We start from the raw sequence: 72,089 nt of genomic DNA, 5'->3' as shown, positions 1-72,089 counted from the left end.
AGAAATTGAAGCATTATCTGTCATCATATACTACTTATCTCATTTCACGCTTGGATCCACTGAAGTATATTTTCCAGAAGCCTATGCCCACAGGGAGATTGGCGAAATGGCAGATATTACTCACAGAATTCGACATCGTCTATGTGATGAGGACGGCCATGAAGGCCCAAGCATTGGCTAATCACTTGGCTGAGAATCCTGTTGATGAAGAATACGAGCCCTTGAGGATGTATTTTCCTGATGAAGAAGTGATGCATATAGATGAGTTGGAAATGACCAAGGAACTAGGATGGAAGCTTTTTTCGATGGAGCCGCAAATGCGAAGGGAGTTGGAATAGGAGCGGTACTTATTTCTGAAACAGGACATCATTATCCTGTTACGGCTCAGCTGCGTTTCTATTGCACCAACAACATGGCTGAGTATGAGGCATGCATTTTGGGTCTACGGCTAACTGCAGACATGGATGTCCAGGACGTCTTGGTCTTGATCAGTGGAGTTCAGACACATCCCAAGAGTTCATAATGATATTGCCGATGCTTTGGCCACCTTAGCATCAATATTGCACCACCCAGACAAAATTTATGTTGACCCATTGCATATTCAGGTTCGTGATTAGCATGCTTATTGCAACATGTTAGAGGAAGAGCTGGATGGCGAACCATGGTTCCATGATGTCAAGGAATACCTCAGGATGGGGATATACCCAGAGCAGGCCACCAGAGATCAAAAGAGAGCCATTCGACGACTAGCAAATGGATTTTTCCTCAGTGGAGGAGTGTTGTACAAAAGAACACCAGATTTGGGATTGTTGAGATGTATAGATGCTAGTCAAGCCACGACAGTTATGACAGAGGTACATACTGGAGTTTGTGGGCCACATATGAGCGGATATGTATTGGCGAAGAAGATTCTTCGAGCAGGGTACTATTGGCTCACTATGGAGCGTGATTGTATCAGTTTCGTGCGAAAATGCCATCAGTGTCAGATACACGGAGATTTGATTCATTCTCCACCGACAGAATTGCATACAATGTTAGCACCATGGCCATTTGTTGCCTGGGGCATGGATGTCATTGGACCTATTGAGCCGGCAGCTACCAACAATCATAGGTTCATTCTGGTGACCATCGATTATTTCACTAAGTGGGTTGAAGCTAAAACTTTCAAGTCGGTAACCAAGAAGGCAGTGATAGATTTTGTTCATTCCCATATCATCTGTAGATTTGGGATCCCAAAAGTGATCATCACGGACAATGGTGCTAATCTTAACAGTGGTTTGATGAAAGAAATATGTCAACAATTCAAGATTACACACCGTAATTTCACACCATATCATCCCAAGGCGAATGGAGCGGTCTAGGCGGCTAACAAGAACATAAAGAAGATATTGAGGAAGATGGTAGAAGGGTCCAGACAATGGCATGAGAAGTTATCATTGGCATTGTTGGGTTATCGCACTACTGTTCGTACTTCAGTAGGTGCAACTCCTTATTTGTTGGTATACGGAACTGAAGTAGTGATACCGGCAGAAGTTGAAATTCCATCCTTTCGGATTATCGCTGAGGTTGAGAATGATGATGACGAGTGGGTCAAAACCCTTTTGGAGCAGTTGAACTTCATTGATGAAAAGAGGTTGGAAGCTATGTTTCATGGCCAGTTATATCAAAAGAGAATGGAAAGAGCATACAACAAAAAGGTGCGTCCCCGGAAGTTTGAAGTGGGCCAGCAAGTGCTGAAACACATCCTCCCATATCAGGCTGAGGCAAAGGGCAAGTTCGCCCCGAATTGGCAAGGGTCATTCATTGTAACCAGAGTGTTGTCCAATGGCACTTTATGTTTAACAGATATCGAAGGGAAATGCGTCGACATGGCTATCAATTCTGACGCAGTTAAGAGATATTATGTATGATTTCTTTTAATTGTAATTGTTGTTTGTTTGCATTTGGCATGGTATCGGAGAATGAAATGACGGAGGCAATTTGTTCTTCCATCCAAACACTTCAACCTTTGCTTCCCCTTTTGAGCCTTATTTATTCTTTCATACCCCTCTTTTGGAATCAGTAATGAAAATGAAAGAAAAAGAGAAGAGAAAAATAATGATAATAAAGACAAAAGAAAAGTCACAAGAAGAACAAAGGAATTGGGAACTATGTTTGACCTGATTCCTCAAAAAAGATACGTAGGCGCCTCACGGCTCGGTCATAGTGTAACAAAAATAAAAATTCCCAAGCAAAAAACTAGGGCAGAAGTTGTATTTGTAATTTTGGGAAGGAAGTTTGATTCCAAGAGTTGTAATGTTTTACCCATCAAAATTATTTTGAACCTTTTGATACCCCTTTTCTTTTAGCCATACACAAAAACCCATATTGATGTCCAAAAAGACCTCCCGATCAGTATCCGAGAAGTGCCAAGTCATGCAAATGGAAGGCGGGAATAACACTCTAATCCCCAACAGAGAAGCGGATCATAAGCTGGAAATGAATTGATAGCTGAAAGAATCCCCAGCAGAGAGAGTCATATCGGTAACACTCCAATCCCCAACTGAAAAAATAAAATAAAATGAGAGAGTCTTATCGGTGAAAACCTCCATAGGCACCATAAGGCGACGGAAGTTGAGAGAAATAAAACGAGAGAGTCTTATCGGTGAAAACCTTCACAGGCACCATAAGATGACGAGAGTTGAGGGAAATGAGAGAGTCTTATTAGTGAAAACTCCTCGAAGGGCACTATGAGGCGACAAGGGGTCAAAAGAGGCAAACAAGATAAGATTGACGGAAAGGATCCGTCGAGGCATCAAGCAGTGCAAAGATGTTGAGTCGACAAAAGAATTGGGCGCTTACATATCCCCAACAAAGTAAGGCCATCAGAAAGATTGATTGATATAAATAGACTGGGTTGGTTAATCCAAAATGCACGACGTGATCATTGTGATCGGTTGTACCATTTAGATAAGTTCTTTTCCTTTTTTCTTCTCCCCAACATTTTTCAGAAAACTATTCTTCTCTTATTTTCTTGAATTCATCATTTTTTTATTTTTAAAGACTTTATCTCCCCAGCAGTTTGTTTTTGACAAGGATTTTCAGAGCTTATTACTAGTTGCCAAGATGGTGCAAAAACACAATGTGGATAGGACGGGCCAAAGATAATGCAATGGAACGAGAAAGACATTCGTTGCAAGACCAAATGATGGATTGGTCTAGGATTTCGAGGAGAGTATGGAGAAAAGTGGAAAGCAACAATTGGTGAATAAAGAATCATCAAGAAACAAGAGCATCCCTAGCAGATTATTGACCAAGTTCCAAGAGGGTCGGACAACACGGAGCAGGAAAAGAAGAGGGGGAAAACCATCCCCAGCAGGAATATAATCGCCAGCAGGAATATCATCTCCAACAAATAATCTCATCCCCAACAAGCTTTAGTAATGTAATGGAATACAAAGCTGGGAAAGGAGAAAGAGAAAACCATCCCCAGCAGGAGTGGCACGACCATTCACCACGTTTTAAACTAACAAAATTTTTCTTTGATTTGAAGCAGGGACAGGAAATGTTATAGATGATGAAAAGACATCATGATACAAGAAAGATTGTCAAACTGGGGCAGAAAATTTTCTTTCATTTTGAAAATTTTCTGGAGGTCTGGTACCCATTTGGGGAAGAAGCAAGATAACACAAGTTTGGGGAAAAATGGTATTCCCAGCAGTTTTCGGAAGAAGGCCAAACAAGTTTTAAAGGAAACAATTTCAGAAGGAAGATAACACAAGGCTTAAGGGAAGCAGTTTCAGAGGAAGGAAAACACCAGCTTTAAGGGAAGTAGTTTTGAAGGAGGAGAATAACATATTTTTGAATGAAACACCAGTGTTATCCCCAGCAGTCTTCAGAGGAATAAAACACCTGTTTTGAAGGAAGCAGTTCAGAAAGAAGATAATTTCAAGTTAGAAGGAAAATGGTTCAGGAGCCCGCCTGGAGAATGGAGGCCGTATTATATTTTAAGTCATAATTGAAGTCAGGAGCCCGCCTGGAGAATGAAGGTGTTATATTTTTAAGTCGTTGTTGAAGTCAGGAGCCCGCCTGGAGAATGGAGGTATTATATTTTTAAGAAGTAGTTGAAGTCAGGAGCCCGCCTGGAGAATGGAGGTATTATATTTTTAAGAAGTAGTTGAAGTCAGGAGCCCGCCTGAAGAACGGAGGTGTTACATTTTAAGAAGTTATTGAAGTCAGGAGCCCGCTTGGAGATTGGAGGTGTTATATTTTAAGGTTTATTAAAATCAGGAGCCCGCCTGGAGAATGAAGGTGTTATATTTTACGAAATAGTTGAAGTCAGGAGCCCGCCTGGAGAATGGAGGTGTTATATTTTTAAGTTGTAGTTGAAGTCAGGAGCCCGCCTGGAGAATGGAGGTGTTATAATTTTACGAAATAGTTGAAGTCAGGAGCCCGCTTGGAGAATGGAGGTATTATATTTTACGAAATAGTTGAAGTCAGGAGCTGCCCTGGAGAATGGAGGTGTTATATTTTCAAGTCGTAGTTGAAGTCAGGAGCCCACCTGGAGAATGGAGGTGTTATATTTTTAAGAATTTGTTGAAGTCAGGAGCCCACCTGGAGAATGGAGGTGTTATATTTTTAAGAAGTTGTTGAAGTCAGGAGCCCGCCTGGAGAATGGAGGTGTTATATTTTTAAGTCGTTGTTGAAGTCAGGAGCCCGCCTGGAGAATGGAGGTGTTATGTTTTTAAGAAATTGTTGAGGTCAGGATCCCGCCTGGAGAACAGAGGTGTTACATTTTAAGAAGTTGTCAGGAGCCCGCATGGAGAATGGAGGTGTTACGTTTTTAAGAAATTGTTGAGGTCAGGAACCCGCCTGGAGAATGGAGGTGTTATATTTTTGAGTTGTAGTTGAAGTCAGGAGCCCGCCTGAAAAATGGAGGTGTTATATTTTTTGAGTTGTAGTCGAAGTCAGGAGCCCGCCTGGAGAATGGAGGTATTATGTTTTAAGAAGTAGTTGAAGTCAGGAGCCCGCCTGAAGAATGGAGGTTGTTATCATTGCAAGTTGTAGACGAAGTCAGGAGTCCGCCTGGAGAATGGAGGTATTATCTTTTAAGTCATAGTAAAAGTCAGGAGCCCGCCTAGAGAATAGAGGTGTTATATTTTAAGGTTTATTGAAATCAGGAGCCCGCCTGTAGAACAAAGGAGTACATTTCAAAATGAAGTCAGGAGCCCGCCTGTAGAACAGAGGAATAAATTTCACGTTTGAAGTCAGGAGCCCGCCTGTTGAACAGAGGACTACACTCAATTTCAGGTCAGAAGTCAGTAAAGCGGAGGGTTACAACAAAATATCCCCTGCAGAAATTCCGCTGCAGAAATCAGAAGGAAGACTACAAGAGCAAGTTGAAGATAGATAAGATGTTGTAATCCCCAGTTTAGTCTAGCTTCTTGTTTGCTTTTAGCACGGTGTAATAAAGAGGTCGGAAAGCAGTAGTAACAACATGCAGCAGTAGTAACAGCGAAATTGCAATCCCATGGTAGTCCCAGCTACCAAAACTTCCCGAACTACATTAACCTGATTCCCTTTTAGCCAGGTATATGTAGGAAACCTTCGAAGCAAAGGTTCGGTTAAATCTTTCAAAAAATGCTTCACACGGAGTAGTCCAACGGGCAAAAATCGCTCGTATCCGCTCACTTTATCTTTGCACGAAAACCCTTCGTGTTTTCGGACAAAGAGGGGCAGTTGTGAGCACGTGATTTTTGCTTCACGAAAACTACTCCAAAATAAATCAAAAATAAAACAAATTTCCGTGCTGTACAATTTTTAGAATTTGCGTGGCATTTTTGGATAATTATTTGTGTTTTTGTCTGTGAACGCTTATCCTGTTTTAATTAATTAAAATACAAAAAAAAACACATTGCATGTGCACTTAGGATTTTTATTTTTACAATTAGGAATTAATTAACCATAGTTTGGTTTTAAAAAAAAGAAAATCACAAAAAATACATATTTTTTTGTATTTTTGGCATTTAATGTCCAAGTGCCCGATTTTGTTTGTAATTAATATTTTATTTTGGTACGATATTTATTGTTAAAGGTCAATTAGTATTTTCTAAGTTAATTTTGTTCTTTACAATTTATTTTAGGAATTTTGGTATTTAGGAATTAAAAGGAAAATGAAAGAAAAAGAAGAAAAGAGTGAAAATCGGATTGGGCCATTATTTTTGGACCTAAAATCAGGCCCAAATCACCCATTTACCAGGTCCAGTTGGCCTGGCCAGAGACGTCTTAAAACGACGTCGTTTGGTCACTCTTAATCAAGGCCGTTGGATTAAATCGATCCAACGGCTGAGATTCAATCTCCCTTACCCGTTCCCAAACTCGACCCGTTACCCGGATCCAGCCAACCCCCACTTAAACCAAACAGTACCGCTTCTCATTAATGAATTAATCCTAGCCGTTGATCTCAATTGATCAAACGGCCAGGATCTAATTCCCTCCCCCGTATATAAGTCCAACCTCTTACCCCACACCCCCCTAAGCCATATCCCCCGTTCCTATATCGTCTCTCTCAGAGACTAAACCAAACAGACCTCCCCTAAAACCCTAGCTGCCCTAAAACCCTTTCGCCTGAAAGCCGGTGGCAACGATGCCGTTGTCCATGAAACTAACACCCCTAGAGCACCTAACCACCCTCTCCACGAACCCCTTATCCGTTTTGCTTGAATCAGCATGTAGCTTCTCGAATCTTCAATCGAAGATTCGAGCAAAACTTGAAACTACCCCAACTAGCCCCAAACTCACACCATGACGCCCCCAGACCTCCCTCGTTACCAAACCACCTTTGGTTTGGTTCGAATCAAGCTAAAACCGTTCGAACCCCAAATCAAACCCCAAGAACCCTAGAAAACCAAAGGCTGGAGTTTGTCCAAATTAAAGGAATTTGGGTGTCCAGTGGACCTTAGTCGAAGTGTTCTCAGTTGAGAACACTCGATTAAGGTCCGTTCGACCTCAAAAGAGGTCAGAGTCAGAGTTCAAGCCAGGGTCGTCCAGGTTCCGAGTTCTTGAGGTATTTTTCCTTTCCTGTTTGTTCCATTTTGTATTTGTTTATATCTGTTTATTTATTTAGTTTAGTTTTATTGGTTTTTCAAATTTCTTTTTTGTTGATTGATTCTGTCCTTCTTCAATGACCTTTTATTTGGTCGAACTCTTTCTGGGCATGGTCAAGTATATGATAAACTATATAATCGATTTGAATGAGTTTTGTCGATTAGTTAAGTTTTATTATAAATCCCTATTTCTATCAATATGACTCGAATCACCTGTGTGACTGTTCGATTCTGATTTGCTATTGATTGTATGTGTTGTAATTCGTGTAGTCAATTGGATAAGTGTCGTCGATTAGTTTTACATGCTTGAATGTTAGAATAACCTGATAATAATTTGATTCATACTGCTTCAATTCTGATTGAATCATTGTTTGAATTTGGTTGTGAATTGGTTATAGCTGTAGTACTTTAGTGATCAGTTAGAAATCAGTTTTTAAGGTTATAACTTATAGAGTTCTACTATCCATTAAAAGGTTTAGGACAGGGCAGTAGTTCAGATTCCCAGGGGGTAGTTTGGGATTTGAAAACCTAAAAGTGGCTTAGTTTAAGTAGCCTGGCAATTGAATATTCAGTGAACTATTAAACAATGACTCTCTTTAATAAAACAAAAATGGGCTAGAATGAGTCAGGAGCAGCATGGGCATTATCAGGGCATTGCTTAAATTAAAAAAAAGTCATACTGCCCATAACTAGGGAATTTAATAAAGAAAAGACTGAAACTTTCAGCAATTCTTCAGGGAATAACATGGTTGTAAAACTGAAAAGAAAAGGGATTCTGAAAAGGTGGTAAAACATAGTACTTGTAAGGTTGTAAAGTGAGAAACAAGAATACATATGTTAGTGGGGATCTAAGGGGAATGGGCAGCAGTTTAAGCCTGATTTCTTTAAGTATTCCAAGGGAAGGCAGACCGATTTTTTGGTTATAAATAGGGGACATTTAGGACAAATTGGGGGGGATTTTGACATGAGAAATTCAGAGCTTAAGGGTGAAATACAAGATGAGTTTTTACTCTAAAGAGTTCACTAGGTTGAGAGCTAAATACTGAAAAAGTGAGGTCATCTTTACTACTGAAAATCAGAATCAGTTTGTTACTGTTTAATTAAGGTCCTGAGTATCTTTATTTGAGAATCTGAAGAATAGAAATCAGAAAATCTACTCTCCTGTCTCATTTCTGAATACATTCTGTTCATGTCTGTGAATTGCTTGGTATTTTCTTGTTTCACTCCTGGGTTTTGGACTGCTTGTGCTGGGTGTTATTTCTGCTGGTTGTTGCTCTGATCTTTGCTGTGGTGTTGCTGTATTGTATACTGCTGTTGCTGCTGACCTTCCTTTCTTCTTCTTCTTCTTCTTCTTCTTCTTCTTCTTCTTCTTCTTATTCTTCTTCTTCTTATTCTTCTTCTTCTTCTTCTTCTTCTTCTTCTTCTTCTTCTTCTTCTTCTTCTTCTTCTTCTTCTTCTTCTTCTTCTTCTTCTTCTTCTTCTTCTTCTTCTTCTTCTTCTTCTGCTGCTGCTGATATTCTCGATTCCAGGTACACTACTTTGAATCATCTTGGTGTATGCTCATTGAAGCTGAAATGAAATGGCCAGAGGATTTATTGTTCAAACTATAGAATGCTTGTATTCTATTTGATATTAGTTATGTGGTTCCTGTTATATGAATGGTAGATATATGTATAATTAGGACTGCTTTTAAATCACTGATTGGCAATTAGGTGATGTATGATGTCGGACTACTGAATTGAATCCTTTAAATGGCAGTTCAGTTCAGTATGTATGTTTAATTGGAACAAACTGTTAGATTGCTAAACTATTAGGTGTGTGTCTGTATGAATTTCATAGTTAAATAATTCCAGTTTTGTTAGTTCATATTATCAGAATAAGGTAGTTCAAAATCACATTCAACTTGAGTTGGGTTATGTATTAGATATTGACCACATATAATAATTTGCAAATTAGCACTCACTGTTTAGTTTACATAAATCAAAATAAGTCACTAGATATTAAACTTGCTTGGACTACACTTAGGACTATCTTAGGCAGTTTTGAACAGTTTTCCTCATACCTGTAGCCATTTGAATTGGTAAATAGTTAATATTGAGAATCGTTTCGATTTAGTTGATTGGTAAAGTATAACTTTAAACTCACGAAAATGGGAATAGAAATAAATTGAAGTTTATGATTTTGAGTCCTGTTAGTAACAAAGATCCGCAAGTATTAGGCAAACATAATTAGCCAGTAATTTCGTAGAGTCAGTAGGTCTGCCATATTTGAAGTTTGATTCGATGTAGTAAATCTAAGGTCATTAATTCAATAGGCATGAGTCGAGTTCGAACAAGGCGTGTTAGAGTTCCTTTAAATGTAATAGATTTCTCCAAGTGTCGATCAAGTTTTAACAAACTTTCGCAAGCATTAGTAATTAAGGTTGGTTTTAACTTTAAATAGTTGTAAACAATTAATTCTGGCGGTTCAATTCATCTAGTAAGGTGGATCTAAATTGGTAGAGAATAATTAGTTTCGTTTTGATATTATTGTTTGTCAATTCTGTATTCTATTTATAATTTCAATTTTTTTTGTAATATTCACTTATAGAATAAGATACGAAACAATCTCCCTTTGTACAAGCTCGATTGCAATTTTCAATTTGCATTTGTATTAAACTAATAACCAATAAGTTACGTCCTTTTTTAAGCATGTAATTAATTTGGAGATTTTCTTTTATTTTAGAGACGAACTTAATAGAAAAATATAGTCACTTTAGGGTTGTTCTTTTAAAATAAATGAGATGAGCCGCGCCAAATAAAACGCACAAATTGCGGGGCCCTCAATAGATGGTTATCTTAAATGTTTAGATTTCGAGATAGGCCGTATAGCGAATTTCACGGCTTTTTCTCAAAAATAATAACGCGTCGGCATCTTTAGGCGTGTATTTAATAATGTTATCTCCCTAAACTCGGGTACACATTTATGTGACCCAAATCCAAGTCTCAACGAAGTCAAAATGTGTCAATAACCACGGGTGCATTGATGTGACGTGGTTCAAGACCCGTTTTCACGACGTTGCAAGTCTTTTTAAAAATAATAATAATAAAAGCGGCTTAAAGTTAAAATTTGCACATAATTTCATAATTGTATAAAATCAGATAATTAAGCCAGATATAATAGTTGAGCGACCGTGCCAGAATCACGGAACTCGGGAATGCCTAACACCTTCTCCTGGGTTAATAGAATTCCTTATCCGGATTTCTGGTTCGCGGACTGTAATACAGAGTCAATCTTTTCCTCGATTCGGGATTCAACCGCTGACTTGGGACACCATAAATCTCCCAAGTGGCGACTCTGAATTAAATAATAAATCCCGTTTCGATTGTCCTTTAATTGGAAAAACTCCCTCTGCGCCCTTTACGAGGGCGCATGCCAAAAGGAGGTGTGACAACAATCACACTGTGTATCATTTATGTATCACATTTGTATCAAATGTGTATCACATGTATATCTATGTGTGATATACATGCGTGATACATGTTTGATACATGCGCCACAGAAGAATTTTTGAATTCAATTTTAACTACGAATTTTGATACCAAATCAGTCCAAATTATCACCTCCAATCTTTCTCAAATTTTGTATATTGACCCATCTATATGTTTTCAATGAATTTCAACCATACCCATCAAAAAAGGTCCTTTTTTGGTTAGATTTTTGGCATCTTATATATATATATATATATATGTATGTATATATATATATATATATATATATATATATATATATATATATATATATATATATTTCGTATTTCATCACCTTATTTGCTACCCCATCCATGAAATTTTATTTCCGTCTTGCATCTAGTGTTGTTAATCACGCTTAAAATATGAAAGAGATCTTTGCTTGTGATTTTTGGAGAGAAAGAACCTTATTTTTTTAGTTTTCAATTTTTATATGTGTTTGACTAGTTTTGGTAAGTCTATGATTTATGGCTAGAGATTGGTAAATTAGGGCTTTTTTGGGACATTTCCTTAAGATTTTCTTAGTTTTAGAGAAATTTTCATAAAGCACTATCTTTTAGTAGTAATTAGCCATCTATAGATACCATTTGATATATTACGGATTATAGATACCTTTTATGTGGTTATATGATGTATTTGATGTATTTAAGCTATTATATTCATGAATACAGTAGCAAAAATAAGCGTGAATAAAGGAAGTCGAGCTAATGAGTTATTGTATTCAAGTGTATTTGATTGTATTCATGGCGTGAAACATGGGATTACAGCTGGACAGATTACTGTATTCGACTGTATTCACGACGTGAAACAGGGGATTACACTGTTTTAAAATGGAAAGTGTATCATTAACATAATAGACTACTAATGTAACTCAGCAAACTCAATTATAACACTCAAAATTTGTATTTTCAGTTGTAAAAGAGATTCTCAACTGGAAACCCCCCCAAAAACATAGAAATCTTCAGAGAAAGTATATAATACATCTAAATACATAAATTATATTAATTGAAAAAAATATATGAATACATAGAATACAACGGGATACATTGAAATACAATGAAAAAAAGACAGTGAATACAATGAAATACACAGAATACAGTGAGATACATTGAATTACAATGAAAAAAAAGACAATGAATACATGAAGCCACTCCGGCGAATCTGTGGCGGCCTAAGAGGAGAATTGGTTCGAAAGCTTTGTAACGGAGGATTTCAGGTTGGACTACTCGATCGGAACGCCGTCGATTTTGATGAGGCCTTTCCACTCCTAGGGCTTGATTTCGATGGCCGTTGCTTTGATTTAGAACCTCCATCTGAAAGAATGAGAGATCTAAACAATACACTCCATAGGGATAAAGAACCCATGATTATACAAACAAGCCCCTGAATGACTTGGGAGTGAAGGGATAAACATACACTCGAGAAGCAGGTGAACAAGACATTTTCCATAGGATTCTGACTTAGGCTAGCCAATCTCCTTGTAATTAGAACCAAATTGTCTGAGAGTGGACTGTTCGCAATTGACTTAGGCCAGCCAATCTTCTTGGGTTGTGATTTTTTGCTTGTCTGCCGGTGAAGATTCGATGAATTTAGCCAAAGAATTTTCCGACGAGGAGACTGTTCGCAATTGATAAGTGTAGTGAAATTTTGGTGGGTATTAAGATAAAGGATTATGTTTTACAATGGGCTGTATCAAAGTAGAGAGAGAAAGAAAATAGTGTAACTGATTAGCGTATTTAGTGGCTTAGGGCTAGGAGGCAACCAAAATTAAATATTTTGCTATAAACTTTAAAAGGTATCTATAGAATATAATTTTTTTAAATGGTATTTATTTAAAATAATTAATGTGTTAACCTTTACTATAGGAGGTAAAAATTCCTTTGTTTTATCATTTGATACAAGTCTTTAGCCCAAATGGGCTATTCAAAGTATGAGTCCACTAGATCCCTACCATATGAACCATCATTAATGCATTCAGAATATGAGTCCTTAAGCGTTTAGCCCAAACGGTCAGCAAATTCGGGTAGAGTGCACTGGTAGTGGGGCTGGGCATATATCGGGTATAACCAAAACTCCGAAATAATAAAATACTATTGGATTATCAGTATCGAGTTATTGGATAAATAGTTCGATAACAGTTTAATGTTATTTGACTAATGAGTTATCGGTTCATGACTCGATTTGCCCAATTTATTAATGGTTTAACCGATATCCCAATAAACTTTAACAAAATTATAATTTTACCCACTAAATATATACTCTTCATCTTCTGACCTTAATTCTTAGAATAAGTTTTAAACTTTTCTGAATTTCTCATTTTAATTCTTCAGTTAAGATTTTTAGTTTTAAACTTTAAAGAATTAATTGTTCAAATTTTTAATTTTTTTTATTTGTTTCTTTTGTTGCACTAATTCTTTAATATTTATAAGATTAGGAGTTTATTATTTTCCTGTGAATTATGTCCGCTCGCAGTGAGATAGTTAGTAAGATTAGATTGCTGAATGTCTTATCCCTTACTCCTATTAACTTATAAATTTGAAAATTGAGATCATTCATTGGAATTTTCAAATGCAAAGAAAGTTTTATTTTCTAAGTTGAAATTTAATCCCTTTTATCTTAAGAGTAAAAATTCAATTCCTTTCTCTTAATAGTTCGGTCACGATTTCTATAATAAAATCATGATTTTTTGGATATTTTTTATTCTTATTGGGTAAACCGATAACCGAACCGATAAAGATCGATTACCGACTAACCAATATCTTATCGGTTCCCTTATCGCTTTAGTATATTTATAAACCGAGAACGGATATGAAGAACCAATAACATTCACAACCAAACCGAACCGACCGATGTCCACCCCTAACTGGTAGTCAATTTTAGGATCGTCGTCTAAATGTTCAATTGTATCTTGATGTTCAATTATGCAGTTCAATTGTTGTAGTTCAAATTTCAGGAAACTGTGTCCTAAAGTTGAACCATCAAACTTTAGGCTTGTATCCTGAAATCTAGTTCGTCAAACTTTAGGCTAGTATCTTGAAATCCAGGTCAGGCCATTAGAGAAGAAGAAAGAAAGAGAATAAGAAAGAAGCTATAGTAATAATACTGGCCAATTTGATGTAGTTTTCTTGCAATTGTTGACCAAAATAATGCAAAATACTCTCGAAATTGGTCTCAACAATCATTTATTAGAATTTGAAGTTTTGTGTGATATCGTTCACCTTAGCTTTTATCTTAAGTAATGATCGGTGGCTATGAATAATATATTTAGTTAGTTATTGAAAGTTTGAATTGGAGTAGTTTCTTGTCTGTGCAAAGAATAAGAAGATAAGAATCACTTGTGAGTTGTGACATATTCTTTAGCTAGTTATCGCATCAAACTTAAAATTTACTACAATCAGGTCTTTGATAAGGTACTCACAAAGTAAAATTTTAATTTCTACGATGAACACTAATTGCTAATCAATTATAAATTGTAACTAATCTGCTACTATATGCTAAATTACACTGACAATGTAAAAAGCATATATATATATATATAGAGAGAGAGTGTATCACATACATGGAAAATTTACAAATATTAGATAAATTCTTAGAGTCCTAATACGCCCCTTCAATCTGGACTGACAGACATGACAGACAGATTGTCACATAAGAAGCTAAACTGAGATGATGATAAATCTTTTGTGAAAATAACAGCAAATTATAACTGAGTTGACACATATCGAACAACAAAATCCCTTTGAGCAACTTTTTCACGAACATAATGAAAATCAACATCAATGTGTTTGGAGCGGTCATGGAACACAGGGTTACGAGACATATATGTAGAGCTCACATTATCACAAAGAACATGAACCGAGTTACGGAGATAGGGCGCGATGTCACGAAGAATATTACGGATCCAAGATGTCTCAGGAACAATATAAGTGATAGCTCTATATTCAGCCTCTGTAGAAGATTTAGTGACTGTTGGTTGCTTCTTTGCACGCCATGAGATAAGATTAGAGCCTAAAAATACTGCAAACCCTGTAGTAGAGCATCGACTATCAAGACAACCAGCCCAATCAGCATCCGAATAGGCTAAAATAAAAAAAGAGGTGGATGAGGAGGCACGTAAGAAGAGTCCATATGTGATGGTACCCTGTAAATACCTGAAAGTACGCTTTACACAATGCAGATGAGTAGTAAGTGGATGCACAAATTGTGAAACAATTTTAACATATGTAATATCTGGATGAGTCATAGTTATGTATTGAGAGTGCCAACCATACTTCTATATTTACTAGGATCTGAAAGTAACTCACCATCCATCATAGAAAGAGAAGTGCGAGAAGCAACAGGGGTGTGAACCGGTTTGCATGTATGCATGTGAAATTTAAGAAGCAAATCAGAAATATACTTTTATTGTGACAGATGAAGACCATCAAAAGAACGAACTGCCTGAACACTAAGAAAGTAATGAAGATTACCTAAGTCTTTCATGGCAAATTGTCTAGAGAGACAACTAATGAAGTGATCGAGAAGAGAAGAATGACTACCATTTAAAAAATATCATTAACATAAAGTAATAAAATAAGGATACCAGACGATAAATGATGAATAAATATGGACGTATCTGATTTTCTGCAAATAAAATCATGAGCCATGAGAAATGAACTAAAGCGATGAAACCAAGCCTGTGGTGCCTGCTTCAAACCATACAGCACTTTGGTTAGCTTATAAACATGACGAGGATAATTAGGATGAGTAAAACCTAGAGGTTGTTTCATAAAGACTTCCTCATTATGAACACCATGCAGAAAAGTATTTTAAACATCAAGTTGACGAATAAGCCAAGAAAAAAAACAACAAGAGAGAGGACAATACAAATAGTGGTAGCACGAACAATAGGACTAGAAGTTTCATGATAATCAATGTCAGGTTGCTGATGAAATCCTTGTGCTACAAGTCATGCCTTGTATCGCTCAAGTGACCCATCCGAATTATATTTGATACGATAAACCCATTTACAAACAATTAAGTTCATGTGAGGTTGAAAAGGAACAAGAACCCAAGTATTATTTGCTCAAAGTGTATTGAACTCATCTGTCATGGCCTGCTGCCACTTCAGACTTTTTACTGCCTGAGAAAAATAAGAGGGTTCAATTTCTTGAATAATAGTGTTCAAAGAAAATATTTGTTTGGGTTTCGAAAAACCAGACTTGGAGCGAGTGTGTATTGAATGAGCAGGAGGCATAGAAGTAGGAGGAAAAGCAATGGTAGTTGGCAGTGATGTAAGTGCAGACGAAGAAATAACGATAGGTGCAGAAGAAGAGAGAACATTGGAGCAACATTCAGTAGAAGAACCTCTGATGGACATGTGATCCATAGAGCTGGATGTAGAGCACGAGGAAGAAACTCTTGAGGGAGGTAGAGAAGACGACTTAGAAGGAGACATACTTGACTTAGATTAGATATCTTGTTGTAAAAGGGATAAAGGTGCAATAATTACAAGAATCTCATAAGAGCCATTGGATGAAGGGACAGTAGAGGGATAAGGCAATTTAGGATATGGAAAAACTAATTCATGAAAGACAACATGTTGACTGATATAAACACGACCATATGTAGGATCTAGGCATCGATATCCTTTATAATTAGAAGCATAACCTAGGAAAAACATTGGACAAAATGTGGCTGAAGCTTATGAGAAACTTGAGCAGATATATTTGGAAAACATTCACAACCAAAAAATCGAAGAAAACTGTCATCTGCAGGTGTATGAAAAAGATTTTCAAATGGAGAAAGTCCTTTCAAAATGGGAGTAGGCAATCTATTAATAGTATAAACAGCGTAAAAAGCAGCATCAACCCAAAATTGAGATAGCAAATGAGCATTCGTAAGGATGGTATGCACCATTCAATTATGTGGCGATGATTTCGTTCAGCCACCCTATTTTGTTGAGGAGCATCTGGGCATGATTTATGAAAAGAAATACCCAAGTTAGAAAAGTGTTGTAGTATAGCCTTGTTATCAAATTCACTGCCTCCATCACTTTGAAATTTTTTAATTTTAAGTATTCTCCACGAGTTTTTGAAATGCACAAAAATGCTAAAAAAAATTTGATTTTCTCATCATAGGATAAAGCCATGTAAATCGAGAAAGATCATAAAAAAGAAAGAATAAAACAGATGTCTTCCAAACATCGGAATGAATAATATCTAAAGGAAAAGAACTACAATGAGAAACTAAACTAAAGGACAAATGTTGAGACTTCCCAAACTTGCATGAAAGACAAAAAGAATTTAGTAACGTAATAAGGTTATGGTTCCTAAGACTAGAAAAAATACGACTACCACTATGACCTAAACGACGATGACATATTCTACGGATTGACACAGAGAAACAAATGCTTGAGGAGGAGAAGTCACAGACGAGGATGACTGATGTTTTATACTTCAATATCATACAAGAGGGGAGCTGATTTGTGCGATGTCCAATTTTTTGCTTAACCTGATTATAGAAGGACCTGGTTCTTCTATGTGTTCCAACTACTGCTGTTGCGGAATAATAAGTACATAAATTAAAGAACACAAAGATTTTACGTGGAAAATACCTAGCTCAAAAGGTGAAAACCACAACCTACTTTCCAGTAGGATTTTCCCAAATTCTCCCTTAAAATAACTGAGCCAAAAACTGCATTTACAAAAACTCTTTTGTAAAACTAGGATTAACTTTAATCTCGTCGTAGCACACATCATCAACTGTTGCGACAACTTCAAGTTAACTCTAACTTGAAAACTCTAAGTACATGATACAATTGCTTCTTGATAAGCTGAAAGGTACAATATGAAAACACATACTATAATTGAACTAGAATAAAAGACAAACACTTGGAACTGGTTATTCTATCTTGTTCAAGTAGTTTCAGGTTTGCACTCTTGAATCACACACAATTTGCTTGCAAAATTGCCTTTCTATTTTGCTCTCAATTCACGTTTTACTTCTACTTACGTGCATTACATGTAAAAGAGAATAACACTGATATTTGTGGAGTTAGTAAATAGAGATTGACTAGAATTCTGATGCTACTCTTTCTTGGTGAAAGAGTTCTAGTTGATCTCATCCTATAACTCTATCCTTCTCTTAAGTCATGTTCTCTTTGTGTAAGGAGTATTTCTCCTTATCTAATATGCAACCTTTTCGATCAGGATTAGGAGATATCACTTCTGGTGAGCGAGGTTTATCTCCTTTACGTGCATCTCACATGCTTGAGTTGACCAAATTTGTGGTTCACTAAGTTGGATCTGGTCCATGTCTGAGTTCCTTTGTTAGTCTTCAAAATTCACCTTTACTTGGGCCAAAATTCTCCTTTTTTTATGATGACAAACTCTGTGCTTTTCACTCACTTAGGCCTTGTCAGAACTCAGCTTATTCATCAATGCAAAATTAGATTTTTTTTTTACTTATCATCAAGGACCAGGTTCATTATGTTATAAATATCACTTATTCAGAATATAAAGCACAATATCTCTTCCCCCTTTTGGCATCATAGAAAAGTTTCATAAACACAGTGTGGTCCCTAGAATTTTAACAATTACTCATGGCCACTAGGGCAACTACAAGTGCAATCATGGATTGATCATCAGTAATCAACCAAACATATTCAAACTATCAAGGAAATATAGATAGTCAACAAGAACTAAAACAAAAACTTCATTGATAGAGAATATGATTCTACCACAATCCACAAAAAGAAATAAAAATAGTCAAAACATGAGCAAAACAAGAAAAAATCCCTAATCTAGGTCACTGAAAGGTCTAGACAAGGTTCAGGAACTAAAGGCTAAAGAACTTAAGGCTTGGAAGAAGTAAAGGGTTGGCTCTTGGCTTGGAGAAGGTGCAGCATGTCTTGAAGAATTCCATCATTCTTCTCCTTTTCCTTTGTGAGCTCAGTTCTGAGAGCATCTCTCTCAGATTCAACCTTTGTTAAACGAGCCTTCAGCCTAGCTATCTCAGCATCCTTTGCCCCACTCTCATGCACTAGAGCTTTGACCTTGCTATTGATAGGTGTCTTTTTAGATGAACCAGGTTCATTGGGAATGGCATTGACCTCATAGTCACAAGCAATTAAAGTGTTGATTCCAAAATGGTTTTTGTATGTGTCCATCTTCCACTTCTTCAGTGGCACCTTGCAACGATCAATAATAGTAGTCAGAATAAACCCATAAGGAGTGGCATGTGCCTTGGAGCCATTGATAACCCTATCCAATAGCTTGATAATAAATGCAGGCCAGCTGATCTGCCGTCCACTATCAATACACTCCATCAAAACCAAATCCATGTAGTTAGCAATGTGTCTTCTTTCCTGCCTAGGCAGAAAGCACTTGTTGACAAATTCAAACAAGACTTTGTGGCATGACTTCATTTCACTCTTATGCACAACCTTGGCCTCATTCACTTCTGTGATATCACAAAATTTCCTAGTGATTGCAAGGGCAGTAGGAAGGGAGTCCAAACTTGGCCATCTTTGCCTTGTGTAGTCATCATACCGTCAGAAGGGATACCAAGGATCTCACCCAACTCCTTTGCATCAAACGTCATTTGAACACCTTTCACCTGGCTGGTAAATCTGCCATCCTTGACCTCTGCATTGGCCATGAATTCAATGATCTTATTCCTTGCCAGCCTACTATCCAACTGAAGGACCGTGTCCTTCTAGCCCTGAACATCTAGAGCATCAACCAAATGAACCATCCCTGGTTCCTCCAAATCCTTCAACAGTCTACCCTTCAAAATTCTTTGTTTGCCAAACTTGGCCAACTTATCTTGTTCATAATCAGATTCACCCTTTTCTTCACCACTCCAATCTTCTTCCTCAGTAACCTTAACATGTTTGGCTTTCACGGCAGACCTTGTTCTTTTAGCCAAATAAGAAGGTTCAGCAGCCTTGGAAACATATGAAGACTTTTTCAAAAAAGTCTTGGTTTTCTTGGGCTTAGGGGCCTGAACCTCCACATCTACAGTCACATGTTCATCTTGATGGACTGGGTCCATCACATCCACATCAACAGCCTCAGCAGGCTCTGCAGCCTTAGCTTTCCCTTTGTCCATTCTTTTCTTTTTGCTTTCTGCCATGGCCTTTTGTAACTCATCCTCACTCTGCTTCACCTTACTCCTTGTAGCCCTTCCTTTTGGAAGAGGAATCTCAGCATGTATTGGAGAAGTAGCCTTCTTTTTCTTAGTAGTTTTTCACTTTTATTTTTACATCATCTTCTTCTTGACTCAAGCGTTTCCACATTCCTAACAGACCCAACTAAGACAAACCTATTTTCCAAATTTTCAAATAGAATAGAACGTACCTCAGAAGGGGGATTTTGAGTATTCTCAGAATCAGAAGACCCAGTTCCTTCCCCCTCACTCGCAAATTTGAAAGAGTCATCTGAGTTTTCAGATTCTTGGGCTTGGCTAGCCTTTAATTTTGCATTCAATTTCTTTGAAAGCACACATATAGCTACAGTTTTTCGAGCAAGCATCTTCACTTGCCTTCTCCTAGGTTGGGGGGTTGTGCTGGGTTGAGGAGAAGTGGAGGAATCAGAGGGGGTAGGTTGTGGAGGAGTGCCTGGGTTATCTTGGGGGTTGGTCATCTTTGCTAATTTAGTGAGAAAAGGGGATGGGTGTGGAGAATTTTTAGAAGCGAAGAGGAGAGAAGAGAGAAAATTTTCGACGGTTATGGAAATTTTGGAGGAGTGGCAGTGGTGGTGATGATGAATTTAAAGGAGAAGGTGTATTTAATGCACAACGACAGCTTTTAGTAGTCAAATATGAGTCTAATCACCCTGAATTTTTAGTTTGAATAGACGGTTAGGCTTCCCTAGAATCTAGGCGTTCTAACACGGTGAGGATTCTAGTTTGGGACGGAACTGGTTCAATCGCAAAAGGATAGTTTTTCTGAAGTCTTTAAACATAGGCAGGACTCTACTCATAAATTAAATATTAATATTTCTAATTGTGTAGAGAGGAGAATACATACATCGTTATTTAGATGAACCAGTACTGATGAACCAGGTTCTTCACTAAGAATCCTCTTGATCATGCCTCATTTTACCAAAATAGAGAAAATTTTGTTAGAGATCAATAAGTCATATCAACACATGTCATATGAGTATATTATTTACTGTATGAGACTGAGCAAAGATTAATCTAGATATTTACACAAGTTTCAGATTTTCTAACCAAAAATAATTTTTTTTCATTGTGTATTCTGAATTGGTCCCATTAGGTGATCTTAATCATCCCTAATTCTAACTTGTTCCTTTCAAAGTGCTCCCTACTAAGTGCTTTTGTGAAGATGTTAGCAATCTGTTTATCAGTAGCACAAAATTCTATAGTAATCAGTCATTTCTCATAGTTGTCCCTCAAAAAATGGTGTCTAACATCTATGTGCTTAGTTCTCTTATGATGAACCAGGTTTTTAGTCATACTAATAACACTAGTGTTATCATAGAAAATTGGGATGCACCCAACTTCAATACCAAAATCCATCAACTACTGTTTGATCCACAATAATTGAGCATAACAGGAAGCAACAACAACATACTCAGCTTCAACAGTAGATAGGGCCACTGAATTTTGCTTCTTAATAGCCCATGACACAAGACATGAACCAAGGAAGTGTGACATACCTGAGGTGCTCTTCCTATCCACAAGAAAACCTGCATAGTCAGCATCAGCATATCTCACTAGGTTAAAGTTACTAACTTTTGGATACCAAAGACAAAGGTCAGTCGTGCCTTTCAAGTATCTCAATATTCTCTTGACAACAGTCAAGTGGGATTCCTTTAGATTTGCTTGAAATCGAGCACAAAACCCTACATAAAACTAATGTTAGGTCTGCTAGCAGTAAGATACAAATGTGCACCAATCATACCCCTATACAACTTCTGATCAACAGATGAACCAGGTTCATCTATGTCCAATTTTGTGGCTGTTGCAATAAGAGTGTATATTTCCTTTGATTCTTCCATTTTAAACTTCTTAGTCAACCCTTTTGCATATTTTTGCTGATAGATCATGGTTCCATTTGAGTTTTATTTAATTTGTAAGCCTAAGAAAAAATTAAGTTCACCCATCATATTCATTTCAAATTCACTCCCCATAAGTTTAGCAAATTCTTTAGTTTTTCAGTGGTTGCCCCAAAAATTATGTCATCAACATATATTTGTACTACACGAAGATCCTTACCTTTTTACCTCAAGAATAGAGTGCTATCAATTTTACCTCTCTTGTAGCCATGTTCAAGCAGGAATTTGGATAGTCGTTCATACCATGCTCTAGGAGCCTGCTTGAGTCCATAGAGAGCCTTGTCTAGTTTGTATACATGATCCGGACACTCCTTGATTTCAAACCTTGGAGGTTGTTTAACAAACATTTCTTCCTTTAAGTAGCCATTTAATAAAGCACTCTTAACATCCATCTGGTGAAGAGTAAATTCCATGTGTGCTGCAAAGGCTATGAGGAGTCTTATTGCTTTCAATCTTGCAATTAGAGCAAATGTCTTATCATATTCTATGCCTTCCTCCTAGCTATAACCTTGAACCACCAACCTTGCCTTGTTCCTTGTAATAGTTCCATCTTCATTAAGTGTTTCTGAAGACCCATTTAGTGCCAATTACTGATCTGTTCTTGGGTCTTGGAACTAGATGCCAAACTTGATTTCTTTCAAACTGATTGAGTTTATCTTGCATTGCATTCTCCTAGTCTGCATCCTGCAAAGCCTCATCAACATTTTTAGGTTCAATAAGAGATAAAAAAGCATCAAAAGCACACAGATTCTTTAATTGAGATCTCGTTTTAATTCCAGAGGTTGGATTAGTAATTATGTTCTCAATGGGATGAGAACTTTAATACTTGTAAGGTTTCACAACCAACTGGTTTCTGTTTGATGTTTCTCCCATGTTCTGTTGCTGAGGAACATGCTCATGGACAGGTTTCATTTGGGGATTAGATTCAGTTCTTCTTTGTTCAGTTCCCCATGTCAAGTTGCCCTGGATGGAAGAACCTATTCTATCACATGTTCCTTCTTCTGGTGCAGCTTCGGCTTGGGCTGTGACTTCATTTAACTCTTTTACTAGCCTAATAACTTCATCTTCATGTTCCTGTCTCTTAGAAAGAATGTTAGTTTCATCAAAAACAACATGTACACTTTCTTCTACACACATATGTCTTTTGATGCATACTTTATAAGCTTTACTATGTGAAGAATATCCCAAGAATACTCCCTCATCACTTCTGAGATCAAACTTACCTAGGGAGTCCTTTCCATTGTTGTGCACAAATCACTTGCATCCAAATGCCCTAAGATGGGATATATTTGGTTTTCTCCCTTTAAGTAACTCATAGAGAGTCTTCTCTACAAGAGGTCTAGTCATGCACCTATTAATGATATAACATGCAGTATTTACAACTTCTGCCCAGAAGCTATGAGGCAGTTTAATAGAAAGAAGCATAGTCCTAGCCATATCTTCAAGTGTACTATTCTTTATTTCAACTACTCCATTTTGTTGTGGAGTCCTAGGAGCAGAAAAATTATGATCTATGCCATGCACATCACAAAATTTAGCAAACTTAGCATTTTCAAATTCAGTTCCATGATCAGACCTAATTGATGCAAGTTGATTACCTAGTTGCTTCTGAGTTTTTCTAACAAAAGAAGTAAACATGTCAAATACTTCATCTTTAGATGTTAAAAACAATGTCCAAGTAAACCTAGAGTAGTCATCAACAAGCACCATCACATATTTTTACCACATATGCTTAATGTTCTCATTGGACCACAGTTATCCATATGAACCAGTTCCATCGACCTGGTCGTGCTTACCATTTTCTTGCTTTTGAAAGAGGATCTTACATGCTTTCCCCTTGAACAAGCCTCACAAACTTTGTCTTCTTTAAACTTGATGTTAGGCAGCCCTATCACTAGGTCCTTGGAGACTAATTTGTTGAGTTGACTTAGACTTGCATGTCCAAGTTTTTTTTTGCCAAAGGAGTGGATCATTGTCCAACACACTTAAGCAAGTGTGTTCATTTTCTGAAAGAGTGGACAGATCTACAATGTATATATTGTTTACTCTTTTTCCCTGCAAAACTATCTTGTCAATGGTAAGATTTATCACAAAATATTTGGTAGAGGTGAATGCTACCAAGTTACCTCTGTCACATAGTTGTGATACATTAATTAGGCTATATTTCAAGCCATCTATCAAGTAGACATTCTCAATGGAATGTGAATCTGTCTTACCTACCTTTTCAACCCCAATGATCTCACCTTTCTTACCATTTTCAAATGAGATATTACCTCTTTTTAGGTCCTCAAGTGAAAGGAACTAGTTCTTACTTCCAGTCATATGCTTTGAGCAACCACTATCCATGTACCATATTTGGCTGCTCCCCTTCACTTTGACCTACAAGAGAAAATCAGGGGTTAGTCTTAGGAACCCAAACTAGTTTGGTTCCCTTTCTATAGGCAAAAGGGTGAATTAAATTCTTTTTAGCCCATCATGGCAACCTATTTTTCCCTTGAACAAAGGTTTTGTTCTTTTGACTGACCTTTTCTTTTGCATTACATTCACTTTTGAAGTGACCAGTCTTACCACAGTGTGTGCAGGTTTTGTTCTTAGGAAGTGTGATGTACTTCCTTTTGGGATCCCACTTAGGTGTAGAGGTCCTATAGCCCAGTCTTCTCTTATTGCTACTGTGATATTCTTGTAGCCAAGATAGTGCATCAGAAGACTTATTCCATTTGCAAGTTCTGTCTAGTTCATGCTTAACCTTGCCTAGATCTTCTTTTAGGACTCTTATCTGCTCATCCTTTTTGTACAACTCATCCTTTATTGTTCCTAAATTTTCTTCTAAGGTAAGGTGTATATGATCAGCTTTCTTTTTACCTGTTCCTAATTTCAATTTTAAGTTTTCAGATCTAAGCTTTAACACAGTGGTGTCAAGTTCAAGAACCTGGTTCTTCAACTCAATATTTTACTATCACTTTCATTAGCCCTGAGTTCTAGATTTTTGCACTTGGCTTTCAAGATTATACATTCCTTAGACAGTTGTTCCTTTTCATTGTTTATGACCTCAGACTCTTCAATGAAATCTAGCAGTAACTCATATAGCCTTTCTTTAGACAAAAATTTAATCTTGTCTTTAAGATGAATCATTGACTTGGAGAAAGCGTGTGACAAGGTCCCTAGGGAGGTGCTATGGAGGTGTCTAGAGGTAAAAGGTGTGCCGGTAGCTTATGTTAGAGCGATCAAGGACATGTATGGTGGAGCTAAGACTAGGGTAAGGACTGTGGGAGGTGACTCGGAGTATTTCCCGGTTGTTATGGGGTTACACCAAGGATCAGCGCTTAGCCCGTTCTTATTTGCCTTAATAATGGATGCACTAACACACCATATTCAAGGGGAAGTGCCATGGTGTATGTTATTCGCTGATGACATAATACTAATTGATGAGACACAGGACGGTATTAATGAGAGGTTGGAGGTTTGGAGACAGGCTCTCGAGTCTAAGGGTTTCAAATTGAGCAGGACTAAGACGGAGTACCTGGAGTGCAAGTTCAGCGCCGAGTCGAGGGAAGTAGGCATGGATGTAAGGCCTGGATCACATGTCATCCCCAAGAGAGGTAGTTTCAAGTACCTTGGGCCGGTTATTCAAGGGGATTGAGAGATTGATGAAGACGTAACTCACCGCATAGGAGTGGGGTGGACGAAATAAAGGCTAGCATCTGGAGTCTTATGTGACAAGAAAGTGCCACCGATACTCAAAGGTACATTTTATAGGGTGGTGGTTAGACCGGCCATGTTGTATGGGGCAGAGTGCTGGCCAGTTAAGAACTCTCATATCCAGAGGATAAAGGTAGCTGGGATGAGGATGTTGAGGTGGATGTGCGGGCACACTAGGATAGATAAGATTAGGAATGACGATATTCGGGAGAAGGTGGATGTGGCCTCTATGGAAGACAAAATGCGGGAAGCGAGGCTCAGATGGTTCGGGCACATGCGGAGGAGAAACCTGGATGCTCCGGTGAGGAGGTATGAGCTGCTGGCTTTAGTGGGTTTGAGAAAAGGTAGAGGATGACCTAAGAAGTATTGGGAAGAGGTGATCAGGCAGGACCTGGCATGATTGTAGGTTTCCGAGGAATGACCCTTGATAGGAAGGTTTGAAGGTCGAGCATTAGGGTCATAGGATTGGGTGGTAGTCGAGCTTCTCCTCCTCCATTCCGGGGGTGAAGTGAGTTTGAGTATGTTGGTCCTAGACATGCTTGTGGTTAATGTAGAGTTCACACTAACCTTACTGTTTTCCATAGCTCTAGACCTTAGTTGTGGGTTATGGTTATTGTATGTCATCTATTTTATGGTTTTTAGGATGCTGTCATTATTTCTATGGTTATGTTGATGTTACTGATGAATTGTCTTTTCTTGTTTTCTTGTTTTATTTTCATCTTCCTAAGATGAGGGTCTATCGGAAACAGCCTCTCTGCCCTACTGGGGTAGGGGTAAGGTCTTCATACACACTACCCTCCCCAGACCCCACTTAGTGGGACTTTACTGGGTCGTTGTTGTCTTTGAGATGAATCACACTTATCTCTTGTTCATCATCTGATTCTCCAATGACCATATGTGTTTGTTCATCTCCATCTTCATCTTTTGAATCCTCATCTGAGCTTTCTCTCCAAGCAGCAACCATAGCCTTCGTTGATCCTTTGTTCTTCTTAGGATAAACCTGTTCCTTCTTCCTGTTTCTTCGTTCAGCCCTTTCCTTCTTCCATTCAATTTCCTATTGAGGACAGTTTTTGATCATTTGGCCAGTCTTGCCACATTTGCGACAACCCTCGTTGGTCTGTTTTTTAGGGACCCTTGGTTTGTTGTAAGTTGCACCTATTGAAGAACTCTTTCCTCTCATTAGATACTTCTTGAAGTCCCTCGCGATCATAGCCATTTCATCTTCCTCTTGATCTGCACCTTTAGCGATTCTGAGAGCCAGGCTTCTTTCTTTCTTAGGAGCATCCATCTTCATGATCTGCCTTCTCAGTTCATAGACAGTGAGATTTCCAATTAACTCGTCCAACTTGAGAGTGGAAATGTTCTTCGATTCCTAAATAGCAGTGATTTTGCTTTCCCAAGTAACTGGCAAAACCCTTGTCAGAATTTTCTCAACCTTGTCTTCTTTAAGGATAATCCTTCCAAGAGACTTAAGTTCATTTGTTAGTGTTGTGAACCTTGTATACATCTCTTGGATGGTTTCTCCTTCCTTTATGGTGAAATTCTCATATTGAGAATATAACAATGTTCTTCTTGATCTCTTCACTTGAGGAGTTCCTTCATGAGCCACTTGTAAAGTGTCCCAAATTTCCTTAGCAGTAGTGCAGCTTTGAATTCTGATGTACTCGTCTGGACCAAGTCCACACACAAGCTATTTCTTGGCCTTAGCATTCCTTTCCCACTTCTTCAAGTCCTCGCCAGTGGAATCAGCTCTAGTCTTTGGCACATCCACTCCTTCAACATTCTTCTTCATTGTAGCTAGGGGACCATCAGTAACAATGTCCCAGAGTTCATAGTCCTCTCTGATGATGTGATCTCTCATCCTATTTTTCCACCAGGAGTAGTACTTACCATTAAAGAGTGAAGGCCTAACAGTGGATTGTCCTTCCCAGTTTTCAGGTGGTGGCACTCATTTTGATATGTTTCTAAGGTATTAGCCTCTTCAAGGATAACCCGCTCTGATACCAATTGATGTTTTATACTTCAATACCACACAAGAGGGGGGAGGGGTGATTTGTGTGGTGTCTAATTTTCCGCTTAACCTGATTATAGAAGGACCCGATTCTTCTATGTGTTTCAACTACTGCTATTGCGGAATAATAAGTACAGAAATTAAAGAACACAGAGATTTTATGTGGAAAACACCTGGCTCAAAAGGTTAAAAAAACCACGACCTACTTTCCAGTAGAATTTTTCCAATCTCTCTACTAAAATCACTGAGCCAATAACTGCATTTACAAAAACTCTTTTGTAAACCTAGGATTAACTCTAATTCCGTTGTAGCATACAGCCTCAACTGTTGCGACAACTTCAAGTTAACTCTAACTTGAAAACTCTAAGTACCTAATACAATTGCTTCTAGATAAGCTAAAAGGTACATATGAAAATACCTACTACAATTGAACTAGAATAAAAGACAAACACTTGGAACTTGTTCTTCTATCTGGTTCAAGTAGCTTCAGTTTTGCACGCTTGAATCACACACAAATTGCTTGGAAAATTGCCTTGCTATTTTGCTCTCAATTCACGTTTTACTTCTGCTTATGTGCGTTACATGTAAAAGAGAACAACACTGATATTTATGGAGTTAGTAAATAGAGATTGACTAGAATTCTAATGCTACTCTTCCTTGGTGAAAGAGTTCTAGTTGATGTCATCCTCTAACTCTATCCTTCTCTTAAGTCGTGTTCTCTTTGTGTAAGGAGTCTTTTTCCTTATCCATATGCAACCTTTTCGATCAGGATCAGGAGATATCACTTCTGGTAAGCGAGGTTTATCTCCTTCACGTGTATCTCACATGCTTGAATTGACCAAATTTGTGGTTCACTAGCATGTACTTGGTCCATGTCTGAGTTCCTTTGTTAGTCTTCAAAACTCACCTTTACTTGGGCCAACAACGACAATGGATAAACATTGCCTTTACTGGAAGCTTGAAAGAGAGGTTACCCCGTTACCTTGTCCTTCACACAAATAGAAGAATCATCAAAGTCAACTTCACAATTATTATCCCGACATAACTTTTTAATAGAAATTAGAGTATGACGAAGTTGAGGAACATGAAATATAGACCATAAGTGTAGAGGGCGATATGTAGAAGGAAATTGAGCATAGCCAATGTTTTCAATGTTAAGAAATGTACCATTTCCTACCAAAACACGATCAGAGCCAGTGTAAGGGTTTTTTCATATAAAATTACCTTCAGATGGAGTCATGTGAGCGGATGCGACAGTGTCAAATACCAAGTAGCATAATTTGTTTCACCAACAGATATAGCAACAAAAGACTTAAGAAGATCATTAGCAACGAAAGCATGATTGAAACGATTTTGACATTGTAAGGCAGTATGACCAGGATGCCTACAAATTTGATAAACAATAGGTGAGGGTGAGGGACCTAAGATCCCACTGGATGGTGAGAATGTACTACCAGATTGTGAATTATAAGGAGTGAGAGAAGCACCACCAATACCTGACGGAGGCTGACCAGTAGGACCATTGAGAGGAATATTATTGGGAGTAGACTGTTGTGAGGGACCTCGACCAGAGAAACCATGCCCCATTCCACTACGACCTCGACCTTAAAAAGACGAGGCTTTTCCTCATCCATGATTACTTGAAGAAGGTGCTGCATTGTTGGACATATTAGAAAAATTTGATGGAACATTCTGGGTAGCAAACGCATGATGGGAGATGATGGAATTAGATTCTTGAATGCGTTGCAACCGTTGTTCATGTAAAATGAGCTTAGAATGCAAATGTTCAAGTAATACATGTCCCGGGAAGTGAGTTAGGATACCAACCAGTCTATCGTATTGTTTTCCTAATCCAATAAGGACATGATCAATGAAATCCTTAGGGGGGAGGGGGGACTGGATAATTTATGGCTACAAGTGAATCAGCCAATTGTTTTGCCTCTCTCAAATATTGATCAATTGACATAGATGTCGTCTTCTTCAAAGTAGTGAGTTGTCTCTTAAGTTCAATTGCTTTAGCTTGGCTGGCATCCATATATCTACGGTGTAAGGAAAGCAAAATATCACGTGAAGATAGTAAAAGATGGATGTCGACAATAACTTCACGCGACAAGGTCGTAAAGATCCAAGAACGGATGCTTTGATCAATTCGAACCCACGAGCGATAGCTTAGATTCGGCTGTTGCGAGCCAGTAGTGTCGCAAAGAAGTGAAGGTGGAGTATGGATAGAACCATCAACAAAACCAAGCAAATCATGAGATATGAGAAGATAAGTGAACTGAGTGCACCATGTGAGATAATATTCAACAGACTGTAACTTAATTGTTACCAGATTGGTGACATTAGGCGCTGCTAGTGCAGCAACAAAGTGAAAATTTAAGGCAGTAGTTGAATCCGACGAACCAGCAGATGGAAATATATGTGGCGCAGTAGCAGCAACAGGACATGGCAGCAAGCTAGGAGATGAGAAATTGCTTGGTGTTAATGAGGCCATGGAAGAAAGTGACGTCATAAGAGGAGGAAACGATAAAGGGGATGTGAGAAAGCAATAGTAAGGCTTGAGGATGGAATAGTGTCATCAGGTTTGGATAGAGAAATAGAAGTATAGGGTGAAAATGATGCCATAGTAAAGAAAATGGTGTGGGAAAGTACTGGATGTGTGGGAAAGGTTTAGAAGAAAAATCCAACCATGTTGATTATGGTATATGATGAGTTACGTGACTGCTTAGAAGAAGGATTAGAGATCATTTTGCTAGCTAATCTGATACCATGATAGATTTCATTAAATGACTCAACAACTAGAGAGCCAATATTACTTGTATTTATATGATATGGATACATACATAATGATAAGTATATCACCCACAAAGATAAATAATTATGAATCCATCACATACATGAGATAATTACAAATATTAGATAAATTTTTAGAGTCCTAATATATGTAACATAAATCCTTGCTAATATTCAATCACCACCCAAATATTTGTTGAGTTTTATTGCTGTTGTATTAAAACTTGGAGAATCTATGTGGTCTACTCATTAAAAACACCACTAGTATTAGTACACGCGCGATGCGCAGATAAATTATTTCAAATTGCGATGTATGTTATTTGAATCATAATAACCTTAATATATATATCTCTCAAGTAAAAATTATATAACATGAGAATTTAGTTATGAAGCAGGATATGAAATTATTGATCAAATCTCGTAGTAGACAACCAATCTTTTTAACATATATTTGTAGCAACCTAACCCCTTGATTTTAGTACTTGCATTTCGTTCCGTTGTCGATATTAAAGAATACTAAACATGTCATATTGTGATATGTCTTGTTTGAGCACATTAGATCATATTATTTTAACAAAATTCTTACAATCACTTTATTTTTATCAGGAAGTCAAATATGTCTTATTCATCACATTATTTTTACGTAAATTCTTTTTTTTTGTTCTTTTCTTATAGTTATTGTATTATTAAATATTTTATATTATTATACCATCATATAATTTTTTGTTAGCTTATAATTAAATTAATGTCTTGCTTATTATCCTTTTAATAATATAAAAATTAATGTCTTGCTTATTATCCTTTTAAGAAAGAATTTCATCTCAAACTCAAATAATTCTTATCATTTTATTTTCTAAACTGGACCACATTTTCAAAAAATTATGCTATGCATTCAAACTCAAACTAAATGCACTCGATTCAGATATTAATCATACGTCTAAAATATTAATACATAAGTTATTTGATTATCATGTTCCAAATGTATTGAATTCTCTTATAATTAATTTTGTATTAGATGTAGTTAAATTTTTGTTCTTTTTTAGCTATAAGATATTATTTAATTTTTAATTTTCATTATTAAGATTACCAATATAAGAAATTTATTTTGTTTTTTAAAAAAATTATTTAATCATAGAAAAAAACATTTCTTAATTTTTTGATCACATTATTTCTAAATATTGTAATAATATTTTTACTGTCATTTTAATTCTTTATGTAATATTTTCAAAAATAAATCTCATCTCAAAATCAAATAATTCTTATCATTTTATTTTCTAAACTGGACCGCATTTTCAAATAATTATGCTATGCATTCAAACTCAAACTAACTGTACTCGATTCTGATATTAATCACAAAAAAATATTTTCTTAATTGTTTGAACATATCATATCTAAATGTTGTAGTAATGTTTTCACTGTCATTTTACTTCTTTACATAAAATATTGTTTTAGTTTTAAGATAAAAATTTAATTTTTCTAAAATTACCTATATTAGAAATTTATTTTATAATTTTAAATTTTAATTTTTATTTTTTTTATTTTTCATAAATAAGACTTCAATTTTGTGATATTATTCATAATTTGAGCATTCACATCGTAGTTTTAAGAACTTTCTAATCTTAAATTCAAATAGTCTTTTCTTTTCACTTCTAATAGTAAATTTCTATTAAGTTAACATAATTTTTGTATTTTTTTAATCTAATATATAGTCTTATTACGTTTTATGTGGCTTTTCATTAACTCGTAACTTTATTTAATATCATTATCAACTACTTTTCTTTAATAATATAAGATAAATATATAATTTTTTAATTATAAAATAAATATTTATTTTGTTTCAAAAATATTGCTCGAAAATTTAATAATATTTTTAAGTATTATATATTTACTTTATTTTATTTTCTAAACTTATGATTTATAAATGTCCTTACATTATCTCTAATTTATTTTTATTGTTCAATAGTTTTAGTTTTTTATTTTACTATTAGACTTGAGTTATGTGGACTTATATTATGACTTTTCTTATCATAATATAAAAAACTTTCTCATCTCAAATTTAAATAAGTTTTACACTTTTTCCTATGATAAAAAATCTTAGTTTTTTTATTTTATTTATTCTTTATTATTGATTTTATATTATTCAATACCTAATATTATTATATTGTCATGTGAATTTTTATTAGCATGTTTGAATTTAATATCTATTTTTACCACACTCCTTCTAATATAATATAAATAAAAATAAAAATACTTTCTCATCTCAAATTCAAATAATTTTTATCATTATATTTTCTTAATTGGACCATATTTTCAAAAAATTATGGTACGCTTTAAACTTAAACTAACTAAACTCAATTCAAATATTAATCATAGAAAAATATTTTCTTAATTGTTTGAAAATATTATATTTAAATGTTGTAGTAATATTTACGTATAAAATATTCGTTTGCACGATTTATGAATATTAATATGAATTTATTTTTCTTGTTATTAAAATATCTTTTGCTGATTATTTAATTTTTCTCTTACCTTATAATTAATTTGTATACTTTACGTAAGATCTTATTTTGCTGCTTGAATTTATTTAGTTTTTAAACTCAACAAATCTTTAATATCTTAAGTAATTTTTAGTTTTATTTTATATTTTAACTTACTCCAAAGTATAAATAGTCATAGGTCTCAATTTACGTCTTTATATTTTTTTTCTATTATAGTTTTTAATTAATTTTTTACCTCCATATTTATAGCTAACATAGAAGAAAATCTATGAGTGGATCAATATAAAGATATAAATATAGATATAGATATAGATATTGATACAAATATACATATAAATTTAAATATAGATATATAGATTAGATTTGTCTAGATCTATTTAGATTATGTATACGATTCATTAAACTACCTCCATTAATTATGTTTCTATATATAATTTCTAAGAGAAGTTTTATTTTGTGTCTCATACAACTTACACTAGTTATATGAGACTCTTTTTTATCTCACAAATTTGTGGACCCCAATCTTACACTTCTGGTCCACAGAAATATAGATCCACAAAACTGTGAGACAAAAAAATTGTCTCATACAACTAGTGTCAGTTGTATGGAACACCAAATAAAATTTTCCAATTTTTAATTATTAATGTTTTCCTAAAATTGCCAAGTGGCTTCATTTTAGCTTGTCACTTGACTTAACCACAGTGCATACTACTCTCATTTTAATATAATATAGATTTAACTCCATATACTTTTAAAATATTTATTTTACATTCTATACCTATTTTATTAAATTTTATTTACTTCTTAAATATTTAATATCATTATATGCCATTAAACATAGGAAAATTTACATGAAAATACAGTTAGAGGAAGTACTTTTCACCCGCCTAACCCACAAATACAGTTTTCATCCGATGGCCCACAAACATTAATCAATTTTCTAAAAACAAGTCAAACTCACAAATTTCGTCAAACTTCGTCAACTGTTTACCCATAAATCACATCGTACTTCGTCAAGCTTTTACTCATTTTGATTACTTTTTTCTTTTCCAATCTTTTCGCGCCTAAATCAGATTTCGCTTTTTTCTTTCATTTTTATCTTTTCCTTTTTTCTATTTTCATTCTTATTTATTTTTTACTTCCCTCTGTATAGTATTTCCTAAAATTCACAATATCAGGAAGTTGAAGTAAAAAATATATTCATCCTTAAAGTCTATAATTTTTTTTTTTTGAAAAATTCAAAGTTTTGTAAGGGAAATTCTTATTTCACTAGAAAAAAAATAAAATTTTACATTATTAAACACCTTATATACATTGTTATACATAGTCATACGTTAATTACACACAAATATATAATAATACACATTATCTGAAGGCAAGAAATCCAAACATTTTTTACAATTATCTATGTTGTATAATTATATATAATCTTGTATACTTGTGTATGATCATGTATAATTATATATAACTATGAGAATACACACAAATCATGGTTATACATGATTATACAAAGTATATATAGTTATATACAACATATACATCATTCCTCCTCCCTTCGGAAGTCATTAAAAGTGACAAGAATAAAAGAAATAACCACTCAATATTTTCTTTTTCTTCGAACGAGATGTAACCCATCTTTTCTTCATAAAGCAAAGCAGCACAACTAACATTTATCGTTGGGTAATACATGAACCACAAGTCCAAATCAAGTAAGACACTAAACGCAAGTACTAGGAATGAATCAGATATATGCATATTCACCAACGGCCAGAAAATAAAAGGATCCTCTAATGTCAAAGTCGGAACCGGCTTTGGCGAGCACTGAATCAAAAAGAAAAAGACTACAAAAAATAGATCCAGCTGTGAATTGTTCAACGGTGTTATTTTGTGGAAGATGAAGATACAAATGAAACGTAACAAGAAAATCTGAAGAAGAACTCGACTATTTTGCCAAAGAGAGAGAAAGAGCAGGAGCAGATTGAAAATAAAAGAGAAAGAGGGGTGGGGAGAAAATCTAAAAGAGAAAACTGATTAGAATTATGATTGGGAATGGAAAAAATTCCTCCGCATAAAGAAAGAGAGTGGGGACAGTAACGTGGCTAATCGATGAAAATAATTTTTCAATTTATGTACAAATTAGGCCATACCGGGTAAGAAGGGAAAATATAGGCCCAATTTTGTTAGATTTGGGCCAACTGACAAAGAGAGTAATTTTTCCTTAAACATATCTCACCTTTTAAGGGATTAGATAGACCAGATTCTTTTAGGATATCTTCAATCAACATTTAATTGGGATAAAACACTATATCTTTCTCAATAGTCAATACACCGTATCATAAATTCTTGCACTGATTTATTCTCTTCCTTAGAGCCGTCAAAATGGGTTTGGCCCATGAGGCCAACCCAACCCAGCCCGCTACTTGGGTAGGGCTGGGATGAGATTGTTTTAGCCCATTTAAAATTGAGGCTTATAAGCCCGGCCCAAGTCAGCTCGCTGGCCTTTGAGGCTTGACCGAGGCTGGGCCTGGGCTGGCCCGTGGGCCAAAAATTAATTAAATTCATATTTAAATATTTTAAAAAAGTAAAAACTAAAATAATATTAACTATAATCCACATTTTCCACCCTTAGAATTCTCATTTATCCTTCCATATCAACTAGAATTTATATTTTTGATATGCATGTAGTATGACAAGATTAGTTTTTCTTTTGCTTAATTAACAACGAACTAGGAAAGTTTTAAGTGGCCAATAGTAATTTTTTTCAAAAGAAATATTACTTTAAGTGACCAATGATCAGTTTGGTTACTTTAATATATTATTAATTATTAAATTGCTCTTCAGTATAGAAAAAGGTCAAGTTTTAATACCCAAAGAAAATTGAAAAACACTAGCAAATTTCATGAATTTTAAAAATTTCATGGACTATAATGATGAAATCAACAAATAATGTTAAACCTAAATTAAAAAATCTTAACATATAAACTTATCGAAGCACTACCTGAACCTAAGGAAAGTGTAAGAAAAGTATTAAAAAAATATTCATGTAACGTTAAAAAAAGAAGAGCTAGAGATATAGAGAATTTGCATTTCAATTACGAGATTCTTTATCAAATATCAAGATCCTTGTGCACTCTAAATAAACAAAAATCGTTCATATGATTAAAAGATTATGTCACGAAAAAATATATAAAAATTTGAAGAAATATGTTTTCCTAAAAAAGTTGAAGGGCCGGCTCGCCCTAGCCCGCGGCCCTCTAAGGGCTGGGCTGAGCATTTTAAGGCCCATATAGATGGAGGGTCATCCCATCCTAGCCCACCAAAATTTAAAAGCCCACGAGGCTTGGGCTGAGCTGGGCTAGCCCGTTTTGACAGCTCTACTCTTCCTTAATCACATAATCAATTCTTCACAAAAAATTAGCGGATTGTGGAGGAAAAGCTGAAGAGGAAATTGGCTTGCTTGCTTTAGCGATTAGAATACTGTGGTTTTTATTTATGACTGAATAATGTATTCTTCTTTGGAATATTATGGGATTTTCTTTAATTTTGTTTGAATACAATATATTGCTTAGAATATTAATTGACTAATGGCAGTATTAATTGAATACTGCGCTAAAATATATAAATATTGTATTATAAATTAGAATATTATGGTTTTTACTTAGAGTTGAATGGTGTATTCTAAATTAGAGTATTGTGATACAATTTAAATATTATATTTTAAATTAGAATATTATGGTGTTTATTTATGGTTGAATATTGTATTCTTCGTTAGTTAGAATTATCATTTTTCTTTAATTTTGATTTGAATACAGTAGTATTGATTAGAATATTAAATTTTGTGAATATTGTATTCCAAATTTTAAAAAATCACATAATAGAAAAAATCGATTTGCAACCAAAATATATCGATAATAACCCCGTTAATAGAAAAATTCACATAATTATCGCTTTTTCATACTCCGCCATATTGAATCATGATCGGTAAATCTCAATATTACCAATATTATGTACTTAACTATGCACATTTCAACAGTTATGCCTAAATTTAAGGGATTTTATACCCTTAAAAGTAGTGGGTAAGATTCTGTATTTTAGTAAGGCAGGTATACGGTGTAATTATAATTTGGATTTACTATGTAATTTCAATAGTTAGGCATATAGGGTAAACAGTTCCTATATATGGGTATAACGTGTTTTTTGCCCTTAAAACTTTTAAGAAACTGGACAAGTAGGGCACAAAGCAGCTTGTCAATCCTAAACCCACCGGCCGTATCTAAGGGAGTGGACAATCTTGAACCTTAACCATGCAAATCTTATCTCTGATCAAATCCATTCCTTTTCCCACATTAAACATCAGTCAGCTAGATCCACTTGGGGTCATTTTCATCACAAAATCGATGTAATTGCAGAAAATAATTAATCACTCAAAACTGTTGAATGACATAAATCCATCACCCTATAAAAGGAGACCTAATGTTTAAGATTTAAACACACCTCTTATTTGCCTTTTTATTTTCTTAAGACATTTATATCTTCTCTCTTTAGTATTATTTCACTTGTATTTTGGAGTGGAATAAAATATTGGTTGTGTCCGAGGAGTAGGTAAAATTGGCTAAACCTCGTAAATTCTGGTGTTTCTTTTATTATTGCTTTATTGTCTTATTTATTATTTGGTGGCTGTCATAATTTTTGGTATAATAGTTGTGACTTATTCACATTATATACATTTGGCTTCCACAATAATTGGTATCAGAGCCAATGTACTGTCTAAGTATGCTCTGTGGTTGCAGCATAGTCTGATCTTCCACATCAGAAAAGATTTATCTTGGTAACTGAGTCAAGGTTCTGTCTGAGTATGCTCTGTGGTTGCAGCTTAGTCTGATCTTCCACACCAGAAAGGAAATAATCTTGATTTGTGTCGTCAGCTATTAAATAATATTTGTGTCAAAGATGGGAGACAATAAACAAGAAGAATCTACATCAAGTGTCAACAATACGTCATCATTGGCATCTTCGCTTATGACAAGAATTGTGTCAAATGCGAAATTTGCGGTCGAAATATTTGACGGATCAGGACATTTTGGGATGTGGCACGGCGAGGTTCTAGATGTCCTTTTTCAACAAGGGCTAGATCTTGCCATTGAAGAAAAAAGACCAGATGTTATTGGAGAAGAAGATTGGAGAATTATCAACCGTGTTGCTTGCGGTACCATTCGATCCTACCTTGCTAGAGAGCAGAAATATCCATACACAAAGGAAACTTCTGCAAGTAAATTATGGAAAGCACTGGAGGATAAATTTTTGAAGAAAAACAGTCAAAATAAATTGTACATGAAGAAGAGACTGTTTCGCTTCACCTATGTTCCTGGTACCACAATGAACGAACATATCACCAGTTTCAATAAGTTGGTCACAGATTTGCAAAATATGGATGCAACTTTTGATGATGGTGACTTGGCCTTGATGTTATTGGGGTCACTTCCTGATGAGTACGAGCACCTTGAAACTACTCTACTCCATGGGAATGACGAAATTTCTCTCAGAGAAGTTTGTTCGGCTTTGTACAGCTATGAACAAAGAAAGCGAGAAAAACAGAAGGGCGGAGAAGGAGAAGCACTATTTGTGAGGGGTCGTCCTCAAAATCAAACGAGGACAAAGAAGGGAAGATCCAAGTCAAGATCCAGACCCAGCAAAGATGAATGTGCCTTTTGTCGAGAAAAAGGGCACTGGAAGAAAGACTGTCCGAAGTTGAAGAATAAGGCCAAACATAACAATGGAAAGGCCATTATGGATTCAAATGTAGCTGATTGTGATGATTCAGACTTCTCATTAGTTACAACAGAGTCATCAACATCATCAGACATATGGTTGATGGACTCGGCTTGTAGCTATCATATGTGTCCCAACAGGGACTGGTTCATGGAATTTCAAGAAGGAGAATATGGAGTCATCCACACAGCGGATAACAGCCCTCTTACCTCATATGGCATTGGTTCAATACGATTAAGGAACCATGATGGAATGATCAGAACATTGATAGATGTTCGATATGTACCGGATTTGAAGAAGAATCTCATCTCTGTGGGAGCCCTAGAATCAAAAGGGTTCAAAATCATTGCAGAAAATGGAGTGATGAGAGTATGCTCCGGTGCACTAGTGGTAATGAAGGCTAATCGGAAGAATAATAATATGTACCGCTATCGTGGCAGTACAGTTATTGGGACAGCGACAGTAACATCCAGTGACGACAAAGAGGCAGAAGCAACCAAGCTATGGCACATGCGCTTGGGACATGCTGGAGGAAAATCCTTGAAAACTCTATCAGATCAAGGATTGTTAAAAGGAGTAAAGGCTTGCAACTTGGAGTTTTGTGAGCATTGTGTCAAAGGGAAACAGACAAGGGTTAAATTTGGTACAGCGATCCATAATACTAAAGGCATTTTGGATTATGTACACTCTGATGTTTGGGGTCCTTCCAAAACACCTTCATTGGGTGGGAAGCACTATTTTGTAACCTTTGTTGATGATTTTTCCCGAAGAGTATGGGTGTATACAATGAAGAGCAAAGATGAAGTGTTGGGAATTTTTCTCAAATGGAAGACGATGGTGGAGAATCAGACAGGCAGGAGAATCAAGTGTATTCGCACAGACAATGGAGGTGAATACAAAAATGATCATTTCAATAAGGTCTGTGAAAATGATGGCATCGTCCGACACTTCACTGTTAGACATACACCACAACAGAATGGAGTGGCAGAACGTATGAACCGGACCTTGCTGGAGAAGGTACGGTGTATGTTGTCCAATGCTGGCTTGGGCAAAGAATTTTGGGCTGAGGCAATTACATATGCATGCCACCTCATTAATCGTCTACCATCTGCTGCTATTGATGGCAAGACACCATTTGAAAAATGGTATGGAAAACCTGCTGTAGATTATAACTCTTTGCACGTGTTTGGCTCAACTGCATATTATCATGTGACAGAGTCAAAATTGGATCCAAGGGCAAAAAAGACCATTTTTATGGGAATTACTTCTGAAGTCAAAGGATATCGCTTATGGTGTCCTATGACAAAGAAAGTAATATTCAGCAGGGATGTTATCTTTGATGAATCTGCTATGGTAAATAAGGTAACAGAAGATACCAAACAAAATGAAGATGCTTCTAAGCAGGTGGAGTTTGAGGGAAAATTTATTTTTCCTACACAAGAAGCAGAAGAGGAAACAAATGAAGATTATCCTCTGGAAGGAGAGCCAGTAGAGGAGATTCCAACTCAGGAACCTCAACAACAACTTGAATCAATAGCAACCAGCAGGCCAAAAGGACAATAATGAAACTTGTTCGTCTCATAGAGACGGTTGCTTGTGCAACCTCAATTGTAGCTGATGATGTTCCTACCACTTATAAAGATGCAGTCCAAAGTTCAGAAGAAGATAAGTGGTGGATTGCCATGAATGATGAAATACAATCCCTTCATCAGAATCATACATGGAGATTGGCCAATCTCCCGAAGGGAAAGAAAGCAATTGGGTGAAAATTGATATTTGCAAAGAAAGAAGGATTTCCTAACCAAGTAGATGTTCGCTACAAAGCAAGATTGGTGGCCAAAGGATATGCTCAAAATGAGGTAATTGATTACAATGAAGTGTCTTCTCCAGTTGTAAAACATTCCTCCATTAGAATTATGTTGGCTTTGGTAGCATAGTTGGATTTGGAACTAGTTCAGATGGATGTAAAAACTGCGTTTTTACATGGAATCTTGGAGGAGGAAATCTACATGACTCAACCAGAAGGATTCAAAGTTGTTGGAAAAGAAAATATGGTGTGCAAACTTGAAAAATCGTTGTACGGATTGAAACAATCTTCTAGACAATGGTACAAGCGATTTGACGAGTTTATGTTGCGGCAAGGGTACAAGAGAAGCAAATACGATCATTGTGTGTATTTGCACAAGCTTAAAGATGGTTCCTTTGTATATCTTCTCCTATATGTTGATGATATGTTGATAGCTTCCAAGAATTCGGAAGAAATTGATAAGTTGAAAATTCAACTGAAGAAGGAGTTCGAGATGAAGGATTTGGGTGAGGCAAAGAAAATTCTTGGCATGGAGATAATAAGAGATAGACGTTCAAAGAAACTCTGTTTATCTCAGAAAGAATATTTGAAAAGAGTACTACAACGTTTTGGCATAGATGAAAAGACTAAGCCAGTTAGTACTCCACTTGCTCCCCATTTTAAGCTAAGTAATACTATGTCGCCAAAGGATGAAGCTGAACGAGAGTATATGTCAAAGGTACCATACGCAAATGTTGTTGGTAGCTTGATGTATGCAATGGTCTGTACGAGACCTGACATTTCACAAGCTGTTGGAGTTATTAGCAGATATATGCATAATCCAGGAAAGGAGCATTGGCAAGCTGTGAAGTGGATTCTACGGTATATTCATAATACTGTAGATGTTGGGTTAGTTTTTGAGCAGGAAGGCAATCAGTCTGTAGTTGGATATTGTGACTCAGATTTTGCGGGTGATCTGGACAAACGAAGATCAACTACTGGTTATGTGTTTACTTTTGCAAAAGCACCAGTTAGTTGGAAGTCTACTTTGCAGTCAACAGTTGCTTTGTCTACAACAGAGGCAGAGTACATGGCTATTACAGAGGCTGTGAAGGAGGCAATTTGGCTTCAAGGATTGCTAAAGGAGCTTGGTGTTGAACAAAAAGGTATCACAATTTTTTGTGATAGTCAAAGTGCTATTCAATTAGCGAAGAACCAAGTTTATCATGCAAGGACGAAGCACATTGATGTTCGGTATCATTTCGTACGAGAAATCATAGAAGAAGGTGGAGTCACGGTGAAGAAAATTCATACTACAGAGAATCCTGCTGATATGCTGACAAAAGTGGTAACTGCGGTCAAGCTTCAACATCGTTTGGATTTGATCAACATTGTTGAACACTGAAGATTGAAGATGAAGACACAACTAAAATTTTGTTATTGAGAGAAAATTGAAGATGTGAAATTTTGCCAAGGTGGAGATTTGTTGAATGGCAGAAATCCCACATCGGTGAAGTACCAATTTTGGTTGGTACTTCACCCTATAAAAGGAGGCCTAATGTTTAGGATTTAAACACACCTCTCATTTGCCTTTTTATTTTCTTAAGGCATTTGTATCTTCTCTCTTTAGTATTATTTCACTTGTATTTTGGAGTGGAATAAAATATTGGTTGTGTCCGAGGAGTAGGTTAAATTGACTGAACCTCGTAAATTCTGGTGTTTCTTTTATTATTGCTTTATTATCTTATTTATTATTTGGTGGCTGTCATAATTTTTGGTATAGTAATTGTGACTTATTCACACTATATACATTTGGCTTCCGCAACAAAAACAACCTTTTAGTCATGTCAAATTCCATTTGTTGTTCTTCTCCAGGTGGAATTTGCTGTTCTTTCATACATCAGAATTAGAGATGATCATCATATTGGTTTCTTGAAGAAATGAGTTACTCTAGAAATTCAATTCATGTTAATGATAAAACATTCAGTTTCAAGTTTTCATTGAGGTGCCAATTTCAAGTTTTCATTGAGGTATCCACTTGTGAGATTTTACTTGGTTGTTGGTCTTATAGGTAGCAAATGTGGATCAATTAATTAATTAGCCATACAAAGACGAAGAAAAATTGATCGTGAAGGATAGAAATTAAAGACCCTCAAGGTGAAGTGAGATACCACTTGTGGGATTTCACTGAGTTTGTTAAGGTGAAGTGAATAAATTAGTATAGAAAGCAGAACGACTCTCCAACTTGTTTGAATACTGGGAAGCGGTGGGCGTGGCTAGGATGCTTCGGCCTGCATCCATGCACCTCCCTCTTATTCCCGGTGCGTGCTGAGTGATTAATGAACCCGACATAGAAAACATCAAGAAAAAAAAAAAGATTGCTTAAAAAGAAAACCTTATTTATATCTTGAAAATATACCCTCTTAGATGGATTTCTTCTCCTTAATATATATATCCTAATAAGCAAACCTACTGCATGAAAAGCAGTACTAATTAACATTTTCTATAAGGTACTCTTTGCCAAAACAAGCTGGAAATGGTACGGAGAGTATATGATCCATATCCCCACAATGGCCAATGGAAAAGGAACATAAAATAACTCAAACTTATTCAGAAAAGAGAAGCAAAAGCACTGACCCCATCAAATTAACTGGGGAAAAACTATATTCTATAAGAAGAAAGAGAATATTATATCTGTAAAAATATTTGTTCTAAGCCTTCCCAGACCAAATTGGGCCATGGAAAACTTAGCATAAAGGAAGCATAGACCCCATTACAACATGAATAATTTATTGAAGATTGATACAGTGCAACAAAGAATACAACAACGACAAACCCAGCGAATTCTCACTAGTAAGGTTTGGGGAGAGTGAGATGTACTACTTTACACCTACCCTGAAAGGCAGAGAATCAACATTTTTCTTTCTTTTAAAAATACATATATATACTGAAAACCTTACAAACCCTAACCAAATATGAATGATGATCTTATTAATCACACAATAGCCTCTCACACAACCACACAAACTTAGATTGAGTACAAATACTAGCACACAAATACAAATATTGGAATTTTTAGTGGCAAATGAAAAAATTACAAATTCCTGGGTAGTCCCTTATTCAAACCCTAAACTTCAGCCATGCTTAAAATTAGATCAGAAATATCAAGACTTATCTCCAAATAAGTAGCCCAGTGATGAGTCTCCTCCTGGAACTGATTTCACCTTTGTCGATGGACGACCCTAAACATTTTTTGAGAACTATGAATAAGTGAAGGTAAAAAAAAAAAAAAGATAGAAGTCACATGAACAAAGACTTCATGTTAAACCAAAAGCAACAACAAAACAAGGCCTCAATCTCAAGTAAGTTGAGATCGGTTATATAAATTCTTACCTACCAATCGCTCCATTTAAGCTGATCTCAAACCGATATAAAAAAAATAAAAATTACTAATACTAGTTTCTTATATTTACTACTCGCATAAATAAAGAGCAACTATAACAACAACAACTACTATGCTTGAACTCCGAACAAGTTGGGGTCAGCTATATGAATTCTCACTGATCAGATCATACCATTTAAGCTCATCTAAGTCAATTTTGCGATGAATCAAGAGCAACTATATGAACACAAAATATTACTCACAGTGATGAAAATTCCTGAATTCTGGCCCTGACTTTTTTGATAAGTAATGGAAGTAGAGGGAGAATTTTCTGATGGATTTTCAGTTGAATCATCAATTCCATAGGGTGGTGCATAAACAGTGGGAGAAGGTGGAGGATCATCAATCTTTTGTTGTTTTTTATCATCACCACCAAAGAGATAACCTAAGGAACTTTGGCCTCCTCCATAGCTAACACCTCTACCTGAGTTTGGAGATTTCTCCATTAAGAATGTATGAATAGGATTATATTAAAGAAGAAAAGGGAATTATATTAGCTGTGTTAAATGACTTTGCTTAGAAATATTTAACACTTCTGTCCTTGAAAGTGTGTTTGCCCTTTTATATTGGTTAGTCCAAATGTAATTAGGTCATTCTCAAAAGCAATAAGTAGATGAAAGTTAAAAACGAGCAATCAAAAGTTAAGGTTTTTTTTTTTTTTTTTTTTTTAACGGGTGAATTTATTGTGTAAATTTTGTATAACGGAATGTACATAAGCAATTTTTGAAAAATTACGTGCATATTACAGTAGTTTTTGCATACATCTAAAGGTAGCCAGGATTACGCAACACAAATCTAGATTAGTCAAAGCGATGAGTTCCGAATACCATATAGTTAATTGATGTCATTGACATAGAAAGACAAGTCTATGTTATAATATAAGGACTAGGTCTTACGTTTATTTCTATTGACGCTTTGCTCCACACTATGAGAGTACGTAGTTTAATGGGTTATACCATGTTATTTAGATTAATAATTATCAGTAACTATTTTCTAAATCAAAAATTTGTGTAATTCTTCATTATCATTGTTATTATTGGAGACAAGACGTCTGGCAAAAGGGAAGAAAGGAATTAGGAAATGAAGAACTTAATTTCTTGCTTTCTTTTGACATTGTAAGCAGGGGCGGATTTAGGGGCGGATGGGTGTTCACTCGAATCCCCTTCGCCGAAAAATTATATATTTATGTAAGGCAAAATATAATTTTACCTCTATAAATTATGTTTTGAATCTCCTTGACACAGTCCAAAAGCATAACTTAGTAGTCAAGGGGGTTCAAAATCTTTGTAAGGTCATTTTAACTTTTTTTAACCCCCTTGACGGTAATCCTGCCTCCGCCACTTAGTGTAAGTTTACTACATGTGATTAGGTCATTCTCAAAAGCATCAATAAGTAGATGAAAGTTAAAAAGAAGCAATCAAAAGTAAATTTTTTCTTTAAAAAGAGGTGAATTTATAGTGTAAATTTTGAATATTTACGTGCATATATTACAGTAGTTTTTGCATATCTGTAAATGTAGCGAGGAATTTTAGAACAGGCTTCTGATAAACTTTGATTTTCTGCTAGCCCAGCACTAACTCTTCGATATATTTCTTGCTGGAAGTACCCCTGATTCCATTGGTAACGAGTGGGCCCAAATAATTCAATCGGGGTTGTTGCCGATCTATACCACATAGTACCGGCAACAACAAAAGCTGCAAAAAAGACAGCAGCGATACTACTGGAAAGGACGGTTTAAATATTTCTCATACGCAATCCTTTGTATAGACGTTGTAGCGGACGGACGTTAAGATGGAATATGCCCGCTAATATGCCCAATGTTCCTGCTGCAATATGATGAGAGGCTATTCCTCCTGGAACAAAAGGATCAAAACCTTCCACGCCCCATGATGGATTTACAGGTTGTACTTTTTCCGTTAGTCCATAAGGGTCGGATACCCATATTCCGGGACCATACAAGCCTGTTACATGAAATGCACCAAAACCAAAGCAAGCACCCCTGAGAAAAATAAATCAATTCCAAAGAAGGTTTTCATGTACGTTCATCACAAAATATTTCTAGATCTCAATACACACAATGCCAGATAGCTGCCAAAAAGCATAAACCAGAAAACACAATATGTGCTCCAGCTACACCTTCGTAACTCCAAATACCCGGATTCATTACAGTCCCCCCTATGATACTCCAACCACCCCATGAATTGGTTATTCCTAAACGAGTCATGAAGGGTATAACAAACATACCCTGTCTCCACAGTGGATCAAGAACCGGATCAGAAGGATCAAAAACCGCTAATTCATACAGAGCCATCGAACCGGCCCAACCAGCAAGCAGAGCTGTATGCATATTTAGGCTTCAAGGAAATATTCGAATGCTAGAAGGGCTATCAAGACTTCGCTCATGCAGCGCAAATCCAAATTAGTCAGAGCAGTGGTTCCGAATACCAAATGATTAATTGACGGCGTTGACATAGAAAGACAATATTCTATGTTATAAGTAAGGACTAGGTCTTACGTTTATTCTACTGATGATGCTTTGCTCCACATTATCAGAGTGGTTTAATTGGTTATACCATGCTATTAATTAGATTAACAATTTATCACTAACTATTTTCTAAATCAAAATTTTGTGTAATTCTTCATTATTTAACTACACTATCAGTATTTTGAGTTGTTTTTCAGACTTTTATCGTTATTTACGACTTCCGCAGTCATAAGAGATTATCATTGTCATTATTGTAGGTTTATTACGTGCAAAATCCTTCTTGATATAGTTTCACTTAATTACTAGCTTGACGTATTAAATTGTTGAGCTACTTTATAATCTCAAATTAAAAAATAATGAAGAATGGAATAAATTGTAGAACGGTATGAAACGGCAGTTTTATTGAAAACAAAATTAAGTAAAAAATATATATTCTTGATCTTTAACAACTTAAACTTTTAGATAAAATTATCACATATTTCAACAAATTTGACTTTGATTTAGCAAATATTTGTTAAGATTAATCATTTTTAACCGAAAATGCACATATTTTGTAAAGAACTGGCACTTACACATGTTTCATTCTCTCTAATTATTATTTGGTCAAAATTTCCAGTTAAGTGCACTTGATACAAATATCCTAGCAGTCTAGGAACTAGGTTGAGACTATACCTATTTAATTTACAGTCAACTACTATGTTCTTTACTTGACTAGAAACAGAAAACAATAACTATATAAAAGTATAAAATCTAGATTCTTGAATTAGCTAAGCCCAGGAGAATGAATAAAATAAAGTGCCGATGATTCAACTGTTGTCAATCAAATAAAGCTTTTCTTTAATGGCTAATGGCTTAACACGTTATTAGCTTTTGGAAGAGCTTAAAAAGGTCACTAATAAATGGTGTTAAATCAAGAAAAGATATTACTTTAAAATTAGTAAAAAGGTGAGTAGTTATAGACTTGATTGCCAAAACATAGCAACCATGGACCCAAATGGTGAATCATATTATTATTGAAAGAAGAAAAAAGGTAATTTGGAATGAACTAATTATAGTTTTGTTTAGTAAGGGAGAGTTCGGTTGGAAGGGTACTTGTAGGGTAAAGCTATTGATTTGAGGTCTACATTCATTCACATAATATTCGAAAATGTTCAATTTTGCCATTGCATTTTTAGTCTATTGAGACCCTTGTTATTAGCAAATTATCTTCTATTTGTTAGGGCCGGGCATATATCAGGTAAAATTGATAATTCGAACCGTTAATTGTTTATTGGGTTATCGATATCGGGTTATTGGGTTAATGGTTCGGTAATGGTTTAGAATTTTATTACTATTGGGTTATCGGTTCGGGCCTCGGTTTGCCAATTTTGTTAATGGGTTAACTCCCAATAAGAAATAAAGTTACGACTTTACCCTTAAGTATATACATATGCTAGGGCTTCAGTTCATTCTCTTCTATTCTTTTTTAGCCGCACTTTTCAGTTGCTTCATCTTCATTCTTCATAGACCTTACTAGTTACTCCTAACGTAAGTCTTTAGTCTTACACATTAGGCTTTTAATTTCTATAACAAAATTCATCTTCATATTGGTATTTTTGACTGTTAATGATTCTTTATTTTTTTTATTTTCGCTTCTTAATTTTATGAGCTCACGTTGTGCAGCCTATACCTACTATCAATTTCTCTTCGCACTTATCAATTCTCAATCGACAATCTTTATCAGTTTCGGGTATATTTTTTAACATTATTCTTCTATATAGTATGTTGAGCTTTGACAACACGACAACATTTTCTTGCCTTCTAGGTGTTTTTCATTTCTGTGTTAGTATTGCCCATGCACATATCAAGGTTTAGCTCTATGGTTTCTTTTTTCAGGTTAGATATTTGACAAACAACATCCTGTTTCTATTGGACTGTTAGTACTACATGTTTGGACTTGTTAATTTTAAGGTGAAATTGCTACTACTTTGTATTATTATTAATGTATTTGGACAACTGTTGTTGAAGAATTAGTACTATTCCGGTTGTGATCACTGGACAGACGCAGAAATGGGTAGTATACTATATGTGAATTTTTCTCTCTTTTTTTTCTTAATTCTAGTGAATTGTCTTCTCTTTTTTGCTTAACTCTAGATTGAGTTATCTTATCGGGTAAACCGATAATCGATTAACCGATAACTGAAATCGATATCTTATCGGTTCGGTTATCGGTTTATCAAATTTGTAAACTGATAACTGATATGATAAACCGATAATATTCATAACCGAATCGAACCGACCGATGCGCACCCCTACTATTTGCCTTGTCATTAACAAAGCTCTATCATAAAATGGGTGAACATCACACGTCCAAATTCTTTAAGAGAAAAAGTCTAAATTTACTCCTTAACTTAATTCAAACTATGGATCAAAATTACCCTCATATTGGAGCGCGCCTTGTTAGGAACAAAAATAAAACTTTTTCTAACGAGAGGGGGGAAGGGGTGTTAGATCAACAATTTTTTTTAAAAAAAACAGGGCAGCCTGGTGCACAAAATATTTTGCATTCATGTCAAGGTTCGAGGAAGCCTACCCTAATGTAAGCATTAATGGTTGCTTCCACGGCTCAAATCTGTGACCTATAAGTCACACAGAGATAACTTTGTCGTTGCTCTAAGGCTCCCCTTCAATATTTTAATAGAGGATAAAGTTGCTAATTCCATACAATATATGGGAAAATTTTACTTATACATAGTCAAACCATCTAATTATGTGATTTATCTAATTTTATCTTCAATGTGTGCTACATGCACCCTCTATTAGGTATGAGTATTCTTGATCTTGCTAGATCTTAATATGAACCGCATCTGATTTAACATTCGTATTTCTACAACAATCATCATACATATGGATATATGTTGGGTCTTAGAGGTCAATTTTTTTAGTTTACCGCCTGATGTCTATTACCAGCTTTGCACCTCGACTAATCCTCAAACTCATTAAAAAAATGTTCCATATTCCATAGGCTCAAATCCAAAACCTCTAATTAATGGTGGAGGAATTTGTCTACCTAAAAAATACGAGTAATAATTAAATTTGCTTTGTGGTTTTAAAGATACGTGATTAAGTATATATGAAGGAAATAAGCAAGACTAAACCAGTAGATAAGTTAGTAAGCAGTAGCGACCTCGAGTTTAATGGCCTCGAGATGAACCAAGAACAATAAAGTAAGAGCAATAAAGATAAAAGGACAATTCTGATGAGCTATGAGCATAAAGTAGAGAGTATATTCTTTTGTCAATGATTAGATGATGTTTACAAATGATTGGGATCCCCTTTATATAGGAAGGAAGCCCTAAATAAGGTATATTTCCATTTACATAAAGAATCTTATTGGGACAGCTGTATAACCGCCTGGTACGGATTTGTACCAATTCGTACAAATCTTGTCCTTCTGTAACAAACTCACAACGGTTCTATTTCAGAGTCGGTCATAATTGGCTCGATCCTCGGGCAGTGCATGACTGCATTCTGTCTTCGAGCTCGAATCTGGTCCGTCGAGCTCGAACTCGACCTTACCTGAACTCGGTCTTACTGCGACACCTCGGGCCCAAAAAATTAGACATACTCGATTTTGACTGTATACAGATAGTCCCCGTGTTTCTTAGATAAAATGATAAGAAATGATTTGATTCTCAGTCCTTCGATATCTCGATCATGATGCCAATCTCGTGATGTCAACGTCTGAAGTGACTGAAGGTTCGCGTCTGTACAGTTTTCCATGGCCATTAATTGGAGGCGGCTAACGGTCGGCTATTCGGCTTCCCTAACACGCTTAAGTGGCCCTTATAAATAGACCAGGTTCACCATTTTACAAACTTTACTTCTCTAATCGTTTTCAAAATCTCATTAGTTCCTTCAAGCTCTCTGAGTTCGTCTTTCTCTTTAGTTTGCCTTTACTTTATCATCAACCCTTTCTCTTTGAATTTCTACACCACAATGGCTAAAATATCTAAAACCATTCCCCAAAAGGAAAAAGCCTCTTCGTCATCACGGCCTTCCATAAGTAAACCGGTAATGCCACCTCGCATCGAGGAGTGTATACCCCTGCTGTGCGAAATAATATCCGATTTCAAGATTGATAAACCTTCGTCGACACCAGGCCGATGCGAGCCCATGTCCCGACACATCTGTTTGATAACCAAAGATGAGCTCGAGCAAGTGAAAAAAGGTTGCAACTCGGAGAACAAAGACATAGTGATCCCTTCCCTAGAAGAGGATATCACTACTCACAAAGCGGGGTACTTAAGCGTGTATACCTACCCATTCATGCTGGGTCCTATCGTCCCAACTCTGGGTCCCATATATCTAGTTATCCTTGTTTTTTACCAACAATACCAAGTGACGCTTGGCCAGATCTACCCCTCATTCTGGCGAATCGTCAATCCGATACTTCTCGAGCTAGGTCGAGGGGATGCCTTTTACCCTCGACCATTTGATCAGGCTGTATAGCCTCACCTTTATCGAGGTGTCCTGATAAAGCTACAATGCCGATCCTCGAAATCTCTCTTCTCCAGCATTGATAAGGATAAAGACCGAGGATGGATGAGCGGGTTTATCCGAGTCAGGACCTCTGACCTGATTCCTACTGAGAGGATGTTATTCCCCGAGGAATGGAACATGAAACGTAAGTATATGTTTATTAATAATGACTTTTATACCCAATTTTCCCTTCTCTTTCTCGACCTTATTTTTTTCTCGGTCTGACCACTTTCCGATGGTGTAGCTGTTGTTTGGTTTCCCGATGCGGTCCCAGACCTCGAAGGTTGGGTTCGAAAATTGGCCTCTACTTCTTCGTACGTGGAGTGAAACTGGCGTGACCTGGCTAAAGGTCGATGGGAGGTGAAAAACCATGGTGAGTCTTCTTGTTTGCATATTTGCGTTTCTTAGTGAAATATACTTCATCTTTATGTAGGCCTCAGAGATGTCGTTGACATGCGGCCACCCCCACCTGGTAAAGAAGAGACACCAAAGCCTTCCAAAGTAAATAAAAGAAAGAGGAGGTCGCCTGCAAATTCCCCGAAGCCAAAGTAAAGCAAAGCTTGAAAGCCCAAGACTGACACTGTGGCCCTATCTCCAGAAACGACCCAATGTCTTCGGGATTAGGAAGAAGAGGGAGAAGATGATGACTGCCTGCTGGTAGCTCGGGAAAGAGAAGGCTCTGACATTCCGAAGGCTTCTGAACCGATGGTGGCAGAGGCGGTTCGATCTCGAACCGAAGAAATTTCAGAGGGGAGCTCGAGCAAAGTCCCTGAGTCACCAGGTGGAAAATCACGCCTTGTCTAGGGGGCACTTGGTGGATGAGCTCGAAGAGCCTAACTCCAAGGCTCTTCAAAGACAAAATAATATCCAAGTGAACCACTTGGGTTAATCAACATAGACAACTTGCTGCAAGGCTCGATTGTCTCCGAAGGGCAATTCCGAGAAGCCTAGGCCATGGGGACTCCCGATGTGGGAACGACCCATGAAGGGAATGATATTTTTCGGGAGTGTCTTGCGGGGATCGAAAAATGTCCGGACCCTGATGCCTCATTTATTTTTGAGGAGGCCGAAAAACTTCTCAAACAAGTAAGTTTTGTCTTCCATTACTTCGAGTTTAATCTTCACCTTTCTAAGTCTGACTTCCTTGTGAGAAGGCCGTGTCACTTCACCAACAAGAATTCTCCAAATCTCAAACTGAGCTTGCCTGATGATGAGCCGAACTTAAGAAGCTCGTGGAGGAGAGGGACAACCTTAAGATCCTCTATGTCAAAAAAAGGGGGAGATCAGCGATCTCCGAGTTAAATTGATGAACGCTCGTCAAGAATAGACTGAGCTCATTGAAAAGGTAATATAGCGTTTGAGGGTCTATTGTGCACTTGCTTGTTTTAACGACTAATACTTTAATTTTGCAGTTCCAGCAAAAGGGCGAGCTGGTGGAGCAGCTTCGGGAGGAGCTCAAGATGAAAGAGTCCAAAACCCTTGGGTGGAGACAAGGTATAGAATGTCTCGCCTCGAAGAAAGATACTCTTCGGGAGCGGCTAGCTTCAATCGAATGCCAGGTTCAAAGAGTAAAGGAGGAAATCCTGGTTCGAAGATGCAAAATTGAAGTGCTCGAAGATAAATTTGCTACTGAGCTTCCCAAGGCTAAATCTAAGGCAGAGGCATTTGTGTCTTCATATCGAGCTTATGCTGAAGCCGCTAACATCCGGGCAAAGGATATCTCCGTTGAGGACGAAGTTAAGCTATCATGTGCACTCGACCATGCTAGGCGACAGTCTCGAAGTGATACCCTCGAGGAGGTTCACGCTCGTGGCTTCGACCTCTCAGCTGACATTGAAAAAGCAAAGACTTTGGAAGAAGAGGCTGCCACTTTTCTTTTTGATGACGATAATTTATCTAGTGGCTCCGAGAGTGGAGGAGACGAAGATAGAGTCCCCGAATAGGAGGTTCCTGGAGACGACGCTCCCGAAGATGCAGCTGCCGAAGATGTGGCCCCAGAGTAGATTTAGGTTTCTTTATTTTGTTTTTGTGTTTTTACGTAAGGTCCCCTAGTAGGTATTGTAAATATCTTTTGCAAATATCTCTTATAAATATAAATAACCTCTTTGCTTCATCTTCGATATGTGTTGAATTCCGTTTCGTCTTCATTTGTGAAAAATTTGATTGTATGACTCTAATGATCAGTCTGAATACTAGACTTAGAACATAATAAACCCTTAGGGTTTTTATTGATCAACATAATACCTCTTAGGGATTTAGTTAATCCTCAAGCTAAGCTCAAATCGATTTGAATTGAGCTCGGGGTATCTAGATCTTTGAGTCCGAGTTGAGTGAGAGTAAGGTCTCGAACCCTTTATATTTTGGCCTTTAGGCTCTTTTAGGTTGGCCCTTAGGCTCTTGGTTGGCCTTCCAGCTCTTTAAGTTGGGCCGATTCGGCCTCTAAAGTGGCAATAATTTTTCCCTCATTTAGGCTAAAAGACTTAGTGAAAAATTTTGTATGCCTTAGCATGTGTTTTTTGTACCCGTTGGATTTTTCGAAGGTTCGATCGGTTGGAACCTCATTTATAACTTATTTGTGTAAACATAATCGAATACCTATTGAGGTTTTTTTTATAGGCTAATATTATCGAAGCCTCTAAATTATTCAAGGGCTGATTTTATCGAAGCCCTTTATTGTTGCCTTTGCCGAGGGTAGCCTGATTTAACCATTTTTTCAAAGTGTTTGAAGGCCTTTAATTTATGGAGAAAGTTGGACGTCTCTGAGCCGCATTATTTCGGCTGTAACCTTTATATGACCATAGTCGTTGATATGGCCATAGCCTTCGGGTATGTCTCTTGGACTTGTTTTTCGATAACCTTTTGAACTTGTTCGAAAGGTTAGTCCTCGAGTATGATGACCTTGGCCTTTATATCAATGGGATGCCTTTTTGAGGTCTTATGAGTTCGAGTTTTTGATGACTCAAGCGTGCTGACTGTCGATGACAGTCCCCGGGTATTCAGGGTGTATTAGTGTTCTGGCCATTGGGTCGTTTCTCGTAGAATTATAAGTGTAGAGCTTGTATAATATTAGACTTTGAGACACAAAGTGTTTTGATATAGAAAGAATGCTTCTTTGAATAATTGATATATGCGTACATGTTTTACCGTCGGAGCTCGACTTCTCTATATGGACACAGTTCTTCTAACCGTTTGGCCCATTACAAAGTTCTTCTATCGAGGACCCCTTTAACGTGAAGTATTTTCCTTGAAAATATAACCTTCGAGGGTGATGCCCCTCAGTATTCGAGGTTGATTGAAAAGAAGCCTTGTATACTGTTGAGTCTCCTTAGGTAGCACATAGTTGTTGCCTCGTTAAAAACCTCGCGGTAAAACCCATTTAGGACAAAATCCGATCTAAGGGAAAAAGAGTGCAACACATGCTTTAAAACCTAAGTCCTTCGTGTAAAAATGTACCTTCGATACCTTTGATCGACCACCTGGAATAGGTTCATTTCAGATTCAAATGGACAAAAGAGAAAAAATCATACCTTAGCAATAGTATCGTTTGAGTAGTGATACGTTCTAATTGTTTGACAATTGCTCGCCTTCCATCGTGCCAATTTTGTAAGACCATTTGCCAACAATTCTGAGGACTCGGTACGGTCCTTCCCAATTCGAGCTTAGTTTCCCTTCATTTGGGTCTCGAGTATTGAGGGTGAATTTTCATAAACTAAGTGCCCGGCTCTAAAGTGTCGAAGGTTGGTCCTTCTATTGTAGTATCTCTCAATTCTTTGCTTCTTCACGGCCATCCGAACAAGCGATGCTTCTCATTTTTCATCTAATAGCTCAAGGCTAGTATTCATAGCCTCGTGATTTGACTCCTCTGATGTATGTCAAAACCTGGCATTGGGTTCCCCGACCTCGACAGGGATGAGGGCCTCAGATCCATAAACTAAAGAGAATGGAGTAGCCCCCATGCTAGACTTCGATGTTGTTCGATATGCCCAAAGGACCCCGGGTAGAACTTCTTTCCATTTTTCCTTCGCATCGTCCAACCTCTTTTTTAGGTTTTGAATTACAGTTTTGTTTGTGGACTCGGGCTATCCATTTCCAGTTGGGTGGTATGGTGTCGATAAAATCCTTTTTATTTTATATGCCTCGATGAACACCGTCACCTTGCTGCCGATGAATTGTTTTCCATTGTCATATACAATCTCGGCATGTATCCCAAATCGGCATATGATGTGGTCCCAGATGAAGTCAATAACTTCTTTTTCTCTGACTTTCTCGAAGGCCTGTACTTCCACCCCCTTAGAAAAGTAATCAGTCATAAACAAAATAAATTTAACTTTACTTGGGATCGTTGGTAGAGGGCCGATTATATCCATTCCTTATTTCATGTAAGGCCATAGGGATATGACCGAATGGAGTTGTTCTCCGGGCTGATGGATCATCGGTGCAAATCGTTGACACCTATCGTACTTTGATAAATTCCTTAGTATCTTTTTCTATGCTATCCTAGTAATACCCTGCTCTGATAATTTTGCAAACCAAACACTCGGCGCCGGAGTGATTTCCACAAGTACCTTTGTGGACCTCTCGTAAAACATAATCGGTGTCCCCCGGCCCTAAACATACTGTCCATGACCCATCGAACGTTCTCCTGTTTAATGTTCCACCCTCGTCTAATGCAAACCTAGCAGCCTTGGTTCGTAAGGTCCTCGATTCTATATGGTCCGATGGGAGTTTGCCATCTTTCAAATAATCGATGTACTTATTCCTCCAGTCCCAAGTCAAACTTGTTGAGTTTATCTCGGCATGGCCCTCTTCAACCACAGACCTCGATAACTGAACGACAGTCCCCAGGACGATATCTTCTTCAGTAGAGGATCCCAAATTAGCAAGTGCATCAGCTTCACTATTTTGCTCTCGAGGCACATGATTCAAGGTCCATTCCTTGAAGCGGTGCAACATCACATGTAGTTTTTCTAAGTACTTCTGCATTCTTTCTTCTCGAACCTCAAAACTCTTGTTTACTTGGTTCACCACCAATAGGGAGTCGCATTTGGCCTCGATGACCTTTGCCCCCAAGCTCTTAGCTAGCTCAAGACCTGCAATCATGGCCTCGTACTCGGCCTTATTGTTAGTCAATCTTGAAGTTTTGATAGATTGCCTAATAGTACTACCCATTGGTGGCTTCAAAGCAATGCTGAGTCCGGACCCTTTCACATTCGAGGCACCGTCCATAAAAAGGGTCCATACCCCCGATGATGTACCCGATCCCAGCAGGAGCTCTTTTTCTACTTCAGGTATGAGGGTTGATGTAAAATCGGCCACGAAGTCAGCCAAAATTTGGGACTTGATAGCCATTCGGGGTTGATATTCGATATCGTAACCGCTTAGCTCGACTGCCCACTTGGCCAATCAACCTGACAATTCGGGCTTATGCAAGATATTTCGGAGGGTATAAGTGGTTAATACACATATGGGATGACATTGAAAATATGGCTTTAACTTTATAGATGCGCTGATTAATGCAGTGCTAATTTTTCTAAGTGAGGGTATCTAGTTTCAGCATCTCCCAGAGTTCGACTTACATAATAAATAGGGAATTGCATACCTTGCTCTTCTCGTACTAGTACTCCATTTACCGCTATCTCGGGACACTACCAAATATAGGTAAAGCTTTTCATCTACCTTCGGGGTGTGAATCAAAGGTGGGCTCGATAGGTATCGCTTCAATTCTTCTAAGGCTTGCTGGCATTCCGGGGTCCATGCAAAGTCTTTTTTTCTTTTTGAGCAAGGAAAAGAACCTATGATTTCGATCCGATGACCTCAAAATAAATCAACCCAAGACAGTTATTCATCCTGTTAGCCTCTGCACGGCTTTCACACTATCCATGATGGTGATATCTTCGATAGCCTTGATCTTATCGGGGTTGATCTCGATTCCTCGATTAGATACCATGAAACCGATAAACTTGCCTAAGCCAACTCCGAAGGCACATTTTTTTGGGATAAGCTTCATGTTGTACTTCCTCAAGATTTTGAATGTTTCTTGCAAATGAGTTAAATGGTCCTCTCTACGCATGGACTTATCTAACATATCGCCAATGTAAACTTCCATCGTTTTACCTATCTGTTCTTCGAACATATTATTAACTAGGCGATGATATGTGGCTCCAGTATTTTTTAGCTCGAAGGGCATTACATTGTAACAGTATGTTCCAAACTTAGTGACAAACGAGGTCTTTTCCTGATCCCCCGGGTTCATCTGAATTTTATTGTACTCGGAGTAGACGTCGAGAAAAGTTAGTATCTCGTGGTCGGTCATGGAATTGATCATACGATCGATGTTAAGCAATGGAAAAGAGTCTTTTGGGCATGATTTGTTCAAATTCTTATTATCTACGCACATTCTAAGCTTGTTTTCCTTTTTAGGAACCACAACTACGTTAGTTAACCATTCGGGGTATTTTACCTCCCGAATAAACCCTATTTTAAGAAGTTTGGTTACCTCGTCCTTTATGAACGCGTGCTTCACCTCGGACTGGGGCCTCCTTTTTTGCTTGACCGATTTGAACCTCGGGTCGAGGCTTAGCCGGTGTGTTGTTATTTTCGGTGGATTTCTGTCATATCTAAATGGGACCAAGCAAAGCAATCCATATTATTAATAAGAAATTGAATTAATTTTTTCCTGAGTTCGGAGGTTAATCCCGTTCCCAGGTATACCTTTCTTTCCGGCATGTATTCGATCAGTATGACCTTCTCTAGTTCCTCGATCGTTGACTTGGTTGCATTGGACTCTTTTGGAACGACGAAATTTCGAGGACTGAGGAAATCCTCTTGTTCTTCCTCGATTACCTATTCCTCTGGCTTGATCGGGACTGGGATCAGTGATTGCTATTTGGACGCTAGTTTATCTTTGGTCCCCGATTTTTTCGAGGCCGAAGGCATTGGTGTCGGAGTCACTTCCTCGACTGCAGATATCTCCTTTGCAGCATGTTGTTCTCCATAGATCATTTTTTCCTCCATCCTCCATTGGGAATTTCATCATCCGGTGAAGGGTCGAAGGTACTGCCCTCATGTTATGAACCCATGGCCTCCCAAGAAGTGCATTATACCTCATGTCGCCTTCGATGACATGGAATTTTGTATCTTGTATGGTCCCAGCTACGTTTACTAGTAAGATTATCTCCCTCTTTGTTGTTTCTCTTGCCATATTGAAGTCATTTAGGACCTAGGATGCAGGTATAATCTGATCTTGTAGGCCGAGCTGGTCTACGACCCTCGATCTGATTATGTTTGCTGAGCTACCTGGATCCACTAGTACAAGTTTAACTTGAATTTTATTTAAAAGAATAGAAATTACCAAGGCATCGTTGTGCGGCTGAGATCTGCCTTCTGTTTCTTCATCGTAGAATGATAGGGTGTCTTCGGGCACATAGCTCCGAGTCCGTTTTTCTTTGGTGATCGACACCTTTGGTGCATTTAAGTATAGGTCTTTGTGGGACATCTACACCTCCAACGATCATGTGGATCACATGTTGTGGTTTTTCCTGCTCGTTTTTTCTTGCATCTCTCTCCCTAAAGTGATTCTTAGCTCGATCACTAAGAAATTCTCGAAGGTGACCCTCGTTTAACAACCAAGCTACCTCCTCCCTTAGTTGCCTGTAGTCTTCGGTTCTATAGCCTTGCATGCCATGATACTTACACATTAAGATTGGACTCCTTTGAGGGGGGTCAGTTTGTATAGGCCTGGGCCACTTGGTATCCTTGATCCTTCCAATAGATGACACGATCCCTGATGCATCTACACTGAAATTATACTCTGACAATCGAGGTGCCTCCATGGGGTCAGTATGTTTATCGAACCCATTCTTACTCATGGGTCCCCGAGAAATTTGACCTCGATCGTTTCTCTGATCATTCCGAGGAGTGTTACGACTCGAACCATTATTTCTCCTATCGACATATGGCTGATATCGTTCTTTGTTGAACCTCGATTCCCTATCTGTATCCTTCGGGGGCTTAGCCGCCAGCCTGTTAGGATGAACTGAGCCCGTGGGGGCTCCCAACTGGTCATCCTCAACCCTAATCTTGGACTGGTACCGATTATGCACATCTGACTATGTCACAGCTGGATGCTCGCTCAAGTTCTGCTTTAATTGTCGAGATGCTATCGAACTCCGTTTGTTCAAACCCTGCATAAAGACCTGTACTGCCCAGTCATCGAAGACCGGTGTTAATTCTATTCTTTCCATCTGAAACCTGGACACGAACTTCCTCAACATCTCGTCGTTCCTTTGTTTTATCTTGAAGAAGTCTGATTTCCTCGTTGCCACCTTTATGGCCCCGGTGTGTGCTTTCAGGAAAGCGTCCACTAACATAGCAAATGAATCAATAGAGTTAGGAGGCAAGTTGTGATACCAAATCATAGCTCATTTCGGTAGTGTTTCTCCAATCTTTTTCAACAAAACTGATTCGATCTCATCGTCAATCAAGTCATTTACTTTGATCCCACAAGTGTATGAAGTAATATGCTCATTAGGATCGGTTGTCCCATTGTATTTGGGTATATCGGGTATGCGAAACTTATTGAGAATGGGCATCGGAGCCACACTTGGAGAGAATGGTTTTTGTATGAATTTTTTGGCATCTAAACCTTTCAAGTCCGGAGGTGCCCCCGGCATTTGATCAACACAGGAGTTATAAGTCTCCACCTTTTTGTCACCGTCTTCAATCTTCTTTTCCCCGGACTCGATCCTCTTGGTGAGCTCTTTAAGCATTCTCATAATGGTGGGGTCAGTCCTCGAGTCATTTTCGTTCGACCTCTCTTGCGCTGGTTCAGCACGCCGAATGTTTTCTGGTTTAGCTTTACTCGGAGTCTTATTCTGACATTGAAGTTGAGCGATGGCGATTTGTTGAGCCTGCAACATCTCGAATATCACTTGGAGGCTGATTCCCCCATCTCTGATTCCTTGTGTTCCTTGGCCACCTGATCGGGCTTCCCTGCGTACACTCCCTTCGGTGTCTATCTAAATCCGTGTTTAGAACAATGTGTGAGCTAACATCAACTGGTTCCATATTTGGCGCTTTCCCAGGGTTTATTGGTGGTACACCGACCCCTATGTTGTTGTTTTCTCCAAGACCTTTGTTGTCATGAACATGTGCGTTTTGTGAGCCAGACATGTTTCAGCCTGAGAATAAAAAATTCTTGACAAGAAAAAAATATAAAAATAGCGTGTGTTATGAGAATCAGTAATGAAATAATCACTATTATCTTTAGCCCCACGGTGGGCGCCAAACTGCTTACCTCAAAAATACGAGTAACAATTAAATTTGATTTGTGATTTTAAAGATACGTGATTTAGTTCAACCAATTAATAATCAAGAAATATGAAGTATAGATGAAGGAAATAAGCAAGACCAAACTAGTAGATAAGTTAGTAAACAGTAGCGACCTCGAGTTTAACGACCTCGAGATGAACCAAGAACAATAAAGTAAGAGCAATAAAGATAAAAGGACAATTCTGATGAGCTATGAGCAAAAAGTAGAGAGTATATTTCTTTGTCAATGATTAGAAATGTTTACAAATGATTGGGCCCCCCTTTATATAGGAGGTGAGCCCTAAATAAGGTACATTTCCATTTATAGTAAAGAATCTTCTTGGGACAGCTGTATAACCGCCTAGTACGTATTTGTATCAATTCGTACAAATCTATTCCGGAATTTACGCCATGATCTTGAGGACGTGGCGAGAATCTTGTCCTTCTATAACAAACTCACAATGGCTCTATTTCGGAATCGGTCATAATTGGCTCTGATGTTCCTCGCGTACTTCGATCCTCGCGCAGTGCATTCTGTCTTCGAGCTCGAATCTGGTCCGTCGAGCTCGAACTCGACCTTACCCGAACTCGGTCTTACAATGACACTTCGGGACCGAGAAATCGGGCATACTCGATTTTGATCGTGTACAGAATTATATCCAATTTTCACTCTCGTGTTAGATAATTGGTCTCACTATATACAGAAGTTTTATTTTTCACTTTATTAAATATATCTTCTTATCACATAAACGGATGTATATAACTCTCGCTTCCTATATATAACTCTCCTTCAAATGAACCTTCTTAAATTAATTACATGTGTTATATCTCCATCTGTCACGGCTGGTCAATTTATATATCTGAATTGTATACATTTAAATATCATAATCCTAATTAATCAGGTAAAATTCAAAAATAGCCAGATTTATAAGTGGTAATTGAAAAATAGCTACAGTTTTAAAAGTAATCGAAATTTAGCCACTTTTCACGTAAAGATAAATCTGAATGAAAACACTGTTCAAAATCCAAAAAATATTCCAGCATATTATACTGGAGTTCCAGTATAATATACCGGTCTTCCAACAGTAGAATATACTGGTCTAGCATAATATGCTGGAAGTTCATACAAAGGTGCTTCAATCTCCAGTATATTGTGCTAGAACTTTCCGTGTGTTGGAGTACCAGCATAATATGCTGGAAGTTCATAAGCAGCTGCACCAATCTCCAGTATATTATGCTGGAACTTTCTATCTTGCAGCAAAATAGTGGTTATTTTCCAATGACTTTGCAAACGCTGGCTATTTTTCAATTGCCAATCCGAAAATTGGGTAGGCCGTGCTATTTAAATAGCCAGATTTACAAGCGGTAATTGAAAAATAGTCATAATTTCAAAAGTAATTGAAATTTAGTCACTTTTCATGTAATGATAAATCTGAACGAAAACACTATTAAAAAATCCGGAAAATACTCCAGCATAATAAGCTGGAGTTCCAGTATAATATACTGGACTTCCAGTATAATGTACTGGACTTCCAGCATAATATACTCGAGTTCCAGTATAATATAGTCCAACATAATATGTTGGAAGTTCATACTCTGGTGCTCCAATCTCCAATATATTATGCTGGAACTTTCCGTGTGTTGGAGTACCAACATAATATGCTGGAACTTTCCGTATTGCAGCAAATCAGTGGCTATTTTTCAAATGACTTTGCAAACGCTGACTATTTTTCAATTACCAGTCCGAAAACTGGCTAGCCCGTGCTATTTTTACCTATTTAATCTCACTTTTCTCTTTCAATATTCTTAAAAGGACTAGACTTACTGTGCATATAACATCTTTAATTTCTCGTAAATTCTTATGATCTATCGGCTTTCTGTAGTTCAAAAACTGTTTAAAAATGTGATGCCTAGGCTATGGCCCCGGAAAGACATCTTACACTGTGGATGTTGAGGATGGCATAACCTAATTAGCTAGCTGTAATCCATGGTTTAGACAATAATATCTCAGTGCTTTGCCAAATATTTCTAGCATCTGATCTTTAAGAATGATTTGACTTATACACTAATTACAACGTAATATATTTGTGCCATGGTAATTTATCATGTCATTAAAAGTTACTTAATTCTCAGTTACAAATTAATACATACTTATAAAAATATTTATTATGTCGTCACTGCATTGTTTACCCTCAAAAACGGATAATAATTGAATTTATATGTGATTTTAAGGATATGCGGATTAATTCAATACAAATGATAAAAATGGCGTTAGATTAACCAGATAAAGAGTGTAATAAATTGTCAAACCAATTAAGGCAAGTGATCCCGGACTTCAGTAACATCTTAACGAAGTGCTTGCCTTCGTTCCCGGCCTCACACTAACGAAGAACTGATGAACAAAAGTAACAACTTTGAATAACAGAGAAAATAAGAGTATATTGCCTTGATAAACATGTTATAATGTGTCCCATGAATAATAAGTCTTCCCATTTATATAGTAGGGGAGTTTTACTCTAAGTACAATTCTAAAAAAAGTAAAAATCTTCCGTTTTGCCGATCACTGATTTTCTGCCGATACGAGCCGAGATTCACGATGTGATATCCGGTTAGGCACACGGATATCACTACCCTTTGTTAGTCGTATACAGTTGCTTGGTAATGCTTTCCGAAGTCTCAATCCTTAAATCGGACCTTGAAGATATGCCCTCGATATCCCCGAGGGCAGGTGTTTGCCCGAGCCCTGATATGAGGGGTTCTTCCTTCTGACCCCGATACATTATGGTCACGTTCCTGCTCCGCTTGGCTCATCGGGAAGCTGAGTCATGCAACGGGCTCGGCTTTACCTGTATACATGCATGAAATTTAAACTCTCTTAAGAATAGGCATAAATTCACTATCAGATGGCAGCTGGTTTAGTGACTAATCTGACTTAATGGGTTCCAATTGTTGAGTTGTGTGTTTTATGAGTTGTAATCAACTACTAATTAAGATGTTAGGTTTTAGTTGAGAGATGTACGGAATTCTTTAAACTTGTTAAGGTGATGTTTGGATGTCACCTCTTCTCCTTGGATATAGACATTTCAATTGACCTAAGCTTTACACTGCTTTTCTTTTGAAAAATAATTAATTGTTTTGCATAACACAGGCTATACAAACTTTAAAAGAAAGATTTGAGTTTATAAACAAAATAAAAAGGAAAAGATTTCTGGCTACGAAACAATGGCAAATTTTGAATCTGCAGTCACTTGGTTAAAAATGAATATCATATTATTATATGTATACTATTTAATATATAGTTCAAACCAAAAATTATATTGAACCTAGAGAGCTCACGCTAAAATCGGCATGTACAAGTAAAAACTTTTAATTGGTTGACTTTTACTTACAATTTGTTTGGATGGTTGTTACTTAAATTTTATTGTATTGTATATATCATTAAATTCATTGTTATGTACCGATGAAAAGTGTCACTTTATGGAACGACAGATTTAGTGTGGCGGCGGCGTTTTCTTGCTTTTTCTCTCATCTTGCCTTTTCTTATTATTAAATAATCATATTTTATTATTTACTCTACTTTTTTATATAATAATTTTACTTCGTATCCTAGTTAGTAATACTGCAAGTTTATTCTTTATATTGTTAGCGTGTGATTTCATGAAACAACGACAAACAATACATTCTATTTAAACATTTTATTCATTAAATAATACAATACAATACGATACATTATGTAACGGCAATCTAAACAAGTTGTTAGTGGCGTTTAATTATACCACAATTGTCAGCGAGTGGTCGATCTTTAGATCTTAGTTGTTAAATTGGCGTCATTAGTAAATGTATTTAGTTTTTTTGTGTGTTCATAATACTCCAATATCTGAACCAAAAACTAGGAAAAGAAGAAATCTGCCGTCCTTGTGGATAAAACAAAACTTAGGCATTGAGACTTATTTGGATATTTTTTAATATTCAATCTTGCTACACTTCCTTATTTAAGATAAGATAAACTCCATGATAGTAAAAGGGAAAGAACTACTATAACGTTCAGGTAAAGAAACGGCAGAAAATTACGCGCGTAATAACTTTGAAAATGGATGTTCTTGATTTTTTGACCTCCGCTTGCCCCATCAGCAAATATTTAAGGTAAAAATATTAAAAGTATTGTCTATGGGATAAGCGAAGGATAATCCTTGTTAAACTTAAAGTTCTGCCCATGAGCCAAGCGGGATTAATAAATTATGGGCATTTGCATTTATACCCGCTTTTTGGGTCACGTTTTAACTTGTGCCCGCTTTGCAAAAAAAATTGCAAGCGTATTCACTTTTTTCGCGTAACTTCAGCATATGGGGCTGAAGTAGCAAAGACAATCACACAAAACTTCAGCATTCTAGTAGACGGGACTGAAGTAACAAGTGTGTTGAACCAAGTGTGCTGCAGTTTTTGTTTGTAATTGTTGAACTTAAGTATAGTAGCTGAAGTTTTGTTCTCTATTTGCTGAAGTTTTTATTTGTAATTGCTGAACTTAAGCATAGTAGCTGAAGTTTTGTTCTCTATTTGCTGAAGTTTTTGTTTGTAATTGCACTAAATAAGCTGAAGTTTTTTTGTCTTATATTCATTAGTTTTGTCATTAAGCTTTTTTAAAAACTTCAGCAGAAGATGATGAAGTTATTTAGTTCATTTATAAAAACTTCAGCAATAAATAACCTGAAGTTTTTTTTGTCATGGATAAGCTTTTTCAAAAAAGATGCTGAAGTTATTTAGTTCATTTGTAAAAACTTCAGCACTAAATAAGTTGAAGTTTTTTTTGTCCTGGATTCATTCGTTTTGTCATAAAGCTTTTTTAAAAATTTCAGCAAAAGATGCTGAAGTTATTTAGTTCATTTGTAAAAACTTCAGCACTATATAAGATGAAGTTTTTGAAAAAAATTTCTAACATACTAGACAAATAATCAGATTGTCAACAGTATCTAAATCATAAACTTTGGAGACAATAAATGTGAAAAGAATCACTAAGCGTGACCTTAAACTTTCCGTACGTGGAAATATTCATAAATTATTGTCTACTAACTTACGTAATTATTTATAATTTATTTTTAAATAATTTGATAAACATACTTATGACAATCATCCCATGAACTGAAGTGTTATAGCAGCACCAAGAACAGCAGAAGAAGAAGATGAAGAAGAAGATGAAGGAGGAGGAGGAGGAGGAGGAGGAGGAGGAGGAGAAGGAGGATAAGAAAGGGGGCTGAAATTGTTTAAAAAGTGGGTACAAGTTAAAACTTTTTAAAAAAAGGCGTAAAGCTTCCTGGCCACTTAAACTTGTAGGGCTTTTGAAAGCCGATACACGAACTTTGGATTTTCCCATTTGAACACTCCAACTTGACAGACCGTTGATCATGCATATGTGGAAGCACTACAACTGACATGGCTATACTGTGTGCAAATCACGCTCCAAGGCGCGTGAATAGTATTGTTTTTACTTTAAAAAATTAGAACTAGAATAAAATATAAATAAAAAAGAACAATAAAAAAGAAAAAAAAGACTTTTCTAATTTTTTTATCTTCCCAGGTGTCCACCATGGATTAAGTGATGTTATCAGATGAGTAAGTGATGCTACGAACTTCACCAGACCATGCCGGAGCATGTAAGTTCAGAATCCTATTCACAATATGCCAGGGGATGTATTTGACGGAGAAGCCATTAGGTTCGTGGCGAAACTTGATGAGGGAATCAGGGACCTTCTTGTTCAGCTCTTTGAGTATCTCAGAAAGTGGTCGGCTGATTCCTAAAGTTGAGACATCGTACTCATGCGTTTCCCGGTCGGAATCAGACATCATTTTCTCTCTGTCTTTGTCTTTGACTTCCTGATGGGAAGAAGAAAACGAGGGTTTGGCAGAGAAAGAGCGCTGGCAAAATCAGACTCTGTTCAACACAGAAGAAGAGGTTGAACGCAATGAAGAAAAGGCCATGGCTTTCCCACTTCCTTAGTTCGCTCTGTTGTGTGCCACAGTACTCCCACAATGAAGGGGCGGTTGGGTAATATGTTTCAGGCGTTTTTTCTTTTTCTTTTTTCTTTTTGTATTTGTATTTGTAACTTTTTTTTTGATTTTGTATTTAAAAATGGGACCCACAAATAACACATGGAAAAGTAATAAATATCTTAGCATGATATGTTGTACATATCAGCGCAATTGATATATACGCTCTGGTGGATGTGTTTATTAGTACTCATTTTGTCAAGTTAGAGTGTCCAAATGGGAAAATCCAAAGTTCGTGTATCGGCTTTCAAAAGCCCTACAAGTTTAAGTGGCTAGGAAACCATTACGCCTTAAAAAAATAAGTATAGGTTAAATGGGGGCGACCAAATGAGGCGTCCCGTGCAATTTTTACAATAAATCAGGACCACTCACTTCCAAGTCCATTCATGCAAATCTTCCAAGAAACGAACTAAAATGGGCCCTCTTAGCAAATTGAAGTACCACATAGGCCCAAGTAATCAATCTTACAAATGAGACCCATATAGAGAACCACCGCAATCGGGAAAAAAGTCAGAAATAGCCTAAGTTACAACTGCCAATGGAAAATTAGTCACGATTTCAAAAGTAATCGAAATTTAGCTATTTTTTTGTAAAAAAAAATTGAACAAAACACTCTTAAAAATATAAAAATATTCCAGCATAATATGTTGGAGTTCGAATTTTATATATATGAGATTCCAACATAATATGCCGGATCTCATAATGTGTTGGAATTCTAATATAATATGCTGGAAGTTTACAGAAGTTTCATTATCCAGCATATTATGATAGAACTTTCTATTTTTCAGGTAAAAATAGCACGGGCTAACCAGTTTTCGGACTGGTCATTTAAAAATAGCCAGCATTTGCAAAGTCATTGAAAAATAGTCATTATTTTGCTGCAACACGGAAAGTTCCAGCATAATATACTGGAGATCGGTGCACCTGTGTATGAACTTCCAGCATATTATGCTAGAATTCCAATACGCAGAAAGTTCCAGCATAATATACTGGATATTGGAGCACCTGTGTATGAACTTCCAGTATATTATACTGGACCGGTATATTATACTAGAACTCCAGTATATTATGCTAGAAGTCCAGTAGGGGTGGGCGTTCGGTATTTCGGTACGGTATTTATGAATTGCGGTTCAGTATTTCGGTATTCGATATATCAATTATGCATACCAAATACCGTACCAAAGTAATTCGGTACGATTCGGTATTTTGTTGTTTGGTTCGGTACGATTTCGGTTTTGCACCGTCCCTATCTAACGTGACAAGCAGTGGCTGTAATTACTAGTTACAATAGTCTTACTATGTTTTCACATTTTTGTCTCATAATACTGTCTGTTGGGCAGATTTAAAGCTTGTATTAATGTTAATTTTACCATGAGCTTTTACCGAGTGCCTACTCTTGTGTCTGAACTGGTAACAAGCAAATGAAACTAGCCACTGAAAATACTCCACTTCTCTTTAAACCCTTTGTCTTCTACTGCCTACCCCTTTTGTTTATTTTTCTGTTGAAATAAAAGCTAGAAAATATGATGTCTGATACCGTATAATGTTCATATACACAATATGGTAAAGGAATTCACTTTGAGTCTTACTTTCTGCAACTTTTCTCTTTGTGGCATTTACCTTCTCATTGAATTTGATCTAAAGCTAACAAAATGAGTTTCTTAATTTTACCATTGTTCTGGCTAGTGAAGGACTAGGAAACACAGTAATACTACCGAAATACCGAAATATCAAAAATTCAATACCGTATACCGTACCGAACAACCAAAATACCAAAAATTTTGTACCGAAATACCGAAAAAATCGAAACCAAAAACCAAATTAGTTCGGTTCGGTTTGGTTCAGAATTCGATTTTTCGGATTTTATGCCCACCCCTAAAGTCCAGTATACTGGAACACCAGTATAATATACTGGAGTTTCAATATACTTATGCTGGAACTCCAGTATATTATACTGGAGTCCTAGTATATTATACTAGAATTTCAGTATATTACACTAGAGTATTTTCCGAATTTTGAATAGTGTTTTCATTCAGATTTATCTGTACATGAAAAGTGGCTAAATTTCTATTACTTTTGAAACTATGACTATTTTTGAATGACCACTTGTAAATCTGGCTACTTTTGAATTTCTTGCATATTTCAGTTAGGGTATCTTTGTCCAGATTATATTTCTACATAAAATAGTGATTATTTTTCAATGACTTTATAAATAGGAATTTTCTCCTTCCTATACAATATTTGAAATTTATTTACTAAAATTGTCCTAATTTTGTATATTATCCGTCTTAAACAACGATTACTTACAAATTATATATAATCCATTATTAGTGCCTTAAATTAGAGGATCTTATTGCATCCTTTTCCTATTTTCTCTCCTCTCCTCTTTCAATAAGACTCCTTCCAGTTGTGTATTACCCATTTTAATCCATAATTAGCGCAATTCTTCTCTCTCTTTGCCACCTTCCTCCTAAATAACAACCAATATCAGTTATTCATTTTCAAGTTATTTCAATGCCAGGTCGTCACTTCCATCGTTTCCAGCTTCAGGAGCATCATCAATATTTGGAATAAAAAGTTCAAAGCAGCGTATTGTCGCGCAAATAAAAAAAATTAAAAAGACTTAACGCTAATAGTTAATTTAGCATATGCAATCAAATCAGTTACTTATGGATTGCCATTATCAATGACTATTGTTGCTACAATATTCAAGTTTTTTAATTTAAACAAACAAAATTAGTACACATGAGATAGTCTGGAATTCATTCTCTACCTTTCTTTCTTTAACAAATCGAGTAAGAAAAGAATAATGTATTGTCACGACCCAAACCGCTGGGCCGCGACGGGTACCCGGTACCTTACTCAACCGAGTACCAATATAACGTATCATTTCGTATCATGCTATCATAGGTAAATGAGACGGAAAGGCTGTTGTAGGATAACTAGAATAAAACATGTAATACCAACTTATACAGAAGACATACGTGCCTATAAAACCAAAATGATCATTCATACACTAAACATAGTACGACAAGGCCATACAATCTTTTACGTATATAAAATATATTTACAAGCCTCTAAGAATAGATAAATACCATAAAGGCCAGGACAGGGACCCGCCATACTAAACAATTCACATCCAAATAATACTGATCAAATAAGCAACTTTGGAGCAAATGAAGCACACCAACATCTTTTGTTGAGCTGATAGCCTACTTGGAGGACTCTCAACCTGTCTATCGGGACCTGCGGGCATGAAACGTAGCAACCCCAGGCAAAAGGGGCATCAATACAAATAATGTACCGAGTATGTAAGGAATGAAAATCAGTTTACAATAGACATGAGAGAAACATAGAGTAAAAGACTCAACATGTAAGTCTGAATAACTCTGTGAATCATTAATATTTATAATTCCATGCATATGCATATAAATGTCATACCAAGCATAGGTATATGCCTTCATAACATCATCAAGCCTCTGAGGGCATCCCATCATATCATCTTGGTCATTGTGGGAAAAATCATCAACGTATACCAACTGCTCAGGTGGTGGTACGTATATAACGCCGTAACCTTTTTCCATATCCCATATACATATATACGCATATATAACATCATATGGTCATGAGTCAATGTACATGTACAAATGAATACAATGCATGAGAAGTACGTCAATAAAATCTCTAGGAACGTCATAACACCATTATACCTCTAATTAATATCATGAAATAAACTTTGTCAACTTAAGTATTTTCTGAGATCCATGAACAAACAATAGAATAATAAGACATATGAGAATTCAAGAACATTGGCACCTCTAATACTTCTATGAATAGAGTCATTTATGGAAGTTGTGCATTTGTTCGTTTTGTTTGTGTCGTATAGATCATGCCAAAAAGAAAGAAGGGATGGTCTTAACATACCTGAGCCGATTCTCTTAACAATACCTCTAACACACGTCTTTTGTGATAAAATACGTAACGGCGGATCGAAGTAGGGAAAATCTGTAGGATATTTTTGAGAAAGATTGCACTGTACTCCTTAAAATTGCAAAATCTCATGCTATATAGTATAAAATGGTCTTCATATGAAGTGTTTTGAAACTACTACATTGCTATTGCAATTCAAGAACCTTGCTGAAGCTTTCCTTCCTAATTTAGTATACGAGAGCAAAGTATTTTGGGTGAATTAGAAGGGTTATCTCAATCCTTTAGGTATGGGTCCCACTAGGATAGCTAAGCTTTAGCCTAAAGGCTCCTAACATGACACCTTGTTTTGTGATCTAAGAGTCACTTATTTGAGTAAATCTTGCTGCCGCCACGTTGGTCCATCCAACTTTATTCCACCAAACTTTATCCACAAATTTTCAACTACATGTTAATTTCTCATTAAAAATTAATAATTAACCAATTATCTACATAATTAAGAATTATCTCAAATTACTTAAAATACTACTCACTTTTAATACTTTTTATACACCTTACTATCATGGCCATGTGTTACCTTGTATGGCACTATTCCATAGATACCGGGTATTTTAGCTCGGGCCGTATTCTATCCCAAAATGTCAAACTTCGATGAAATTCATTTTCTTCGATTTGCTTACCCTCTCACCTTCACAAATTTACTCATCACTTGTTTGAAATAGCATAATGCTTATAATCTCAAAATAATCTCATTCCTGAACTTATGTCGATTAACTTACGACAAAACTTTAACGTACGAAAATGCGGGATGTAATATCTCATTTCCAAGCATTCATCAATTTTTTTATAGCGTACTTTTACGTACGAAAACATGGGATGTAACATCATTCCCGCATTTGAAATATTCGTCCTCGAATGTTGACTGATGCACTTATCATTCTCATAACTCATAGCTCTTGCGAATACTTTAATACTCTTCTTGTCATTTAGATAACTTTTCTTTAAATAAATCTAAAAGCTAGGGCATCCCCCCTTTAGGCACCTTTCTCACACCACGACTTGTATTTGGAATCCTTCCAATCTCATAACTGCTACCTTCTATCATGCAGCCTGTACAACTCTAACCTTGTAAGTGCATCTATGCGGCTCTTATCTCCTCTTTCCTCCAGCTTTTAGCCAATCTCAAACAAAATTATGACAAGTTGTCCCTCTAGGCGTCATTAGCTTTACTACATCTAAGTAGGTCATACTATACCTTTAACTCTTACTTCGATTTATTGTTACTGAGGTTTATTATCAAACTCCAGGTTACTCTCGTTGCTTATCCTATATGTATAAATCTAAGTCATTAATACTTCTTCATTATTATTTGTCTTAAGAATCTGAAATGATTAGACTCATCCACCTGGGGTGATACCATGCTTCCATAACTGTATTTCATAGCATCCCAATGATTCACCTTATATGGGTATTTTAATCATGTACAGTTCATGAAATCCCTCTTTTTTTCTTTAAATCATTACTCTATCGAAGGCCCAAACGTCATTCTTTATCTATCACAATTACATATTTATTCTACTATCAGGGCAGCATTCCATCTCTTCTAAATGCTACTAGTCTTAGACTCCTTTGAGTTCATTCAAGCTATCCTGAACTTTCTATAAATTAAAGAAACCCTTAGCTCTCTTGTTTTCATGGGCTCAATCCCGAGGACTTATCCATTCTCGTCACCTTCTCCCTTGCCTTTCCTCATCCTTACTCATGTCTTCCTAAAACCTTGTCGCTTTACCATACTATAGCTTGCGGCCTACACATTTCTATCTATATTACTCGTAACCTTCCTTCAACTTGCTTGCACCATATATTTCCTTATGTTATTCTGTAATATCAAGCGAGGCATCACATTGTCTCAAACTCTTTTTTACTCTCTTAACTAGAACTTTCGATACCTAGAACCCATAGGCTGAAGGTATGCTACTAACAACGCCGCTATTATTCCTGTATACTGAATCCCCATGCTTCTAGCCTTTTATCCGTAGTATGGACTATTCACAACCTTCTGCATTTGATTATCTTGTACGTTGTTAACCTTTACCTTACTTACCTTAAAATATCGCCTCACCTCTTTTATTCTTTTCATAACCTCCCTT

The 72,089-nt window shown here is 36.6% G+C and overlaps 3 protein-coding genes across 3 annotated transcripts; all 3 read right to left on the bottom strand.

Annotated features, from left to right (window-relative positions):
- Positions 1-21,121: 21,121 nt before the first annotated feature.
- On the bottom strand, positions 21,122-21,600 carry LOC138876358 (secreted RxLR effector protein 161-like). The gene is made up of 2 exons (XM_070155271.1): positions 21,504-21,600; positions 21,122-21,444 (listed from the first exon to the last, which is right to left on the bottom strand). The coding sequence occupies exons 1-2, from the start codon at positions 21,598-21,600 to the stop codon at positions 21,122-21,124; spliced, it is 420 nt and encodes a 139-aa protein (XP_070011372.1).
- Positions 21,601-43,822: 22,222 nt separating this feature from the next.
- Positions 43,823-46,002, bottom strand: LOC104219704 (photosystem II CP47 reaction center protein). Its single transcript, XM_070155270.1, is given in 3 exon segments — positions 43,823-44,079; positions 45,134-45,669; positions 45,671-46,002. Coding segments are annotated over 3 exon segments (1,125 nt in total).
- A 9,156-nt stretch (positions 46,003-55,158) lies between these two features.
- LOC138876357 (uncharacterized) lies at positions 55,159-55,830 on the bottom strand. Its single transcript, XM_070155269.1, has one exon. The coding sequence runs from the start codon at positions 55,828-55,830 to the stop codon at positions 55,159-55,161; it is 672 nt and encodes a 223-aa protein (XP_070011370.1).
- Between the last annotated feature and the right edge of the window lie 16,259 nt (positions 55,831-72,089).

Source organism: Nicotiana sylvestris, chromosome 8, assembly GCF_000393655.2.
Source record: "Nicotiana sylvestris chromosome 8, ASM39365v2, whole genome shotgun sequence".
Lineage (NCBI taxonomy): Eukaryota > Viridiplantae > Streptophyta > Magnoliopsida > Solanales > Solanaceae > Nicotiana > Nicotiana sylvestris.
This window is presented reverse-complemented; position numbering and strand designations above follow the sequence as displayed.

Excerpts from the sequence above, each read along its gene's own strand:
- LOC138876358 (XM_070155271.1), bottom strand. The coding sequence starts at position 21,600 with ATGGAAGAATCAAAGGAAATATACACTCTTATTGCAACAGCCACAAAA. Across the intron at positions 21,445-21,503 it reads TGATCAGAAGTTGTATAGGG|GGTTTTGTGCTCGATTTCAA; the intron begins GTATGATTGGTG and ends AGTTTTATGTAG.
- LOC138876357 (XM_070155269.1), bottom strand. The coding sequence starts at position 55,830 with ATGGGTAGTACTATTAGGCAATCTATCAAAACTTCAAGATTGACTAAC.